The sequence below is a fragment of the Juglans regia genome, chromosome 4 (genome assembly GCF_001411555.2).
Source record: "Juglans regia cultivar Chandler chromosome 4, Walnut 2.0, whole genome shotgun sequence".
Lineage (NCBI taxonomy): Eukaryota > Viridiplantae > Streptophyta > Magnoliopsida > Fagales > Juglandaceae > Juglans > Juglans regia.
This window is the reverse complement of record NC_049904.1, coordinates 17,190,102-17,262,190: the sequence shown is the minus strand read 5'-3', so window position 1 is coordinate 17,262,190 and position 72,089 is coordinate 17,190,102. Positions and strand designations below refer to the sequence as shown.

At 37.0% G+C, this 72,089-nt stretch overlaps 1 pseudogene; it reads right to left on the bottom strand.

Annotated features, from left to right (window-relative positions):
* Nucleotides 1-42,050: 42,050 nt before the first annotated feature.
* LOC108983272 lies at nucleotides 42,051-65,307 on the bottom strand (annotated as a pseudogene).
* Nucleotides 65,308-72,089: the final 6,782 nt, after the last annotated feature.

Genomic DNA, 72,089 nt, shown 5'->3' with positions numbered 1-72,089 from the left:
TTCACCAAGCAATGGCTGGAGACATTTATCTGGTCGTGGTTGAGGGAGCGGTGGGTAATGGTGCTCGGTTTGCTGCTGGACTTGCAAAGGCTTGCTGCCTTCATGGGAGGCTATTGGCTATGGAAATTTGAGGCGCAACAAGACTATTTAGAGAACACAAAGAAATAAAAATGAGAGAGAGCATTTGTTGAGAGAAATAAGGACGTGGGTAATGGAAGGGAAAAAATTTTTAGGAACTCTTGGGGTGCATATCTGAAATGGTGTGAGAAGGGGAGAAAGTGTTGGGGGAAAAGAAGAGGGAGAGGAAACTGTCAGGAGAGGGGGAGAAAAGAGAGGGAGAAAAATAAACTCATTTATCAGAAACCACATTGTTTTCCTCAACTATTGGGCTTCTCTATGGTCGGGCCAAGTTTGGGCTTGAGTGTTACATCCCTTTCCCATTAAAAAAAATCCTCGAAATTTGCTGCACCTAAAGCAAATTCTAAAATACTTATCCATCACATTTTTCATGCCTATTTTAATACTTTATTATTTTGTCGAATTCTAATATTCCAAGATGCTAACTTTCCGAAGTTGTCACTCGATGCCCCATGGACTTCCCCTTTGGGCAACATGTTCACGCACATTGGTAATGAGCAAGCATTGCCTTCGTGTAAATATGATATCATGTGATGCCCCTACATTTCAATTGGGATCTTACCAATATATCACATTTCCTGTAAAGGACGTGTTTCACACCACTAACCGTACAGATAACTCTACAGTAATGAATAGATGGCGCTTGTCGCCCTGTGTAAACTTTGATGCTTAAGTTAGTAACAATATAACAATAAGTATGTGTAAAAATGAAGATGAACATGTTTGTTACCTCTAGCAAGTTAATTATAGAAGGATGTGGTGTGATAGCAACTAACTCTAATTATCAGTCCTGTGTGCTTATCCTTCATGATCCCTTATTATCTGGAGAATATACCTCCTATTTTATAGGAGTTATCTTACTCAAGATGATTGTATCCAACCGTGGGCCATATCTCTAGCTTTGTGGAGTTATCTTATCTTATGGTTGCAGTTACGAGCCCCCTATCCGTGGGGCCCCTAACCCTAAGCATTCAGTTAGCCTTCTTGGCTTTAGTAATGGGCTTATTCTTAGAGATGGGCTTGAAGCCCAAGGGGTTCGAATGTCCCCAATGTCCCCTTCAGTTACTCCGCTGATTTCCTTTGTGCTGGCACAAGGGAAATTAAAATTTTCCTTTGCCCTTAGCCTACCCCTCTAGTCTGTAGGCATTTCTACTTTTTTTTTTTTGCTATAGTCCATGCTAGGTGGTGTGCATGGGCCTTCACCCTTTCTTCTTTTGGCAAGACGTGGCTTACGTCAGCCATAATTGTTCCCACTCATTTAATGGTTTAAAAAAGAGAAACAGCAACCATGGGCGTAACCAACCTTTTAGATTCTCAAGACCCTCATGATTACCTTCTCTGGATTAGCTCACATGCCATTTACTCCCGTGACCCCTTTCTTCACACTTCTTTGTTCTTTCGTCTCCCTCGCAGTTATTCATTCTTCTCTCTGTCTTCCTCATATTTTTTCTTTCTTCTCTCTCTCTTCCTCGAATTTCTTCTTCAAGATACTTGCAATCAAGATTCCCCCCAAACCAAAGGTAAAATCTTCCCTTGCCCATGAGCCCACTTCTTTCGACGGGTACTCATGGCGTTCGGTTCTCGATGTGGAAGACCTCATTGAACTAAAGGAGTTGTTCCGCATTCCTGAGTCAGTGAATATGAATGTTCCAGAAAGGGGGTGTGTCGATGAAGAGGTCTACGGTGGGGACGTGGCCCTAACGGTTTGTGCCCTAACCCACGGGTTGTGTCTCCCTTTCATCCTCCCAGTGCGTGATGTTGTGCACTTCTTGAAACTCGCTCCTGCCCAGTTTCACAGTAAGGCATGGCATGTGCTGATGTGCACTTGCATGGTCTTTCGTCTCATTTTGGAGCCCCTCGGGGAGAGGTACCCCAACCTTACGACAAAGGAATTCAATTCTTTTTATGGAGTGGTGTCCCTGTTGGGGAACATTTGCAGCTTCTGCATGCGCGGGCAGCATCTGGCAACCTTTGAAGGGCATTATTCCAATGCCAAGCAGTGGATTAGTAGGTTTTTTCTAAAAACTAGTAGTGGTTGGGAGTATCCCACCGATTAGATGCTTATAAAGGATTACCCCATTTCTGCCAATTGGGCCCATGTCCCTGATGATAAACACCTGCTATTGGAGTTGACTGACAGTTAACATAACCATGAACCTTGTTCGTGAATGGGCGAAGGACCACGACTGCGATGATCTATGGTCAGAGGACCTTCTTTTTGCTTCTAGTATTGATAGATTCTTAATGGTGCCCAGTTGCGCCCATGTCAAGGGGAAAAAGCTCAAATCGGTTCACCTTCCAACAAAAAGAAGTGCTCCCCAGACTGGGGGGCCTAAAATGAAGAGCCCTCGTAGCGAGGGCCCGATGCCTAGTAGCGTCTCTGGTTTCCCTGAGAAATTGGCGCAAGGGGTGGATGTGGATGTGGTTGTTCCTGGGGAGGCTACACCGGCGACGTCCCCTGTTAAAGCCTCCCTGGTTTCCTTGAGAAATTGGCGCAAGGGGTGGATGTGGATGTGGTTGTTCCTGGGTGCTTTGATGAAGCAAGCTGTCATGGACCTCTCATTAGCCTATTATTTTGGAATCCCTTCGAGGGATGACTCTGTGGACACCTCTTTCGAATTCCCCTTAGTCCCTGTTGTGGATCCCGCCCGCATCTGGTTGTAGGAGTGATTTGAACGACATATATGCCGCCTTTGTCTTGGGTGTATCTGGGGAAAGGGTGCTTGATGTCCCCGCCCCTATAGTTTGTGATACCGCGACTGAAGCTAAAGGTGGCGCACGGTCTCCTGTGGGGGGCTAGATTCTTCTCTGCACTCCCTGCCTACAACTATTTCAGGCGGCGAGACTCCGCCCACAAATCAAGATAGGGTGTCCATCCTTTCGCCTACTCTATCATCATTTGGCGAGGATGGGGACACCACCCCTTGTGAGGGCGGCAGAGTCCTTGAAGATCAGGTGGGCGCAGAAGTAGGCGCCCAGTGTGAAGATCGGGCTGGAGGGCGAGTTAACACCCGCCAAGATGAGTCCATGAGGGAGCAAGTTGGCACCCATGTTGTAGGTGGTCTGTCTGTGCCCACTTCTGAGGTTACAGTGGCCCTATACCTTAGTATGGGGCGGCCAATGCGGGTTGAAGCCAATACAATGGGGGACACCAGTTGGGTGGAGGATGCCAGCCCCGTGCTTCTGTGCCTCCATCAGAGGAAGTCGTGGAGATGACCAGACACATGAGGAGAATGTTGACTCCAGTAAGGCTCCTTCTTGTATGGGATTCTAACTTTTTTGTGCTTGTGCAGAATGTAGAGGCTTTGGTGTCTTGAATCATGGAGGAAAGCGCTGTTTTGGAGGACGAAATTCATGAGAGGCAGAAGTTCTCTTACTTTGCCAAGCAAGAGAATGACCGCCTAAGGCTGAGAAAGACTACCTGCAAAGCTGTCTGGAGTAGTCTAATGGTTATGTTATGTCCTTGGAGGCTAACCTTGACTCTCTTTGTGAGGAGTCATCCAACATGCACTCTGAGCTCCTTCACGTTGAGAGTCTCCATGCCCTCGACAGCTTTGCCTTGCATGTGGCTGAGATGGAGAGGGCCACCACCCGGGTAGAGGTACTACGCCTTAAGGGGGTGCTGGACTCCTCTGAGAGATCCCAGATTGACGCTGAGAGGAAGTATGAAGAGGCAGTTGCTGCTTTGGCTTCCTCTGAAGAGAGGGTTGAGAAGGTGGCCAAGGAGCTGGCTCAAAGGAAAGAGGCCTTCTAGAAGGAGCGTCATGAGAAGGATAGTAGGATCACCGAACTGCAAGGTGAGTTGGCTCAGGCGGAGGCCAAATTTGATAAGTATAAAAAGGATCACGTAGGAATTGACGCTCGCCAAGATAAGACGCTGGATAGTCTGGCCAGATTAGTGTGAGAGGTGAGCGAGTTGAGGGAGGCACGAGGAAGGTCAAAGTCTCAGCTAAATGCAACGAACAAAAGCCTGATGTCTATGCTTGTCAATATACAGATTCTATGGGTCGGGACGTGATGTCAGACGCCTTTCCTCGTCCCCCGCCACAAGAGTAAAAAATTTCCTTTTATTTGTAATGATTCTTGGGCCCCTGTTTTGGGCTTTTGTAAATCGTGTATGTTTGTGAACATTTTGGTTTGCTGCTTGGTATGTAGTTTTAGAATTTGGCTTGGTATGTAGTTCTTCTCCCTTGGCGGTATGATTCACTATTTAGGCCTCACCTCCCTCGGGCTTGCCTTTATACTTGAATTCAGTGGATGGTTGTTGTAGACTTGGGGGTCGTGTGGTCTTCTGACCTCCATGCCTTCATTGATCACATCAGGAGTGTGCCACCAAGGTCTTTCTAACCTTCACACCGACTTTGGTTGTCTTACGAGTATTCAAATTGCCTTTCGGTTGCTAACCTTGGAGAAATGGTCATGGGGTTTTCTGACCTCCACGACCGTTCGATTGCACCGCAAGTTTGTAACTAAACTTTCAATGGCTAACTTTAGGGAGGGTTGTGGGGTCTTTTGACCTCCACGCCCGTTCAATTGCACCGTGAGTGTGTAACCCGACTTTCAGAGGCTAACTATGGAAAGGGTCGTGGGGTCTTTTGACCTCCACGCCAGTTCGATTGCACCGCGAGTGTGTAACCCGACTTTCAGTAGCTAACTTTGGAGAGGGTCATGGGGTCTTCTGACCTCCACATCGGTTCTTTTGCACCGTGAGTGTGTAGCTCGACTTTCAGTGACTAACTTTGGAGAGGGTCCTGGGGTCTTCTGGCCTCCACGCCCGCTCATTTGCATCGGGAGTGTGTAACTCGACTTTCAGTGGCTAACTTTGGAGAGAGTCATAGGATATTCCGACCTCCATGACCGTTCGATTGCACCACCAGTGTGTAACTCGACTTTTGGTGGCTAACTTTGGAGAGGGTCATGGGGTCTTCTGACCTCCATGCCAGTTCAATTGCACCACCAGTGTGTAACTCCACTTTCGGTGGCTAACTTTGGAAAGAGTCGTGGGGTATTCTGACCTCCACTCCCATTCGATTGCACAACAAGTGTGTAACTCAACTTTCAGTGGCTATCTTTGGAGAGGGTCGTGGGGTCTTCTAACCTCCATGTCTGTTCGATTACACCGTGAGTGCATAACTCGTGAGTGTGTAACCCAACTTTCAGTGGCTAACTTTGGAGAGGGTCATGGGGTCTTCTGACCTCCAAGCCCATTCGATTACACCGCGAGTGTGTAACTCGACTTTCAGTAGCTAACTTTAGAGAAAGGGTCGTGGGGTCTTCTGAACTCCACGCCCCATGCCCGTTTCGTTTGCATAGTAATGGATTAAATACTTACTCGTTTTATTGCCCCGAGTTTTGAAGAAAATATACTTTCCAAAATAGTAAAAATTGTCTCTGAAATAAATATAATCGCATAAGGAGATAAACATTTTAAGGATAGAACGTTTTTAGGTGCTCGGTGTTCCACGGATGTTGCAACTCTCTCCCCTCGCTGTCTTTAAGCCAATATGATCCTGGGCAGTTGGTAGCGGTCACTACGTAGGGCCCCTCCCAACGTGGGCTTAGCTTCCCTTCATCTTGGGTGGTGACTCCTGCTTGTCTTAGGACCAGGTCGCCGACCTTAAATGACCGTGGTCTGACCCATTTGTTGAAATATTAATCAGCTTTTCTCTTGCTAAAGATGTTCAAGACCTCTGCTTCCTCTCTCATCTCTTCAAGGAGATCTAGCTGTTCACCAAGCGCTTGGTCGTTCTCCGCTTGATCAAAGTGGTTGATTTAGTATGTTGGTAAACCGAATTCTGTGGGGATGACCGCTTCACTTATGAATGCCAAAATCGAAAGGCATCTCCCCTATTGGGGTCTTCACTGTGGTCCTGTAAGACCCTAAGACTCTTGGCAGCTCTTCTGCCCACTCGCCCTTCCAGTCGCCTAATTGCTTCTCCAGAGTCCCAAGTAAGGATTTGTTTGTTGACTTCAATTGCCCGTTTGCCTGAGGGTGTCCTGGTAATGAGTCTTTTACCTTTCTTCCAAGTTCCTGGCACCATGCTCTATAATGCTCGAAATAGAACTGCTTCCCGTTGGGAATGGTCTGACCAAGTTGATCCACCACTGGGTGAAGGGCCATGGGGAGGTAATAGAGGATAATTTTTCTAGTGGGCAGTGTGGAACGGGGGTGTACGTCTGGCATTGAGTGCATCTCTTGGAAAACTGTTTGACGTCCCTAAGGATGTTAGACCAATAGTATCATGTCCGTAGGGCTTTCCTTGCTAATGCTTTCCCACCCGAATGGTTATCGCAGACGCCCTCATGTATCTTTGCGAGAACATATTGTGCTTCCTTGGGTGAGATGCATCTTAGCAAGGGCGTCGCGAAGCCCTTTTTGTATAAGACACCGCTAATTTTGACAAACCGCGCCGCTTTCCTCTTAATCTTCCTTGTCACCTCCTTCCCTTCGGGGAGTTTTCCTGTCTCCAGATAGTCTTCTATCTCGATGGCCCATTTCGACGTCCCTGGTCCCACCTGTGCTATCGAGATCTCGATGGCTGGCACCTTGATCAACTTCCTCTATACTTCCCACGGCAACCCTGTGTCATCCCTGGCCGACGTCGCCTTTGCTAACCTGTCCACCACTGAGTTGTCCGCCCTTGGAACTTGCGTTATAGAGAAATATTCGAACTAGTCGCATAGTGCCAGTACCTGCTCGAGGTACTTCTTAAGCTTCTCCCCTTTAGTGGCGTAGGCCCCTGTTACCTAGTTCACCATTATTTGGGAATCAGCTCTTATTTCTATCTGTTTGGCACCTAGCACCTTCATTGTTGACAACCCAGCTATTAAAGACTCATACTCTACCTCATTATTGGTGGTCTTGAAGGTAAGCGTCGCCATGTAGTGATGTTCTTGACCTACCGCTGTGACGATATGCACTCATATGCCGCCCCTACTCAGAGGGGGCGCCATGATCTCTGCTAGGAACCCACTGAATCCAGCTACAAAATCTGCTAAAGCCTAGCCCTTGTGACACCCCCAACCTCCGCTTGGGATGGAATGGAGACGTAAGCGTCGGGACATGCAACACAAGGTTACATACCCCCGTACATGACAGTTAATATGCAATGCAATCTTAGTATGCAACTAGCAGTATGCAATAATCGCAACATAAATAAAAGGTGTAAGTATAAAATACGCCAGAATAACTAAAAACATCCCAACTTCATTAGAAATCATTAAGTTCAAAATATCAATGTAGCATAGATTTAGTACAACTAAGAGTTAAAATCAAATCATTCTCTTCATGCGATCTAAAGCATGAAGGACTTGGGTTATAAACATCAGGAATAAATCCAATCTCCTCTCAAGGTCCGGCTCCTCCTCAATTAGTCGGATCCAGTGCTCCAACTAGCTCGATCTCCTCAACACCTGACACAACTTCTATCAAGATGAGATTTACTCAAAGTCTCAGTAAGGTGAACAACCAACGTGCCAAAGATAAATTAAGCATGAAGAATGATAAAATGTAATGCATGAAATGCATAAAGAAAACAGTATGCATGTCTCCCATCTAGATTCCTCAACATTTCAAAAAAATGGAGACACAGGTTTTCCTTCAATAAACAATTTTGCCATCATTTTTGAAAATATAACTTCATTATAACCTTCATCATTCGTAATTATAACGTATGGTAATGTCACAGTTCCCCACATGCATTGTGAGTACCTGCTGGTGATCATAGTACAACTCACGTTGAAACTTTGTTGTCTATAGACTCGCTCTCAATGCATTGGTAATATAACATAACATCATAAAATTCATAATGTGTACACCCACCAGCATTAGGTGTCATAACATATTGACTTGGCTCTGGCGTTCTTTAAAAAGAACCCATTCGAAATTTGTTGACTGTTCTTTATCAATCCAGGGGTTACCACTCTATTCTTAAACACTTCAGAGTGGATAGAGGAGTTCCGCTAGGATAATTCTCCATCCTAACCTTTGGGGTCGTGAAAAAAATTATTTTAATGCTATGCTTGAAAAATGTATTTCATGACATGTGCATATGTAGCAAGTTTTCATGGGAAAATGACATTTATATGCAATATGCTAAAAATGGTGAAAATCTTACATGTCATGTAAGTATGCACTCAATGTATCATATAACATGATATTTTATGCTCAAAATGATAATTGAAATATGAATGTAACATTTATCAATAATACATAAATAATCTTTCAAGGTGTAAGTTAGATGCCACTTACAAACTTCCTGAGTAATCGAAAAAACATCACAGTAGCTGAAATCAAGTACATACTAAGGTAGAATTAATACTACTATGGATGAGGTTCAAAATAAAAGGCTTCGAAAATAGATATTTACAAAAATACCCTTAAACTCTCAAAAATTGTCTTTAAGGCCCTAAGTTTTTACTAATTGTAAATGAACTCCAACTTTAACCAAAATTCATGAACTTCATATTTTTGGCATTCTAAAGCCATCTATGCCCTTGGATTTTCAAAAATCAAAGTGGAACTTGCCCAAACAGTCCCAACCCTTGGCATGCACTCTAGTTGATGCCTAAGTGTGTTTTCAACTATTGATCCCTATGAATACATGCATATGAGATTTTCTTTTATCACAAATGATCACTAACATATTTAATGACATAATGAAGGATAATTCTTGGATAATAAAGTTCATCCGAACAATTAATCAAGGCTAAGATATCCTTAATCTCCAATTTATTCAAAACCAATTCATACTTGATGATCAAAACAAGATAGATTTAAAACCCATCATGGCATGCTTTTAATCACAAATAAATCCTTCCATAATAATTATAAGACAATAATAAATCATATAAAATCATGCTTAAGACATGCCATAGCTAAATTCCCACTTAAAGTCATTTAATCATTCAAACTATCTCTTAATTGACCTGGTTTTGAACTAAGCATGATTACCTTCTCAACACTCAACAAAATTTCATACCACCACTTGGAAACAAAGCTTGATATGCTAACTAAGATCAAAATCAAGAAAACTTACAAATTTTATGGCCTTCCAAGCACTCAAGACAGCCTTGCACAAGAACACTCAAGAACTCACTCGACTTCACTCTTTTGATCTCTAAAAGGGAGACGTGCTCTCAAGACTCAAGAGGAAGCTTGGAGCTGAGGTGTGGAGAAAATGAGGAGGTGAGAGAGGTATTTATAGGGTTCAAAAAGGGTGGAGACGTTGGCCTTGGTGCAAGGTGATTGGGTGAAGTGGGAGGTGCACAAGTCTGGAAATTTTCCAGATTGCTTCCATGGGCTTATGTCACCATGTGCAGGGGGAATAGTAGCCTAAAACCACCACGATTCTCTCTTCACTATAGCTAAATTGGTCATGTAGAGGTGTCCCGGTCGTGGGGCATCATTCAGGTGGCAGAAAATCACTCAAACCACCCTTGCAAACCGGCGGATTCAAGTGGTTTTATTTGGCAGATTTTGGACTTTAGTTTTGGATAGTTTTGGGTGGGAAAAACTGAGTCAATTTCTTCATGATGGTCATGAGACCTCTTGGGGATTGAGTTTTGAAGAAGGTGGAATGGGGTCGTGGCTCAACCATGGCAGATGGTTGGTTAAATTCCAACCCAATCGGTTCCTACACAAACTAGACCAAGGTGCACTCGTTTTGGTCATTTGAGTTGGTTTGTGTAACCAATTTCTACCAAGGCTCAAACTAGGTTTGGAGGGGTCTCATGAGGGGTTTAAGAACCATATTACCCTTGGAGAAAACCACAAAAATGTTGGGCCTAAGGGCAAAATAGTCCAAGCATACAAGGACAATACACAAAGCCGATTGAAGCAAGGTTTGGGTTTGATATGTCATTTTCCTTAATGAGATGTGGGGAGGTTTAGCTAGGGTATTGGAAAGGTATAATTATGATGTAATGAAGTAATAATTCAAGAAAATTCAAATTAAAAGGTTTTAGAAAAGATTAAACAAAATTAAGCTTCAAAGCATGGCTTAAAGTTCACTAACCTCAAGTATGATGGTTAATGGTCTTAGCCAATTTTCAAAACATAATTTGGGTTCTTAGGGTATGATTTGGGTTTAAGGAAACCAATAGTATGGTGTATTAGGCTTTTGGTCTTGAATGGTAAAATAACCCAAACATGGCTTTGGGCCATAAGGGCTTTAAAAGGGCCAAGTGTGTGGGTTCATGGCTTATGGGCTCTTGGGCTTGAATGAGAGGGCCTCATTTCTAGATTTTAAGGGTTGAAAAGAAACCTCAATATCCACTAAGATGGGCTTGAAAAGGTTTGACTTGGCCTAATTGGGCCATGGGTTCATTCTACACCAAGTTTGGCCCAAAGGCCTTATGCCTTCCTTGAGCTTAGGCCAAGGCTAGCTACCAAGTCTTGAATTCCCTATGGGCTTGGTTTCAAGGCTTCTTGGGCTAGGCCCATGAATGCTCTAACATCCTAAAAGCCTCACCAAATTCATTAATGGGCTTGCTTTTCTAATCCTTAGCTTAATGGTACTAAGTGCCAAGATTAAGGCTAACCTCACTATTAACTTTAATGTAAGTAATAACCCAAAATTAAAAGCCCAATCTAGAGTGCTTTGGGGTTAATCTAATGGTTAATTAAGCTTTGTGTTACAACCCTTAACCACATTTCTGGGCGCATAGTTGATCTCGAACTCGTTGAACTCTATTGACCATGCAACCAGACGCCCAGAGGAGTTCGACTTTTGTAGTACCCTCCCAAGAGGATTCTCTGTCAATACCTTGATGGGGTGGGCTTGAAAATATGATCGTAGTCTTCTAGCAACTACTACTAACGCGAATGCCAGCATCTCAATTCGTGGGCAACTAACTTCGGTGCCTCGTAGAGCACGGCTTGTATAGTATTCAGGCACTTGATTTCCTTCTTCTTCCTTTACTAGAACAGCGGATACGGCTAGGGGGATACTCCTAAATATACGTACAAAATATCCCCTTGGTTAGGCTACTTCAATAGGGGTGGGTTAGCTAAATACTTCTTCAGTCCTTCAAAAGCTTGGTCGCATTCTTCATTCCAAGAGTGTACCTACCTTAAAACTCGAAAGAAGGGGAAGCACTTGTCTGTGGACCTCAATTCGAACCTGTTCAAGGCCACTATTTTTCCTACTAAACACCGAGTGTCGTTGATGGTAACAGGCGGTGTCATTTTCAAGATTGCCTCAATCTTCTCAGTGTTGGCTTCTATTCCTCCTTGTTAGACTATGAATCCCAAGAATTTGCTCAAGTTCACTCTAAATGCGCATTTGGCTGGGTTCAACTTCATCTTGTATTTTCGCAATACTGCGAAGGACTCCTTGAGATCTATCAAGTGTTGTGTGGCTTCTTTACTCTTCACCAGCAGGTCGTCTACATACATCTCCATAGCCTTCCTGATCTAGTGTTTGAACATTTGATTAGCCAGCCTTTGATATGTTGCCCCAACCTTCTTTAGCCCAAAAGGCATTACTCGGTAACAATAGAGTCCTCTATTAGTTATGAACATCATCCTCTCCTCATCTACCTTATTCATCCTGATCTGATTGTACCCAGAGTAGGCATCCATGAAGCTCAAAACTTTATACCCAGCTGTGACATCAATCTAGGGAAGTGGGAAACTGTCATTGGGACAAGTTTTGTTGAGGTCGGTGAAGTCCACGCACATCCTCCATTTGCCAATTGCTTTTTTGACAAGTACTACATTGGAGAGCCATTCGAGGTAGTGGACCTCTCGTATGAAACCTGGCACTAAAAGCCTATCTATCTCCTCAGCTATTGATGCACATTTCTCCGTGCTGAATGACTTCCTTTCCTGCCGCACTTTCCTGACTTCTGGGTTGACGCAGAGGACGTGTTCTATGAATGAATTATCGATCCCTGGCATGTCTTCATGGTTCCAGGAAAATACGTTTCTGTGTTCGATCAGCAGTTATTCCAAGGCTTCCTAGTACTCTGTGGGAGTTTGGAACCAACCCTTGTGGTGGTAGTTGGGCGTTCTGGATGCAGCCTTACTATATGTAAGGCTTCGGCTTGTTTTCATTCCTGGTTTATATGTCTTGTCCTTCCTCTAACTGAGGTGGTGGCGGCAGTTGTTCGCCTGAGTTGTCTATCGAACATACCATTGGTGCTGCCTTCTTCAACTCCTAGACATAACACTCCCGAGTCAAGATCTGCTCACCTTGGACTTCCCCAACTCCCACTTCCGTTGGGAATTTCATTTTAAGGTGGAACGTGGAGGTAACCACCTTTAAGTTGTTGAAGGATGAGTGTCCCAAAATGGCATTGTAGGACAACGGGGCTTTGACTGCTAAGAAGTCTGTCATGCTAGTGACCATGTGGGCACCTTGCCCTGCTGTTACTGGGAGTGCGATGGTGCCAATAGATTGAACAGCTTCTGCTAAGAATCCTTTCAGTGGAGACAGTTATGGTAGTAGTCTGTTAGTACTGATCCCCATTCTAGTGAATGCATCCCAAAAAAGGATGTCGGCAAAGCTCCCGTTGTAACACCCGGACCCAACCAAACTCTATTTTTATCTATTTATTTATTTTTAGTTCATTTATTTTATTATATTTTCTACACATGTTTATTTTTTTTTAAACACCAGATTTAATTTTGTTTTGTTTTCTTTCTGTTTTTATTTTTTTTCTTTTTCCCCTTGGTCTGCCTCTCATCCACGGCATGCATACACACGCATTCGTTCACGGCATGCATGCACACACACGTCTCTCTCGTCTCTCTAGGGTTTCACCTCACATATATATAGATGCATATGTTTTTCCCAAGCAATGAGATTTTTACCCAAACACTACCGTCGCTAGAAACTCCTCCCCACGCAAACAGAAACCGCAGCATTGCATGTCTTCCCACCGATCAAAAATCAGCCCAACGCCTCCACCACGCACGTACGTTCAGAGCAGGCCTGCACTGCGTCTCAACCTCCATCAAACCCTCCACTGAGTTCCAGCCGCTGCTACCATCTTCACCACCACTCCACTGTCGCAAGCGAGCTAGCCCGAGATGCAGCTTGGCATTACTGCATCAGAAAAGCCAACCCCGTGTGCACTCAGCCGAACGGAAACCACCCAGTGCGAGTCTTTCCCCTACACGGCGGAAGCCACCAGTCATTGCCCAGCCCCTCGTGCAACCGTAAACCACCGTATCTGCACCATGCACACGATGCCAACCACTGGCAGCCACGAGAAGTCATCCCCTGTTTTTGATCATCAAAACAGAGCCATTCTTCTCCGCTGCGTAAGGCTCCTCTACGAGCTACCCAACCACTAGGAGGGTTGCTGCGTGCAGCCGTCGCCACCTCTGCCCCGGGCCGCTATCACCCGCTGGAAATTAGTCCTCCACTGCCCAGTGATATCCAGCGCCACCGTCCGAAGCCTCTATGCACGCCACATGGTGCGTAATCTCCCTCTCGATCTCTCTGTCTCTCACTCTCCATTTTCTCCCTCTCTCGTGCTTAACCCAGCTTCACAGCATGTCTGCCGCACGCCTGCTCTCCAGCCGCGTCGCCACTGCCTACCCAGTCCAGCCATCTCACGCTGCTGCTTGTTTTCCCTCCGTGAGTAAGCCCCTGCCATGCACATGATTTTGTTTTCTGAAAGTTTTATTGGTTTTCAAAGAAATGAAAGAAATTACATTAGTGCCCTTTTACCAAGTGTTATATTAATGTGCTTTAAAATTCTTATTATGTATTGGTACACTCTTATATAATTATGATTACAAAGAAATACTTAAGTATTTTAATATGTTATTTAAGCAAAGATTTATTTTAATAGTAAACAATATTGGTGTAATGTTATTTTTACATTTTAGACATGTTTTAGTCTATTTAAAATTGTTATGGGTTTTTTTAAAATATTTTGGAATAATTATATTATCCAGTATTAGACTTTATAGTTGGTTTTCAATAATAAATAGGTCTGACTTTTAAATGTTTTAGTCATAGTATTAAGTTAGCATTGGCGATTTTAGAAAGTGATGATTTGTAATTTTAGGTTTTGAGGAATTAAATAGGTTATTTTATAAGCTTAGGATTAAATATCAAAATACGAGATTAATTGGAAATTTATGAGAATTACATGATTATTTTATAAGTGACGATTAATTATTGTTCGACGTTTTTGAGGACTTCCGAAAAAGCTAAGAAGTTCAGGTAAGCGGGGTTCCTATGCTAGACTTTGCATTTAAAATAAAATGAGCTGAGGTTAATTTTGGAAAATATACATATTTGATGTTGAAAAGAAATTTGAACTGCCTCAGTTATTTGTTCTACATTACTCATGAGGTTCTGTTTAAGGAGAAATTATTTTCTGTCATGACTGGTGTAGACATGAGCTTATTTTTGACATTTTGTTTCTGAACTTTGAAAAAGAGAGCGAATGTGAAATTTTGTGCATAAATTATGTTGTGTAATGATTTTGTTCTGTTCTGAAGATTTTTTGTACTCTGTTATGATCTGATGTGATTTCTGAAAACCTCTGGCATAACATTCTGTTTCTGTTCCGTTCTGACCTCACCACGGGGGTAAAATTGTGGCCTCTGTTTGGGTTGGTACCAACGTTTCTGTTTCTGGTGCACCCACTTTGGAAACAAAGTGGTTTTCTGCGTGGTCTTTCCTATGTGCACACTCGGGGCTCCGAGAATGAATAAGGGGAAGATTCACATTCTGTTTCTGCTCGGTTAGCTACTGGGGTTTGCACAACCCTACCACAGGGGTTAAATATGGTATTTATTCTGATATGATAAGATAATATGTGATATTTCAGTTTATGCTATGCCAAAGGGATTTTGATTATGAATATTTTCGAACTTTCGCTCTGATAACATGTTCCGACACTGCATTTTGAAAACATTATTCTGATTCTGCATTCTGAAAGAAAATATTTTGTTCTGCATTCTGATTTCTGTAAATGCTCATGTTTACACACTAGTATATGTCCTCTGCTTACTGAGTTGTTGATAACTCACCCTTTATCTCCATATATTTTTTTCAGATGATTTTGAATAGTCCAGCTAAGGATCAGGATTATGGAGCATCGGTGAGATGATTATTTAAGCATAGTGGTTTACTCATAGAAGATTTCTGAGAAGTGGTGGATTTTTATTGAGAGATTCTGTAGTATTCTGATGACTTTATATTTTAGAGTCTATAAATACATTGATGAATTGTGAGTTTTCAGTTATAGGGAGTAACTCTTCGATCCCTACGGGACCGGGGCGTTACACCCGTTGTTGATTAAAACGCATCTGGTTATGTAGTTGGCTACCGTCAACGTAACAACCATGTCATCGTCACATAATCCCCTCACAATCCTCATCCCCGAATGAGATGGTCGGGCTTGCTTCTGCCCTAGGGTATTTATATGGCCTATCTATCATGTATACCTCATGATATCTCGCTCGACGGGCGTGGGCCTTCTTGCCAAATGTTGTGGCATCGCCCCAGTGAATCCGCTGCTATTGTGTGGATTCACACCACCAACCATACGAATAACTCTACAGTAATGAAGAGATGGCACTTGTCGGCCAGTGTAAACTCTGATGCTTAAGTCAGTAACAATATAAGGATGAGTGTATGTAAAAATGAAAATGAAAATGTTTGCTACCTCTAGTAAGTTGTTTATAGAAGAACGTGGCGTGATAGCGACTAACTCTGATTATCAGTCCTGTGTGTTTATCCTTCATTATCCCTTATTATCTGGTGAAGATAACTCCTGTTTGTAGGAGTTATCTCACTCAAGATGATTGTATCCCACTGTGGGCCTTATCTCTAGCTCTATGGTTGTAGTTATGAGCCCCCTGTCTGTGGGGCCCCTAACCCTAAGCATCTAATTAGCCTTCTTGTCTTTAGTAATGGGCTTATTCTTAGAGATGGGCTCGAAGCCCAGGGCTCTAAATGTCCCCTCCATTTCCTGTCATAACTCGATTTTAGTATTCAGGAAACTCTGTATTTCTTGCAAAAATGGAGAAAGTATGGGAACTTTTGACTGTGTCGATCCATTTTGAAAACGTTGGAAAAACACTTAATGGCAACTTGAAGTTTATCAGGAAAAACTTTCGAAATAGGGTCAAACTGATGCCACCATCTTAGGAACCCAAGAAGAAAATCTGTCTTGAATTTCTTATCAAAATTAAGAAACCAAGAGTGTGTCATCTCTGGGGTCTAAAATAAAATGAATTTGAACAAAGCATCAATGTAATCAAATTAGCAGTAGACAATATCAAAATGGGGAAGTTTCTTCGAAGCATAGGGATGAGTTCCCCAATTTTCTTTAGTAACAATGTTTAATATGGAAGCATTATGACAGATCAATTTGGTTTTATCAGTTTTATCAAAAATAGGCTTAATAACCAGGGATTCTATTTGTAATAGGATATTAGAGTAATATTGAAGGCTTTTAGCAGGATTTTCAGGAATCCAATGAAAACTATGGGGAAAATGGCTAGAGGCAGTTTTGAAAGAGTCTATGTACATGGACCTATTAGGTTAAATGTAGAACAAATATTGGGAATAGAGTTTTTTAACATACTCCATTTTTGAAGCGGGATAATTGGAAGTAGTGGTAATGGGCTTAGCATAAAGATCATAGGGAGTACTAAGAGCAGAAGAAACTGAGCAGGTTTCATAATAGGAATACTACCAAGAGTGGTAAACATATTTGTAATATCAAGAGTAGCAGGTTTATGTTTAACAAGCCTGCTACCAGTAATTGGAGGGGGAGTAGTAGCTTTACCTTTGTCTTTTTTCTTATTCATGATTTCTGCAAAAATTCATGAGTGAGAGAATCAGGATTGGAATTCTGAGATTTTTTAATATATTCAATATCAAAATCAAATACACTTAAGACAGCTTACCATCTAGCAAAAATATGTTTAGATGCAATGCTTTCAAGCACTTTTACAATCAATACGTAATAAAAATGTCTGATTTAGTAAATCACTTTGGAACTTAGAAATGCGTAGTACTATAGATAAAATTTCTTTTTTGATAGTACTATATTTAATGTGTGCAGTATGCCAGGCTCCAAAAATGGAAACGAATAATTTGTTCAAATGAGCCTAGAGAAACAATTTGTTTCAGAATGCCACCATAATAAGAGAAGTATGAATATCAGTCCAAGGAAAAGGGTTGGAACGCAATCGCTCAAAGAGTGGGTGACATTGTTTCTATATATCCTAATAGAATTCAGCAACATAATTAAGAGAATCAATGAACCTTTGCAACTGGGTTTTATCAAGGATGATATTAGGGAATTTATCAGCAAATTCAATAGCATGATTAATGGGTCTAATTTTTCCTTCAAAAATATCATAACCAAATAAGCGAACGTTTGAAATAATTTTATTTTCTTAGCAGAAACGATAAGACCATTTCATCTAATGATGTCAATAAACGAATACAAATGTTTTCAATGTTTATCAATAGATTTTGAGTAAATAAAGACATCGTCAATATAGACAATGGTAAAATGGGTGAATGAATTGAATATATCATTCATGATGTTTTGAAACTCGTTAGGGGTATTTTTTTAGTCCAAAATGCATCTCATTCCACTCATAATATCCAAAATGAGTAGTAAAAGCAGTCTTATACCTAGCTATCTGACTCACTAATCTGAATTTGCCAAAATCTTGATTTCATATCAAGCTTGGAGAACACCACTGCATCACTTAACCTATTAATCAAATCATTCTTATTAGGAATAGGGTACATAATCCACTCTAAGACTCTGTTCAAATGTTACTATGTGAGGTTTCCCTCTCTCAATCTCAGCATTTTTCTAAACATAAAAAACAGTGCAAGACCAAAGAGACTTATTATGCCTAATAATGTTCTTGGCAAGCAAGTCTTGAATTTTTGTCATGCAAAATTCTAAAGTCTCCCTATTCATTTTAATAGGTCAAGCTTTAGTGGAAATATTATTTTCAGAAAAATCTTTAATATAAGGGAAAGTAGCACCATGCTTATTCCTATGTCAAAAGACATTTGGAAGATTAGAACAAATATCATCAACCAGTCGTTTATTAAAATCACTGCTTTTTTACTGTAACGATTTACCAGATAATTGTTCAGCAATCTTTTTATATTTGATTTCTTGTTGTAGGAAATTCAAATGTTTTGTTTTAGCTTAAACCAAACACTTCAAACAGTCATTCATGTCAATATCAAATTTTAAAGCAAATTTAAACTTTACTTTATGACCGAAAGGGTCAGTAGTAATGTCATCCTTTTCATAAAGGAATGAATATAAGGAGGAAATAAAAGGAATACCTAATATGACTTTATCAGTCATATTCTTTACAAGCACAAAAGGAATCTTAAAGCAAACATTATCTTGACAAACATGTGCATTATTAAACTCAAACTTGATCTTCATTTGAGATCTATTAGCATAAAATAATTTTTTAGCAGATTTTTCATAATACTTACTAGGAATTATTCCTTCTTAGAAACAATTTATATCTAATCTAAAATCAATCATAGTAATAAGAGTAAATTCAAACCCATGACAAATAATAATAGTAACTTTAAAAAACCATTTCGAGGAATAGTATGATGTATCAAACAAATTTTATTATTGTCAGAAGGAGGAACTTCCATTTGACTTGAATCTGAATCATCATTTTGTTGCTCATCAATGTCAGAAGGAATATTTTGATCAAATTGTTTACAATTTTTTAAACATAATAATTATTGTTTAAAATAATCATTTTCAGATTTGATAATATTTATCTAAGTTTTGAGACCAACAATTTCTTTTTTAATAAAAGTAATTTCACGTTGTAAATAATTAGAAGAAATGTCCTCGGACTTTTTCTTTTAAAATCTTCCCATAGTTTCTTGAAAACTGATTTTGGATTTAGAAATCTCAGGTTCCTGACGAACCATGGTTTTCTTGAACTTCTGAAAGTATTCTTCTTTGAACTCAGGATTAGTAATTTGGCTAATCAAAATTAACAAAAGGTTTTCTTGTTCTTTGGCTTTAGTTAAAACATTGATTGTTTTACCCAAAGGTTTGCAACAAGAATCATTACAACCAAGCTTAATATTGGGAGAATGAGATAATTCAGTTTCTGAGTGATAAATAGAATCACGTGAACTGAATTCATTGATATTGGATGATTTAGAGGTTTTTTATTCTAATATCCGAATCAATTCCTCACGGTCATTAGTACCAATGTTTAACTACCTAAGTTTGTTTTGAAATCTATTGGGCTTTCTGGTACTGGGCTTTTCAATGCATTCTTTAGAAAAATGATCATACTTATTGCAGTTAAAATGTTTTCATTTTGAAGGATTTTGAAAAGTGTTTTTCTTATAAGATGACTTTTTCTTATAAGAATTAGTGGCTTTTTTGTAAAATTCATCGTGCCTATTATATGACCTCTTAGCATGAGTTTTATACTTTCATGTAGAAGGAACAATAGGAGGAAGATCAAATTGTTCACAAAATTTTCAATTTCATATTTGGCTTTCTTACTATTTTTCAACTGTTGATGAAACATTTTTTGATCATTGCACATACTAACACCAAGTTTCTTAATTGTACTTATGATATCGCCATAGGTATAATTATCATAATTAAGATATCTCGAGATATAAGTAAGTTCATTCTTAACTTTAGGAGCAAATAAATGAGATAATTCATCAATGAATTTTTCTTGCCAATAAGGTTTCTAACTATCTTCCCTAAGCATAACTCTAGGAAGAAAAACATTTTGATACCATCTATAATCAAACATTTGTCTACATCTTAAATTATTCAAATAGTCAATAATATGATTAGTAATATTGGAGGGAGTTCCAATAAAATATTTAACAATAGGATAGATCAAAGTATTAACACCATCAGGGATACCCCTTCCCATGGTCTGATCAAATATAGGCATACCATCATCATCATGTTTAACAACAATTCTAATGATTTCTCTTGCTTCTTCATAGAGTTGTTTATCCCACCAATGACGAAGTAAACCAAAGAATCCAATAGTTAATAAATAAATTGTCTCAGTTTGGCCAAGACCATTGGTATTACATTTGCATTTGCAACTATAGGCATTTGATTCATTTTATTGAGGATTTCCGGCTCGTATAATCCGTCAATATTCTATTCATATCATTTGTTAGCAGAAACAGAAAACTGACTTTGAAAAAATCTTTCTTCAAACTATAAATCACGAGGAGTTGGTCCAAGGTAACAATTTTGAAGAAAAGCATTTAATCCCAGGTTTTTCTAAATCAAATTTTTCAAAATTATTTTCAAGTAAAACAAGATCTTCTTGGATAGAAGAATCGGAATCCGATGATTCTTCTTAAGAAGGTTCAGAATTAACCTCTTTTACCTTTGCTATTCAAAGCACTGGTAGTAGACTCTTTTTTCAAATCAGAAAGAATTGATTAATTTTATCAAGAGTGTTGGCTTGTTTAATTTTGGAACTTAATCCTAAACCTTGCCTTTTCTCTAGTAGAATAATCAAAAGTTTTTTTGGCTTAGTGGCAAGGCACAAACCAGGCTTTCAATTTTATCTTCAATGCAATCTAATTGTTGCCCAATAAAATAGAGAGACTTGTTAACAAAATGGTTTTGTTCAATAATTTTCTTCGTTTCAATAAAATTAGTGGCATCAGATTTAGCATTAGTTCTCTTAAAAGAGGATGCTCTTATTTCTTCTCCTTTATGAGAAATAATAATTGTCTCCAGAGGAGGATGGTTAGATCTGACCACGGTTTTCTCTTCTTCCTTGACAAAGTTTGTTTTAACTAACATTTAAACTATTTTAAATAACATGATAATTTTCGACAAAGTCAAAGAATAATATATGCTTTTGTAGGGCATACATTTTTCTTTCCATGTTCTCTTAAAGTGTAACTTTTCTGAATCAGAAAAATTAGTATGATAAGATTTTCTCTTATCACAGTTTTTTACAGAACTATATCCGTTATATAAAGCAATCAAATCAATTTCACAAACTCTATTGATCACAAATAATTGGTTGTGACTAGTAGGAGCAACCATAACTAAAGTTGTTGGGGGTAAAGAGAAAGTATCTTCTTCTTATTTATCAATTTCTTCCTTTATGCCTTTACTTTTAGATACTTCCGTATCTTTAGTAGTGTAATAAGCTGAAGTAACTTGAGAAGAAGTAGAAACACCTTTTAATTTCAAATTAGGCTTAACAATTTTGATTGAGTCTACTAGAAATTTTATGAGATTTTGGTCTCTTCTTTCTGGATTGTTAGTAATAGTTCCAGCAAAAGAATTTCTTCTTTCTTTGTTTACTAAAGGTTGATCAAAACTAATTTTTACAATATCATTCAAGTATTATTAATATAATCAAGATTAAGTTCGTCAGAAATAACCTTAGCAAGTGGAACATCATATTTCAAAGTCCATTCATTGGGAAGAGTAATATTTTTCCAATAAATCATTTTTTGAACCTAAATATTAGCATATGGAGTAGAACTTTGGATTAACAAAGTTTTGTTTCCTAAGGTTCTTAAACTAGCTTTAGGGTTCAGATTAGATTTTAGCACACGATAATAAATATGATAAACGAGGGCAAGAGGCTTACTGCCTTCTTCCATATCATAACCAAATGTTAGAATATTTAAAGTTAAAACTTGAAGAATATTAGGATCATCCAAAGCAAGAGTCAAATTAGGAAAATAATGAACAAGATCAACAAACAAGGATGACTTAATCATTCCGAGTATGCTAGTCTCAATTTTTTGAATTAGGCATCTCTTAAACAAAGAAGTATAGAAGCATTGATGACTTTCCTTGTGAGAGGTTTAACAGCAACTCGAATAGAACCAATATGCAGAAATTTATAACCTTTTACCAAGAAATCTTGAATAGATTTTCTATTAAATGGGAAAAAATTTTCATGAGTTTTTGAAATATCATAGGTTTATTCAACAGTTTTAACATTGAACTCAGTCTTAGAAACAGATTGAGTCCAACTAGTTTTGTAAATAGATTCCGCATCAATCTTTGGAATACTCCATTTGTTGAAATCAGTAAGTATTATTAGTTTCTTCAACAAAAAGTCTTCCTCATTGATAATATCAGGAGATATACTAGATCTAGAACTAATAGACCATTTAGATTGAACACTTATTCATCTTGAAATCACCTAAAACCTAGGTGTAACACTTACTAATCATGTTTTGCTCTTGTTCCTATTGCATTTCATAACACATACCCTAACCAATCGTCTATCCACTCAAGTCGTAATGCTCTTTCTAGCAAAACAAGCCTTACAGACTGGTTCTCAAGATTCACTTTGCGACTAAGGTGGCTCCAATAAGGACAAGAATAGAACACAATCAAACAAGTGACAAGAGAGGATTGGGAGATTACTCAATGAATTATAATGAACAGATATAAATCATCTACCAGCAACTAAAGAGTTGACTCTGATACAACATATATATATATATATGTTGTGCTTATAAAGAGTTGACTCTGATACATATATGATATGGTAATCATCAAATGAAAACTTAAAAGCACAAAAATTTCTATTATGGAAAGAGAAATAAAACCCCCAAAATTTTTAAATTTGTAAGATCTTACGAGACAACTGTAACGTCCGCAACTTTAATTAAGGGTTTTGAATTATTTTTATCACTTATAATTCTTAATATCATTATTTATTACTAATTTTTCTTTCCTAATTATGCCTGAATGTCTTTAAGATTTGAGTAATGCTTCATGCAGTCGTGAAACGTACAAGTATTGTACAATTGCTTTGAAAAATAATAGAATTCACTATTAAAAAATTAATTGTTTTCCATATAAATTATGTATTTATTCATTTTTTTCAAAATGATTATGCGGCACTTGCACACTCACGACTGCAACATCATTTCTCTTAAGATTTTTCGCCCCATTCAAAGTTACCTTTCTTTTCGGACGTTTCTCCACTAATATGAACGTTACGATGTCAACGGAGTGCAAGAGACGAAATCCTCAGCTTATATGTCCTCTCTTCTTCGTAAGATTTACATATTATTCTGTCTGTAACCTTCAATCAAAGCCACAAATCCCCATCTCTCTCTCTCTCTCTCTCTCTCATTCACTCTTGTTATCAGTTTAATAGCACCAACAATTTTTTTTCTTCCATTCTTAGAATTTCGCCACCACACACCGAGGTCGTAGAGTCATCGTGGTAACCTTCATTCAGCCACCTGGATTTGTCACACGATCTTCTTTCACGCTATAAGTTTTGTTCTCTTTACTGTAAATAATAATTTCTGGGTATGTTGTTTCTGTCACTGTCGTAGCTTCAACTTAGGCCAACCCAGAAACTGTCGTCAATCTCCACCCAGATCCACTAGACATAGCGTCCCTTTTCTTCTCGGTAAGCCTTGTCGAGATTTTTTTTTTCTCTTCAATTTGTTGATCTACAATCTCAGAAGTTGTGCTGCCACTCACCCAGCCAGCCCCATCGAATGGCTCCTTGCTTCTTGATGAGTTCATCGAACAATGAGCCTTCAAGCTTCTCTTCCGTGGTCTAATGTTACTCAATGATAATATCATGTTGAAAAAATCTAGATATGAGTCCCACGCTTCTTTTTCTTTTTTTGAACAATACCTCTATATTTCATTTCTAGCTTTCAAGTAATACATCTTTCGTCACTTTCCAGACTTCTTACAACAAAATCTGGTACATCCTTTATCCAAACTGTTTTTTCTAACAAAGCTAAGGCTGACTTAGCTAAGGTATGAGCCACTATGTTTTTTTCTGTATATGCAAACTGAATTTTCCAATCTGATCTATTTTGAAAAGAAAACTTTACATCATCAATTAAAGCACCAAAAAAAGAACTTTCCTCTTCCGAACTCTGCACTGCCTCTATGACAATTTTTGCATCTCCTTCAAAAACAACCTTATGTATATTAAGTTCATTGCAAAGCTCTACTGCCATCCTCAAAGCAAAACATTCTGCCACCACTGGATTGTCAACATTGGCCTTCTAATCACAAACAGCAACTAGAGCTTCTCCCTTCTCATCTCTAACTATGATCCCAGCCCTCATTGTGACGCCCCCAGATTCTACTTGGGATCAGACAGACATCCAAAGCGTCGGTACATGCAACACAAGGTTACCTGCCCCCATTCATGACATATAAGATGCAATATTCTTAACATGCATCTAGCATTATGCAATATTCGCAGCGGATAATTTTTTTTTTTTAGCAATACTATGCTGCAAACTTATAATCTCCCAAATACTTAAAACATACTTTATACATAAAGACATACTAAATAACTGAGATCACAATACTAGTCCAAAATGGTTGAGAACAAAAAAGTGCTAGAGATGGAACTCCACAAAATACTAGTAACCTAAGGCAACTACATCTAAGTCGCACCGTCGCTTAGTTGACCGTTTCCATTTGGTCGATCTCGGTTCTCCTTCAAATCCTCTAACAAGATCTACCATTTGGGGGGGAATGGTAGTTAGGACTACCACAGTGAGATTTGATTACAAATCTCAGCAAGTTAACAAAAAACCTTCATACAGGTTAATGATGCATGTATGTCAGTAAAAACATGAATGCACAATCAAAGTCAATAGTAAACATAACATAACCTGACATAACATGGCATGAAATAATAAGTATAACGTGACTTGACATAACATGGCGTGAGCTAACATAACTTGAACTGAAACTGAAACTTAGCTTAACGTGACATGGCATGTACGTGAACTTAAAACATAACATGGACTAGCAACATAGCTTGAACGTGAACTTGAAACTTAACATAGACTTGAAACATAGTATGAATGTGAACATACGTAATTTGAACATGAACTTGAACATAACATGAATCGGAGCACAACATAACATAATCATGAACTTGAAACATAACGTGAATGTGAACATAACATAACATGAACGTGAACTTGAACATAACATGACATAAACATGAACTTGAAACATATTCATGTCTCATGGGGTTACCATGATTGACATGAACTTGAAACTTGACATAATTGTAAACATGAACACAAGATAACGTGAATCATGACTTGAGCGTGAAATACATGAACTTGGAATCTTTTTCAATAGACTTAATCATAAAGTGACCATACAGGTGCTACACAGGTCTCCTCGAGCCGTGTGTCCCTGCCGATTACCTCATCACAACACAGGTGTCTATACCTGTTGTGAGTACGTTAATACGTACTCCACAGTTGTTGTGGCTCCACATATTCTACGTGTCACAATTGTTGTGTCTCACGTAGTGTATGTTCCACAGTTGTTGTGGCCCCACGAATTCTACGTGTCACAATTGCTGTGTCACAATTGCTGTGTCTCACATAGTGTATGCTGCACAGTTGTTGTGGCCCCATACTTCATGCTGCATAGTTGTTGTAGCCCCATGACTTATTTGTTTATGGCACACTTACTGTGGACACACGTAAAATAAAGTTTGGCTCAATCGGCATTAGTGTCTGGCGCGCTCTGTTAACCAGCTAAATAGGCCTCATTCGCAACTTGTTGACTGTACTTTGTCAACCCAAGAAATTTCACACCTATTTAGACACTCCAGCATGAACAAAAGAGTTCCACTAGGATATTATCCTATCCTAGCACTTAGGGTCGTGATTGACATAAATAACTTAATTGGCATACATGACATTTCGTAACGTGACGTAACATGAACATGACATAAAAGATAGAAGTCCTGACGTAGCATAACATGACATGAACGTAAGACGACAAATATGACATACTTCGAGACATAAATGTAACAGATAAAATTTCATAACATGGTATACATGTAACATGCAACATTTCGTAACATGTCATACATATAACAGACAATATTTTTTAACATGGTGTAACATGTGATAGTGAATATTACATGACATGAAATACATGTAACAGATGTCATACTTAACTTAACATGACATACTTGCAATGTATATCAACGTATAGCAATACGTGACAGAATATCTTGTGTAACAGATAAATAATTCATGACAGAATAAATTTTGTGTAGAAGATAAATATGTAATGACTTGACATGACATATATGATAACATGCATACATACACTTTAGTTTCCTTACTTATCATTCATACACATTAAACTGATAGTAAGTTAAAAGCTAACTTACCTCGATAGTCGCGTTCTATGAGAATAAGTGCGAAACACGAGGAACTGTAAGAGGGTATTCTAAAAGTTAGAAATTAATTACTAATAATTAGAAATGTGAAAAGAGGCAACTTAGAGCAAAATTATCATTTTACCCTCTACATGTGGGAAAATGATCATTTTACCTCTAATTTAAGGATTTCACATCCTAACTCCAAAAATTACAAAAATTTACATGAGGAATGTAAATTTTATCCTAAACTCAAATATCAACTCAGAAAAATTTAAAACCATTCACAACTATGGAAAACTCACAATGGCCAAAACATTCATAGACCATTTCTCTTGATTTTGGTTGCAATTTCTTACATCTTCAAAACCCATGATTAAACCAAAATTTTGTAACAAGGATCTTCCTATCCTAAGTTTAAAAATACACCTAAAATATCCATTAAGAAAAGCTAATCATCAACATCAAACCTTTTGTAAAAAGACCCAAACTTTTTAACAAAAGTAAACCCTTAAATCACAAGTTTTGACCTTAATAAAAAAAACTCCAAGAATTTCAAAAAAATCAAATCTTACTTCTAACATATTCATAACATCATCCTAAGATCAGGCATGCTTTAAATCATCAAACAAAAGCCACCAAAAATCACAAAACAACACTTGGAGTTTTTGGTTTTAAACTTAGTCCAAAACAGGAACTTTTCTCTCCACTAACTTTGATCAATCTCTTGATCCATGGCTTATACACATGTAATCTTCAAACTAAAACATCTCATGGTTTAAAAAATGTATCCCAAAGAATATTCAGCCATTAAACTTAAAATCACATGGCTAAAACTCAATAAAACATGAATCTAACCCAAAAACGTCAAATCTTAGGCAAAACCGAAATCCTCTTGCATAGAAAATCATATCTTTAAACAAAATACTAAATATCTTTGAAATAATATCCTAACATGTATATAAGAGACTTAAGATCATCATATAAAAATATCAAAACCTTTGGAATAAGATTAAACCACGAAATATTCAAACTTTCACAAAACAAAAATAGTTTTTCCACTTCCAGTTTTTAAGTTTCTAAATCTAAGCAAATCCATCATCAAAAGCTTTATTCATGCAACAAAACCTCAATGAACATTCATAAACACATGCTAACAACAGTCCACAAAATTTTCGGACCAAGATAAGTCCATTAGCTTGGTCAAAACTTCCAAAACATATCATACTCTCCAGTTTCACGCTCAGAATGACCTTTCCATGATTAAAAATACTTTGTACCGACTAAATGAGCATGAAATGAGATTAATAAGATATCCACGTAAACTAGAATAAAATAAGAACAACTTTGATGAAGAAGTCATCATGATAAAATACTTAAAAAGAGTCGAAAATGGCCATGCAAAAAGACCTAGAAATCTACCCTAGAGAGCTCTTTTGGGTTTCTCGCGAAGAACGGGGGAAAGAAGTGATACAATGGAGAGAAGTATATCTTGCACGACTTTAGACTTCTGGAGGGGGAAGTTATAGGCTTGAATGACCCTTGGTTGGAAGTGGCTATGTGACATAAAGTAGAGAATAGTGAGAGGCATGGACTTCCTGCAGCAGTGGTGAGAGATGGAGGTTAATGGAGTGGACTTCTTCTTCACATCAAGGCACTATTCGGTGCAGCTAATGGCACTGGATGGTCTACCATATGGGGGAGGAAACTTCTTCAAGAAGCTTTGATAAGGTGGCCAATTTCGTGGGCCTTGGTGAACCCCAACCAAGTGGGCTTCAATTTGGGGTTTAAAGGGGATTTGGCTAGGGTTTGAAATGCTATCAAGCTCAAAACCAATTTTTCTTGGCCCAATCAAATTTCCAAAGTTTAAAAGGTTGGGTAATGATGTCATAATAAGGATTTGATTAATTAATAGCATGTGGAAGTGATTTAATCAAGTGATTAAATACAATGCTAGAAATCGGATTAAAAAGGGTTTGGAGGCCAACTTTAGGGTTTTGGGAAACCGTTTAGGATTTCGGTTTCAACCAAGCTTTTAGGGTTTCAATTGGATTCCAATCATTAAGAGTTTCTCTAGGATTGAAACCATCTTTGGTCTAGCACAATTTGGTTGATCAGATGAAACAAAGTTTTGCTTAGGTGGCATGATCTCACACCTTGACTTCCTTCACAAATACATCTAATGGTTCCTCTTTGTGCCAAGTCTCTAATATTATTTACTATGTGTGGCTAAGATCTTGCCAAGTGTACAAATAAAACTTCTCTAACCTAATTTGGACATTCCACATTGTGATTTTGAAAACATTGCACTAGGTGCGCTTATCGAGATTACTATTCACTCCAAAAAAAAACATAATAAACTTAGTACTGAAAAATTTTAAATATTCATATTAACCTATAGTGAAAATCATTTGTCGAAATTCAACCACGAAGTGCCCCTAAAAATAATTTCACAATTTCCAACAAACGTTTCGTCTAGAATTATGAAAATAGGCTATTGCGTCATAAAATCTTAAATAATCTATTAAGTCTAATGACGTAGACCATAACGCATTCTGACACTTCTAACTACCTCAAATAATTAAACTCGTATTTCTAGCACCATAGTGAGTGATAACACTGACTATGTTAATAGACTAAAATTTACACAATTGGTCGATTCGTAAAAACTTATGGAGTTTTCACGAAGTTCCTAAAGTCAATAGAAATTCTACCAGTGAATTACTAGCGGGCTGTTACACCCATTCTTCGCTCCTTCACGTTTAAAGAAGCATCTTAGTTCACCTTCACACATCCACCCTCTGGTTTCTCCCATCTCATAATACTTCTTGCAATACTAGTTTGCCCTTTCACCACTTGTTTTGTGAGGATCCGAGCTTCCTTATATTCAAGTAAACTTTCTAAAGCTGTCTTCATAAGTATCTTAGGACAACCTAGCTTCTTCTCAAAAACAAACTCATTCATTCGCAGCCAAACACTCCTAAACAAAACAGCCATATCTTATGGCTTCTAACTTCTTCATGCTCAGCCTTTCCATTAACTTCCACCATAGTGACATGAAGTCTTCTTCTATTCTTCCCCACTTTTGCACACAACCTCCAAACTCAGCCCAAATGTCATTGGCTACTGGACAAACCCACAAAGCATGCATAATAGTTTCTGTTTCTGCACTACAAATAGGATAGTTTTTTTCTTTAACTACCTTTCTTTTAAATAAATTCTCCTTTGTAGGCAGTAGGTTGTTTCTAGCCTTCCACAAAAATATCTTTGTTACATTTGAAACTTCAAGATTCCAAATATTTCTCCACCTCTCATCCATTACAACTCCCACTAAGCAATCTCCTCTTTCATTCTTGAGCCTCTCTAGTTGCAGAAAATAGGCACTGCTTACTGAGAAAGTTCCCTTCTTGGAATGGCCCCAAAACAACTTATCTTGAGACTGGCCTCTACTCAGGGATATGCTTAGAATCTGAGTCACTTCTTCTTCTGAAAAAATTCCTCGGATCCTTCCTTAATTTCATTCTCCTGTGTCTATATTGCAGGAAGTCCCACGCTTCTACATATTATTTAAAAATATATGATTTTAATTTTTAATTTTTATATTTCTATGATATGAAGATAAAAAAATAAAATTATAGAATATGAGACTTTGTATAACAGAAATCTACAATGTTGTATGTAATTAGATTGCTTGTGTTAAATTACATAATTACATTAGCATTCTTGTGTTAAATTTACGTTAGCGTCCTTGGTGTAAAGCTTGAACTTCTGTTTCGTTGTTCCCTTGTTTTCTCGAATGCTCAGTGCTTTCCAGATTAATAGTGGGCCTCTTGGTCTTTTAGCCCTTCGGTCATACATGTCTAGATCCCCAGGAATTTACGAAAAATTGCCATTTAACCTCAATTGTTGTGTAGCTTTTTCCTTCTCTGTCATTAGTCAAACTTGCTTTCCAAACTGTATGTGTACAGAAGGGCAAATGGAGTTCTGAAATGATTTTACAACTATGCCCTTGACCATAGCATGTTAGCTTTTCCATAAGGAACATATACCTTCCAGCCATGAATTCCTTTTTTTAAATGGGATTAGTTTATTTCATATTAACTCAAAATTATTTTCTTTTTTTACAGAAACTATTTTTTATACAGAAAATATATACCTAGAAAACTAAATTAGATTATTAAGTATTTTATGATTAATTTTATTAGTAAATAATAATAGGTAAAAGTTTACTTCGAACATTTTAAATTGTTTATGTCAATGATTTCCCACTAATGGTTTTGTGAGATTTTAATTTAAATATATATTAAGTTTTGATTGGGAAGAATGGATATGTTAATTGAATTTACAATAATAATAGTAAGTGTTTAGTACATAACGGAATGGTTATTAAAATTATTATTATCAATAATATGAGTTTAAATATTAAATAAATATACGATTCCTAGAATTCCTAGTGACTATAGTATTTCTTTTGGGTAACAAGTTACGAAGACAATATTTGGAATCAATATTTTGAGATAAGTAGTTTGATCATAAATTAGGTTAACACTAGTTAGTTAGATAGATTATTATTAAAGCCTTTTCTTTGTTAGCCACTTTTCATGTACCATGTATTTCTTGTTATATGAAAGCATGTCATTCATCATAGCATATGATCATTAAATTTTTTCGCATCATGTTCAAATTCAACATTTTACAATTATTTATATTAGTATGTATGTCATGCATCTCACGTCGTATAAGGCATATAAACTTTCTTAAATTCAAGTGCAAGATAAGTTCAGAACAATTTAAAAATATAGTCATTCAGTTTCATGGGTGGATTTACAAGTCATGGACCTAAGTGTGGTCCATTGTAGTATATATGCCAGATTACTACTCAGTAGCTCCCCTTGTGACCGCATGATGTGAGGTCAATGTATAACTTTGCACATATGGTTAATTGTGTTGGCCATTCAGTTAATTCAAATAAATCAAGACATGCATAGCATAAACATCAGTATAAAATATCATGAATTTATTTTCTCAACATGAAAATTTTATGTAAAGTCTTATGTTTATTATGTTTACATTGTGATAAGTTTCTTACTGATTCTTTGATTCATTTTAATTTTATTTCATGTTTTAACCACCCAGATAAGGAGGATGACGATTTTGAGCAGGCTGGCCAAACTTAGAAGGAGCAGACCAATGAACTTTTGATTTTATTTAAGATTATCCTTTTCAATGAGTTGTTTTGGGAACTTTGACATGATTATGTTTTAGACTTGTTTTTCATTTAAAACTCTTTTATGGGATTAATAATACTTTATTTAATTATAATTCCTAATCTAAAGAAAGGGAGTGTTACAACAAGTGATGTACCTAACAACTTGGTCTAACTTAAATACAAGGGTACTACTTGTTTCCGCGTCATAACTTCTCAATTAAAATTTATTTTATTCAGCCTTCTAGCCGTTAACATGAAAAGGATACAATAAAATTATAAGTGAGAAGTGATGTCTAGAACTTATTAAACACAAAATTTATGAAAAAACTCAACACAAGTGTCTTCACAAATACATAAATGGGAAAAAGAATAAGTTTTTTCCATCAAGTAATCATAAATATTATAGAAAAGAGCAAAAGGCATGGCGTATGTACACATTTAAGAGAAACACCTAAGCAGGAGTAGAAGATACAAGCAAATAATGGAAACTCAGCCCACTACAATCGAAAATTCTAAGTAACCAACACCATGAAAGTTCGCAAATTACAAAAATGATTCCATCAGGAAGCTTTGGTAAGCATGACGACCATAAAAAAATCAAAAATACTAAATAAATGGTATAACTTAAAACACATCTTTCATAACTTTGCAAGTTGCAATTACATGTATTACTTCAACCATTAAATAGATTAATTTCTTTCGTCATTCTTTTCTTCCTATTGATTAGGGCTAAAAGAAAAAACCGAGAAACCAACCGAACCAACAGTCAATTTCGGTTCCTGCAAACCGAAATAGATTAAAAACTAGTTCAGTCTCAAATTTTATGATTTGAAAATCGAAATAGACCGACTCAAATCAAAATATACCGAATCAAATCAAATCAAATTTTTATGACTTTTATTTTTTCATATTATATATATTATATGCTATATATTCTATAGCAATTTCAATCTTATTACTTATACTTCTCTAATATAAATTTACTCTTAAACATGAATATTAATATTAAGTTATTAATATATTATTAATTCTTCTTACATATTAAGTAAAATACTTACATATATAATATGTTATAAGTATATAACACACACACACACACATATATATATATATATATATATATTATAAGTACAGTTTTACACTTTGGTGATTGCATTTGCAATTGTTTTCGTCTATATTTTTTTTTTCAAATTTTGTTTATTTTGGCTAATTGTTTTTAACATGCATGTTTTAGGCTTTTAATTTTAGCCCTTAGAAATGTTGTTATGTGCAATTTTTAACAAGTATTTTAGGCATTATTAAATGCATACTTTAATTAAACTAATTAGTATATTTTAGCTAATTGTTTTTAGCTTTTATTTAGTTATTTGGTTATATGCATGTTTTTTTGGGCTCTAAAACTCATATTTGGGCTAAAACAATTATACATTTGATCCAACGCAACAAAAAAGTCCAAAACCAAATCACACTCGTAAAATCTAACCAAATCAAACCAAAACCGAAAAAAATCAAAAATCTCGATTCCCTAGATGAACCGATTAGTTTCAATTATCAAAATTTTAAAACCTACTTAGACTGGTTCAATTTAGCAATATGGCAAAAATAGACCAAATCGAACCAATTACAGTACTCCTATTATAGATTACTAACGAGAATGAAAAATAATTATCCATCTTAATCAAGATCATAGGAATGAATGTATTTGTTTCTAACAAGGATTTCAAGTTCAAATAATGCTTCTTCTGATTTAATTAGTGCTGATCAAATCCAAATTTCATTTCAAGAAATATAGCACAAGTACGAGCATATATATATATATATATATATATATATATATAGGAAAGGGAGAGAGGCTCCCAGTTTGTCGATCAACTTGTTAGGATTGGAATCGGTCATGGCTGATTGCAAGCGTTCCTCTTCAAATAAAATAATCTGGGGTCCCCTTTCTTGCTCATGATTGATTATCCTTCTTCCCAAATCCCATTATTCCCTTAATCGGAGCCACTTTTAAGAATACTAATTTGTCTCCTACTTCAAAGTAAAACTCTTTCCTTATGCAATCTGCATACTTCTTCTGCCTTTCTTTAGTCAGGGCTAATTTCTTTCTAATGGATGCTATACATTTTTCTTATTGACATCAAAAGAATACTAAATTATCATAAACAGATTAAGTACTTGAATCTTCTGTTCTAGGGTTCGTGCAGCCTGCAGGTGCTTCTTCATAATATATATATATATATATATAATCTTCAAGCACTTAAAGAGGCTCATACTCTAGTACATGGGAAGGGTCATGGACATGCTTCCTTAGTATCAATATATGGAAAACGTTGTGCATGGTAAAGAATTGTGAGGGTAATGCAAGTCGATAAACCACTACTCCTATCCTATCTAGAATTTCAAATGGTGATCAGATGTATTTACTACATCAAAGATTGCACATGCAACACATGCCTAACCATGGACAATATGGACGAAAACAATTTGAAGGGAGATAAGCATGAGATTTCGGCCTTATTGTGCTAATGATTATCATCCATATTGTCCATGATCATGTAGGTTAACCTCATCTTAATTATAAGCTAATATAAAGCTTGTCCCCTTTCTTTCTCATGCTTGATTTGTTGATGTCCTTGTTCTTCAAGGTTTCATTATTTGGACAAGATAAGACTCTTTTATGCTTGACTCGTTTGTTAGGATTATGATTCAGGTATTTCGAGGAGTCAGAAATGGTTAGGTTGTGAGTTCAGTTGCATCTTAGGATTTTCACTGTTGCTTGGTCCTGAATGAGTAATTTTAGGTTAATTAGAAGATCTATCTTTCTAATTAATGCTAATTTCTGAGTGAAATCCTTTATTACAAATTTGACTTTATATCACTCAACATTATTTTTGAACTCAAGATTTCATCTCTAAGACCCATTTACCTTCGACTTTTTACACTTTTAAGGCAATTTGACAAAATTACAGATTTTACGTTGATTCATAAATCTCAGTCACTCTTTTATGTATTGATCTTTTATAGAATCACTTCTTTCTATAACTTGTGAAAGCATAAATAGATCTTTATTTGTTTCAATGCTAAATTCCGCATTTGGAAATACACCATATAGTCTAACCAAATAGCAAATCAAGAATATTGCATGAGCTTACCTATTATGATGGCTCCATAGCCAATTCTCAGTGGTGTTTCTCTTATTAGATAGATGGTCATTTGCATATTGTTTCATGTTGTCATTGAAATGATTAGTAAAAGGAGAACTATATGCCTTTTCGAAGATACATGAATGCAACACTTCTTCAAGAATTATATCTTTAGTTTCTATCCTCTCACTGATTTTGTCAAGGCCTGGATCACTTCATTTATATTTGTCTGGTTTCTTTTACATCTAATTTATTATTATTATATTATAATACTAAAATATAGAAATGGACTATTATGGAATTCTCTAGCCTCTAATACTTGGGTTTCTAACTTGGGTTTCTATTTTATTCTAGTGAGTGTTATCAATAAAGATACTTACAGCTAATAATAATTTTCATAGCATCTAAATGTATATTATAAGCATAATAATGTAAATATGTTTTTAATCTTATTTGTATTAAATAGTATCGAATAAGAATTGGTTAAGACATATTTTTTCAATTTATATTAATTTATGTGTTGTTTTCTTTTCAAATTTTAGCATTCTACCATTCACCCTATATACATTACTTGACAACTTGGTTAATGTACATGTTCCTTCTTAGGATTGTGCGAAAACTCTATACTCCAACATATTTTTGGTCTCTCGTATATCTCCATTCCAATTAAAGTTAGAAATTTCAAATTTGAAGGTCAGAGTGAAATTCTAGAGTCCATAAATCCTCTAAAATTCTGACCCTTGAAAATAATTAAAAAGTAATAATAAATTATCACAAAACAGTACATTTTAGAGTTTCTGTATCTCACCCAAACAACATCATTTTGTGACTCATTAAGGTTGCATTTGAGTAATGAGGTAATCTCATATATTATGTGAATAGTGTTGGAGATAACACAGACTTGTTCTCTGGAGATAATTACGACAGACATCAAGGAGAGAATCAAGGCTGATATCAAGAGAGCAATATACGGCAATGTAAAGAACCATAGATGTAGGAACTGATTTGTTCTAATTATAGAATATATAGTCATCTTTCCTTGTATAGCATGTACAACTTTAATAGTGTCTATAACGTTTACATACTTGTAAAGTTTCTATATAATAGAATCACCTACGCCATATGCAAATTGTTGTGGTTTCCATTACTATCTAAAATCTTCTCGTGGTATCAAGAGCTCTATAGGATTAACCTCCAATCGATCCTATGCCTCGGACAATTCTTCTTCTACCCTCTCCTTCAACACCATGGTTCACATGGAGACAATAAAATTATCATCAACAAAATTTCCCCTCTGGCGCAACCAAGTTGTACCCCTGTTGCAATGCCAAAATTCTATGGTTATATTGATGGTTCAACCTCAATGCCCTCTGCTACCACTGATCCCACAACCAATAATTTTTGGAAGCAAAATGACCAACTTGTCATGAGCCTTCTTCTTTCCTCTCTCATGGAGGAAGCATTATCTGTAGTCATGGGACTGACGACATCAAAAGATGTCTAGACTGCCCTTGAAACTTCTTTCAGCCACAAGTCCAAGGTTCGTGAGCTTCAAATCAAGGATGAACTTCATCTCATGAAGCATGGCTCTCGCAGCATTTCAGAATACTCTCGAGTATTCAAATTTCATTGTAATCAACTAATGGCAATGGGAGGACCAGTTGAAGATACTGACAAAGTTCACTAATATTTACGTGGTCTAGGCCATGAATTCTCAACCTTCTCCACTACTCAACTCTCTTTAACTCCAATTCCGAGTTTCAAAGATGTTGTCCCTAAGGCTGAAAGCTTTGATCTTTTTTCCAAGTACATTGATAACAGTGCAGGTGCCTCTACATATGTTGCTAATGCCTCCTCTGCAAAGCTTAATAATTATCAACAAAAATATAAGGGAGGCCAATCCAAGGGAGGAAATCATGGCAAACAATAGTATAAACGTCCTCCTCAATGCCAAATATGCCGTGAAGAAGGGCACTATGCCACAGACTGCAAAAACAAATACACAAAAAATGATGCACATCTTGCTGAAGCACTTGCAAATTACACAATTAGCAATGACATTGCTAACTGGTATACTGATATAGGAGCAACGGTACACATGACCTTAGATGTGTCTCAACTTGATAAGGTGGAACCTTACACTGGTACGGACAAAGTTATTGTTGGTAATGGATCATCTCTACCCATTACACACATGGGTTCATGCTCTCCTACTCCTTCTCTTACATTAAATGATGTTCTTGTTGTGCCAAATTCAACCAAAAATCTATTATCTATCAGTAAGCTTACAAATAATCTTTGTAATTCCTTTGATACTTGGCATGCTCATTTGGGTCATGTGTCATCAAAAATAATTTTCATGCATAAAAAAAGGGTCTTTTGTCTCTTACCTCTATATTGCCAAATCCATCTTTATGTGTTAGTTGTCAAAAGGCTAAAAGCCATAAACTCCCATTTCAAACAAGTGAAAGTCGCTCAAACAATATCTTAGGTCTCATATATTGCAACTTATGGGGTTCAGCACCTATAAATTCAATCTCAGGATATCGATATTATATAATTTTTATTAATGATCACTCGCGCTTTACTTGGTTCTATCCATTAAAGCACAAACCTGATTTTTATCAAACCTTCATAAGATTTCAAACTTTGGTTGAAAATCAGTTCTCGGAAAAAATAAGAAAATTTCAAAGTGATGGGGGAGGTGAATTCACAAGTACCATTTTTCAGTCTCACTTAATTAAATGTGGCATTCATCATCAAATTTCTTGTCCCTATACACCATCTCAAAATGGTAGAGCCGAGAGGAAACATTGGCACCTCACTGAAACAGGCCTCGCAATGCTTTTTCATGCTAATGTTCCTCTTCATTTTTGAGTTGAAGCTTTCAGTACAGTCGTGTACACCATTAATTGCTTGCCTACACCTATCTTGAATGAGGTCTTTCCATTTGAAATTATGTATGATAAGTCCCCTACTTATGCTATGTTTCGCACATTTGGCTGCCTATGCTTTCCATATTTGCATGACTATGCTAAACATAAATTTGAGCCAAGAAGTCGTCCTTACATCTTTCTCAGATACAATTCTTCCTATAAAGGATTTCGGTGTTTAGATCCTCCAACACGTCGAGTTTTTGTAACCAGGCATGCACGATTTGATGAGACAATATTTTCATCTTCGTTTTCTAATATGCAGCCCTCTCAAGCCCTATCAGATTTCATTTCCTTTCATGATCCCTACATATCAAATTCTTCCTTGCTTGGTACTAATCCTTCTGCAGGTTCCCAACCATTACCACAAGAAACTGAGTCTTGGCCATGTATATCATGTGCCTTGGAGTTGGACAGTTCTCGAGTATCATCAATGCCTCTGCCTTCTATAAGTAATCCAGCAACTGAGACTATATCAAATATGTAGCCTCCACCAATTTCAAATTCTTCAAATCAGAATTCTCATCCTATGACAACTAGTGGCAAAGCTGGTATATCAAAGCCAAAACATTACAATTATGTTTGTCAAGTTTCATCTTCTCCTTTACTATCATCTCTACTAGTAATGAAGGAACCGAAAGAATTCAAAAGTGCTACCAAGACTCTAGAATGGCTCGCTGTAATGAATGATGAAATTCATGCTCTCAAGCTTAATCAAACATGGGAACTAGTTCAAGGACCACCTGCCACAAATGTCGTTGGATCCAAATGGATATTTCGCACCAAATATCATTCGGATGGAACTATTGATAGGCTCAGAGCTCGCCTTGTTGCTAAAGGCTATACTCAACTCTATGGACTTGATTTTAATGATACATTCAGCCCAGTTGTTCGAGCATCAACAATAAGAATTGTTCTATCCATCGTAGTCTCTCATGGCTGGACCATACGTCAACTTGAAGTTAAAAATGTCTTCTTACATGGTCTTCTACAAGAAGAGGTCTATATGGAACAACCACCAGGATATATTGATGCTTCTCCACCAAATCATGTTTGTCATCTCAAAAAGGTAATTTATGGCTTGAAGCAAGCCCCGAGAGCATGGTTTCATCGATTTAGCAAATTCTTACTTACCATTGGTTTTAATTGTAGCAAGTCAGATTCTAGCCTATTTGTTCATTCAGCAGCTAATGGTATTATTTACTTACTCTTATACATTGATGACATTGTCATCACAGGAAGCCACAAGACTCTCATTGACAATTTCTTTGAAAAACTACGGCAAGAATTCTCCATGAAGGACCTTGGCAACTTAAATTATTTTTTAGGGCTAGAAGTTACTCATTTAGAAACTAGAATCTTCCTCAGTCAAATGAAGTATGCAAGAGATTTTCTTCTTCAAGCTAACTTACTCAATTCAAAGCCAATTGCAACACCGATGGTTGTCTCCACTCATTTAAATGCTGCTGGTTCTTTATTTAATTCACCAACTACTTATCGATCTTTAGTTGGTGCATTGTAATACTTAACAATTACAAGGCCGAATATTACGCATGCACTGAATTCAGTGAGTCAATTCATGCATGCACCAAGAGATCAACACTTTCAAGCCATTAAAAGAATTCTCCGATATGTTAAATGCACTCTCCATTTCAGTCTCCATATCAGCCCATCCAACAATCTATATATCTCGGCATACTCTAATGCCAGTTGGGCTAGCTGTCCTGATACAGGTAGATCAACATCCGGTTATGCAATTTTCATTGGAGACAATTTAGTGCAATGGACTTCTAAAAAGCAATCCACATTGTCTTGATCTTCTACAGAATCAGAATACAGAGCGTTAGCACTTACCGTAGCTGAAGTTAAATGGATGTTTAACATCCTTCATGATTTGCAAATTCAAACAAAAGAGCCGATATTACTCTGTGTTAACACCAGTGCAATCTTCATGAGTCGAAATCCAGTTGCTCAAAAATGGTCTCGACATATTGATATCGATATTCACTTTGTTCAAGAATTAGTCAGCAATGGTGTTTTAAACATTAAACATGTGCCATCACACTTGTAAATCGTAGACATATTCACCAAAAGCCTATCCCGTCTCCTGTTTCAGCTACTTAGATCCAAGCTTCACATGTTGCCAACCACGCTTAACTTGAGGGGGGGTGTTGGAGATAACACAGACTTATTCTCTGGAGATAATTACGATAGACATCAAGGAGAGAATCAGGGTTGATATACGGCAACTTTAATAGTGTCTGTAACATTTACATACTTGTAAAGTTTCTATGTAATAGAATCTCCTATGCCATATGCAAATTGTTGTGGTTTCCATTACTGTCTAAAATCTTCTCAAGTAGTAGTAAAAAAGTAATGATAGAATAATACATAGTAATGAAAAGTAGATGAAAAATAGTAATAAAATAGGAAAACTCTTGAGTTAGGCGATCTCATGAACCAATTGCGCACCAAACACTAATGTGGAAAATGAAACGAAGCGTTTCATTGAAGAGAGACTTTCGGGGCTCTCTCTTTCTCTCTCCAAGTCCTCCCCCACTGGCCTGGTTCGTCAATGTCATTCTTCTCACTCTCTCACTTTCTCTCTCCTCTGGTTGCTTCCATCACTCACTATGTGTCCCTCACAAGAACTGAGACCAAAGCCACTGAGATCTGAAACCCCAAAACCCCTGCTTCAAAGATGATCTTGGGTAAGCACTAAGACCAAAAAATTTTTCTCAGGAGACCAAAACAAAAAAAAGGGGTTGGCGTGCATTTTTCTCGATTAGGGCTCCTTTGTGGGTTGGCTTGGCATCCTATAATCTGGGCAGCAGTAGAATTTATTAAAGATTCAAAACAAAAAAAGGGAAGGATGTAGTCTCAGGAGACCAAACTAGCTTCATTTTGAGTTGTGTTTCTTTGTCGATCGGTACAACTAATTGATCTCTTTTGACTTTGGTTTTGTTGTGGGTTTAGAAGGAGTTGGAGGAGATCACGGTGGTTGTTGGTCGGCTTCCTCTGTGCGTGGTGGTGGACGTCGAACGAGGAGTAACGCAGTTGCAGTTGCTGCCACGGAGGGATGGCAATGGCTTCAAGGGATCGTGAGGTGGGGTTGCGAATTCATATTTTTCTAAGTTCTTTTTTTAAATAAGAAAATATGAAAAGCCAGTCTTTGGTGTGCAATCGGTACACGGGATTGCTTGTACCTAGCAGAACTCAATAAAATAATTAATAGTAGTGAAGGATTCTGAGAATACTCTACTACCCAAACTAACCCTACATCACTCCCTCATAGCAGTTTATTCAAATTCAATCATCCCAATCTCTCTCTCACTTCTCCTTAAAAGGATTTAGCCCTAGCCATAAACTACAATTGTTGTCCCTCACCATTCCTTCATTTGTTATCACATCTCTCTGTACTCTTTACCATTATTTGTCTCTTTGGCAACTTGTATTCCTTCTTTGTCTGTGTAAGGAGTCTGTGGACTTCAACTCTTAGCTCTTGACCTTTGTGACATTAAATGACTTCCACTCACATATAAATGGTGCACTGAACTCCAATAATCTCTCTCTCTCTCTCTCTCTCTCTATTTTGAGGAACCATCTAGGATTTATAAACATTTGCAATAATGTTGTATGAGTAATGATAGATTGGGGGAGAGTATGACAGAGAATGAAGTTAGAGTATGATAAGTATGACAAGTATTGGAAAGATGTTGAGAAGATTAATAAGCTATTGTTTTTTACTGTGATGATTGACCCTCGTTGAAAGTTGGTGATTATAGAACTATAGTTAAAAGAAGTTCTTGGCATCGAGAAGCCACAGACTTCATTGTAAACCTAATTAGAAGAGTTGTCAATACCTTCATGTACTTTACAACAATCTTAAATGGTCTTCAAGTAGAGTTATAATCCCATCAAGTGTAGATAAAATTCAACATAATCAGAGGACACGCCTACTTAATTGGCAACGGGCTTATCATCGTATATGAGCCTTGAGAAATATATAGGATTACAAATCAAATTAGGTCGAGCGATATTTATGAAGGGTGTTGAGACGCTAAACGAGGATCTTGATATCTTAAAATGGCCAACTTCACAACATCTTCCATCCTTGCTTTAGTATTGTACGATGTGCTAACAAACAACTTCACCTTTTTTGATTTTATTATGAGCTGCACCCAACTAGGATCTCCAAATAGATAGAGATTCTACCTTTGGGTTGTTTAAATTTTGGAAATCATTTAATGGTAAGTTTAATATTCATGTAGAGTAAGACCATCCTTTAGACCTCCCTCTTGCTATAACTTGTAAAAGTGTTTCAAACATGCTATAAAAACGTATAAACTGGTTAACACATCTTGCTAGATAGGAAAGTAAAGAAAAATAATAATAAGAAAAGGAATTATAGAACACAAGAAGAGGAACAAACAAAGCTAAAAGAGAGAATGCTTCACACTTGACAGTCCTCAGCTATTAGTAATGTTATATGAGATTTTAACAATTACTGATAAAGGAATGTTGACAATATGACCATGATTTCCAAAAAGTCTGATTCTCCCAAAGCTGGCAACAGAACTGTTCATAGTTGCATTGAAGTATACAGTCAAGACCTGTGTCTCCCCACTTGCGATAGAGAAGTGGGTTGGAACCACCTTTACAGACACCCCAAAAGGAGAACTCCAACCAACAGTGTATGTCTCATTGCCAGCGATATTGATCACTGATCTTTGTATTGTTTTAGACTGGTTTAGTTTTGCTATCACAATTGAAGGCAAGTTCAAGTCAGAACCACTGATGGTAGAGTTATAATCCCAACAGTTCTGACCAGTGTAACTCAAAACCACGGGAGCAGATCCATTAATACCACAAAGAAACAGCACATAGTCATCATAACCTACACCACGAAAACACAAACACTTGCGACTAGTTCAAGAACTTCAACTGACATTCAGAATGAGGGGACGAATAGAATAGAGATACAATGGTTCATTTATTGAAGCTGTGTTTTTTCCATGTGCAATATGCAAACTAGCAATTTAGTCGATCCGAATCCAGATGTGTAGAGTTCTATATATGTTCGTGAGTGCATTTTCACGCAATGAACTCAGTCAGAGGAAGAATACCAACTGAGAAAAAGAAAAATCAAGATAATATTACTGTATGCTTATTTCATATCAGTAGACCCAAGAGCTAACCTGATAAATTCAAGATGGAGACTGCAAACTTTTCCCAATTCAATCTTCATCAGTGCATTCTTTATTTTGGCCAGCTTGATTATTCAAATGAACCTACACTTTCCATTCTCAATATTGCCCCTAAGTGCTCTCTAATTCCCTACATGATCCTAAAAGAAATTCTTTCACTATATAGACTCCATCTTTCTTAGTCTCTTCTTCTGTTACTAAGACTCTTTTATGCTCAGTCTTAGTAAACTGGCAACAATTCAAGTCTCTAATTTTCCTGTCCCTGATATTAGCAAGGTTATATGTACTTTTCTCTCCCTCCTTTCCTACCGACCTGATATGAAATTAAACATAAGCCTTAAATCTCTGTCAGAGCTCAACAAAGTAAGTTTTACAAGAAACACACCAAAATCAGCCAAAATAGGCTTGTTTATGTGCGACTGATACAAAGTACACGAATAAGTAGGGATTATATTCTGTTTAAGATACCAACAAGAAAGAAATCAAAGGTGAAAAAGGACTTGGCTAGCAAGCCCCAGGAATTTGGGCTGATGATCCTTTTAGATAGGAGAATCAAAACATATGTTATAAGTAAAAGTAACTTTAGAACACATAAACCATTCAAATGCTCATTTGCCTATTTGGTTGTATGGGGATATCTGGACAAGTGTACTGAGATGTTAATTACTAGTTTAGTCCCCTTGTCTTTGGACGGAATGCTCCATGGGATTTCAATTTGGACATTTTAATCCTTCAACTTTACTTTTGATCAAATCACGCCCTCTATCAGTTTTCTGTTAGCAAACTGTTAATTATGTCGCATCAGCACCAATTTCGACAAGCGTAATTTGTCAGGCCACATGTGACACTGATCAAATGATATGCCAAAATATTATTGGTGCTGATATGGCTAACTAACGGTTTGCTAACAAAAACCAATAGAGGGAGATGATTTGATTAAAAGTGAGAGTTCAAGTATTAAAAAGTCTAAATTGAAACTACCCTAAGGAGCACTTCATCCAAAAGGCAAACCACACGACACGGTCTAAAATAGTAATTAAACCATAATAATATCATATTCCTAGATTCCTAATAGACCATCTACACCAAACTTACATAATTTCTCTAACATAAAAATGAAACTCATTAAAAAAATTATTTCTCATATTTTATATGGTATTTTTTAATGAGTTTTTCAAATGAAATAAAATAGAAAAAGAAATGAGCACTGAAAATTTGCATCATACTTAAATCCAAGGAAAAATGTATACTTCACAAAGCCTGAAACTCCTCGAGCAAAAGAGAATACACACCAAATGTAATTATACTTACTGGAATAAAGAATTAAGCCAGGATCCATTGTTGCAGTTGCATTCACAAAACCACTTCCCATGTCAAACGGTGTTGCCGGAGACTGATTCAGATCTAGGTTGGCATAGGCACGCTGAGCCATTATTGGTCTACCAGTCTTGTCATATAGGGAAGCAATGGTGTAAAGGGCAGATGCAATGGCTGAAGGACTGAAACTAGGGAACTTCTGCTTAATAAGTGCTACCAGACCAGCAACATGTGGAGCAGCCATGCTTGTTCCAGACATCATTGCAAAGTTCTCGCCTACATTGTAAATACAAAATTTCATTTAATTGATATCCCTTAAAAAAGAAGTTAATTGGTAAATTATTGTCAATACAATCACAATAGCCATGTGTATGGCATGCATATTTATACCTTGAAATTCAACTGAGTCAGTTCCAAGAGAACTCCAAGCAGCCCATATAAAATTTCCAGGAGCCACCAAGTTGGGTTTCATTATGTCAGCATCATCAAGAACATTGTCTTCTAGATCTGGTCCTCTCGCAGAGTAATACATAACCTTCGGAGCAGAATTACTATAGTTTGCTTGTAGTCCACCACAGATGGTTGCAACTGCCCCATATTTAATAATTTCTTTTGTAAGCTCATCTCTCTCCAAAGAAGAAATATAGTACTGGAGTAAAATCTGTTAGACAGATCATGAAAATGTAATTGAGCACTGGATGGGGAGAGAGAAGAGAGAGAGAGAGAGAGGTGATTACATTGGATTCTATCTAAATTCATGTAAGTTTTGAGGATTAACAGAATACGCACCCGCACACCCTACAAAAGAGACCCTGTACCTTGGAATCATCTGGGGAAGGGATTATGATGCTCGGCATTCCCAATGGAACTGGATTAAGTTGAAAACCTTTGAGGATTAAACGTACGTGCAAGCCCAACTCCAAGAATGGTTAAATTGTTGCCAAGGATTATGGAGTTACTATAGGTTCTGTCATGTGATGCAGCACCAACAGTAAAGATCCAAGGACTGAAGGAAGACATGCTCTTAGGTGATGGTCCAGTATTGCCTGCTGCGTGCACTACAAAAATACCAGCCTTTACAGCAGACAGCAAAGCCATGTCTATGGGGTTAAAAAAAGTTGCAATACCAGGAGGACGCCGATTGGGGATGATCGCTAAGTTGATTATGCCAACCCCATCCTGAGCTGCCTGCAAATGAATATTTTTTAGGTTAGTTACATATATGGTTGAATGTATATTCATGTGTGAATATATTATATTTTACAAGGTTAAAAAAATTCACAAATAGGTTAGTGACATAAAATAGATTCATAAATAGGATGAATGTGTATTCATGTATGAAAACGCTTCTAGGCAACATAAATAGGTTGGTTGACACCACTGTCCGAAAAGTATTCTATTGAAGATCTTATGGACTGAAAAAGATGTTAATGAAATGCAAATGTCTACAGATAACACTATGCAACCAACAGTGGCTATATGGAGCAAAAAATATAAAACAAATCCAGAATTTCTCCAAATTTGAGTTAATTCACTACTAAATCAGGACAAAGAGAAAAAGAAACAAATCTTGATTCAAGAGCTCCTTGTAGGTACATCATGAGTGACAAAAGAAGCCCATTTGCAATGAAAGACCAGGAATATACCTGGTCTATGGCAGCAACTACATCTGCAGCAAAGCCTCCAAAGCTCTTGTACAATGCCTTGTAAACAGCAATGCTGGAAAGATTGTGTAACATCCCGATCCTATATCATTAGAGACAATTACACGGATATTTTATTAGGTTTGATAATTAGGTATTATTATTATTATTTATTATTTAAGATTTTATTGTTATTAGGATAACTACTCTCATATTTTAAGTTCCACGTTTTCCCTCCTCTCCGCCCCGCACGTCTCCTCTCCTATGCATGCACGTCTCTTTCCTTAGGGTTTTATTTTTAGGGTGTTCTCTACCACCTATATATATATGTTTATACGCTGGATCTTCTGCTTAAAGAAAACCTCACGCCGCAGACCAAGAACCACTTCGAGCCTTGCCCAGCCCATGCTCAGCCCCGCTACCTGCAGTGCCGTAGACCCAACGGAAACCAACGTTGCATGGAATGACAGAACAAGAATGACTCTGTTTCTCTCTCACGAAACAGAGCACCCAATGTGTCGTGCCGCGAACCACCATCAACCACGGCGACTCCAAGCTGCCCAGAACACGTCGACGCCACCACCGGCCACCTTAGAAGACACCGGACCATCCCCAGCCGCAAGGACACGCCGCAGCAGCCACGGACGTGAAGGCCGAAGCCTCTGTTTCGCTTCAACGGTAGCCACCTAGAGGGACGTCGAACCACCGACCAGCCACCACAGAAACTGCCGGCCGTCCTAGTCCCGTCGCACCCACTCCCTTCCGGTAAGCCCACGACCGCCGCCACTTTCTCGGTAGTTTTCGGGATGTTTTCGGACTAACGGTTCTCTCTCTCTCTCTCTCTCTCTCTCTCTGTGTCACGGCATCGCACCACCCTTCCCAGAGACCCCGTCGCGTCGCCAGTCACTCCAACCACTCAGCGCCGCCGTCGCCCTCTACCCTCTCTCGGTGAGTTCCACCATCGCAGACCCTTTCTCTCTCTACTCTGTTATTTTGGTTGCCGAGTACTCGGGTTCTTGAAGAACCCGTGGGTTTCTTTTGATGGGCCTTGGGCCTTAGGCCCGTATGAGGTTGGGATGGGTTTATTTATTTGGTTTGGGCTCCTGTAATAATGTTATTTTCATGGGCTAGAGTTTGCAACTATTGCAGATTTTAATAAAATCTTTAATGGACTTGTGCGTAATTTGAGTTCATTTTATATTTTTATTTAATAATTGTTCTAGTGATTTTAATATTTTGGTTGAGTAATTTTTGTTATTAAATAATTTATTAGTCATGAGCTCATTTTATATAAATAGTTAAAGAATTTGAAAGGGGATTTTAAATTAGATTTAATCTTATTTTTAACAACGGTTTTAGTAATTTTATTGGGCTTACTATTTTAAAGGTTAGTTTTTAATTAAATAAATATATTAGTTAAAAGGTTCTTTTTAATAAATGTTTAAAGAATTGGAAATATGTTTTAAAGTATAATTTTAAGTCTAATATTTGAGTTAATATTTCCTTTGACAATTTAGTAAGATTTTAATAAAATTACTATGTTAAGAATTTAATGGAATTTATTAAGTTTCTTATAAGATTTAATAATTATGTTGAGAAATGAAACTTAGTTTAAGAATTTAAGTTTTGTGAATTATTTTAAAGTAGCTCGAGTATTTCTACTAAATTATAAATTAGTATTTTAAGTAATTTAAATACTATGAATTATTGATTTTAGTGTTAAACAAATATTGGTTTGACTATGTTTTAGAATTCCGAATTTAGCTAAGTAAGATATTAGCATTTATTTTAGTTCCAAACAATTTAGTGATAGTTATTTATTGAATATAGGTCTCAAGTTACGAAGTATTATTCAAGAAGAAACGCATCGAGGTAAGTAAATTTGATCATAAATTAGGATCATTACAGTTAGCTTATATGTATGTATTATTCAAGCCAGTTCTTTGATAGCCATTATTTATGAACCACTCATGTCACATGCAAGCATGTCATCCAGCATAGTATATGATCATGTCATTCCGCATCATGTTTAAATTCAGAAATTATGATTTATGTATGTAATATGTCATGCATCTCATGTGTATAAGACACGTAAGCCATCTTAATTTTAAGTATAAGATAAGTTCAGATCAGTTAATAAGATGGTCATTCAGATGCATGGTACCAATGCAGTTCAGTTTCAGGGTGGTGTGCAAGCCACGAACTCAGTCGTGGTCCACCATAGTATGCTAGAATACTATCAGCAGTTCCCCTTGCTGCAGCGGGATGTGGGGCTGGTGCACAACCTTGCACACAGGGTTAAGTGTGTTGGCCAGTCAGATAAGTAAGATAAATCAGTCAGTTAGTTCAGATAATTCAGTCATACATAGCATAAGCATTAGCATGAACAGTCATGAATTTTAAGTTCAGCATGAAAGTTCTTATGAAAATTTTATGTTTATTACGTTTTCGTTATGATAGATTTCTTACTGAGTCATCGACTCATTTTAGTTTATTTCATGTTTTTATTTACCCAGGTGAAGATGATGATTACGAGCAGGCAGGCCAGGAGTAGAAGGAACATTTTTGTTTTGTTCAGACTTTCTAAAATAAAATGTGTCTTTTATGACGAATTTATTCAGTTTATTCCTTTAATGTTTTTGGAAAGACATTTTTATTAGACCTTTTATTTCATAATAAATTACTTTAGTTTATTTTTCAATTATGAAATTAGAGAATCGCTTGCCGGATTTATTTTCATGAAAAATACGTGACACACCTAGCCTACGGGAAGGGGGTGTTACAGATTGGCATGTAGTTAATACATAAAAAACATAAATGTCTATAAACTATAAAAGTGGGAAATTTATATATATTATTCGGAATCAGTACAGAAGAGTTAATGTTTATTTTTCTGATGAATGTAAAATCATTACCTTGTTTTTTTTTTTTTTTTTTTTTTTTGGGGGGGGGTTCAATTACATATGCCTTTTGCTCTTACTGATCAAAAAAATAAATAAATAACATGTGAAGAAAGTTTATCAAATTGCTTGCTTCAGTCCAAGTGAGAAGTTATTTTAGACTGTATATTTTGAGGATGACCAGGCCTGCACAAAATGAGAGGAATAGAAGAGAGGGAGAAAGAGGTAATAGGAGAAAAAGGGAAGAGAGCAATGGAAACTACATTTACCTCCATGAAATTGGTTGTCCATGGAAGGCAAAGAGTAGGTAAGACTAAAATGATAATGTAACACCTCCTTCCCGTAGGCTAGGTGTGTCACGTATTTTTCATGAAAAATAAACCCGGCAAGCGATTCTCTAATTTCATAATTGAAAAATAAACTGAAGTAATTTATTATGAAATAATAAAGATAATGTCTCCATATCTTCAAGGCAAAAACCACTGCTGCAAGTTCTAGATCATGGGTCGGGTAATTCTGCTCATAACTCTTTAGTTGTCGGGAAGCGTATGAAATAACCTTCCCATTCTGCATTAAAACACAACCTAAACCCTTTAGTGAAGCATCACTGTATATAACAAATCCTTCATCTCCCGAAGGAACTGCAAGAACTGGTGCTGTCACTAATCTTTTCTTCAATTCTTGGAAACTGTCTTCACACTCATCTGTCCATATGAACTTCTCATCCTTTCTTGTCAACTTTGTCATCGGAGCTGCAATACTTGAAAAGCCCTCTATAAATCTTCTATAGTAACCAGCGAGGCCTAAGAAACTTCGTACCTCACTGACATTACTAGGCTTGACCCATTTTACCACTGCCTCAACCTTTGCTGGGTCCACTGAAATTCCTTTTGCTGATACCACGTGTCCCAAAAAGGAAATCTCGTGCAACCAAAACTCGCATTTCTTAAATTTTGCATACAACTTCTTTTCTCTTAGCGTTTGAAGGAAAATCCTCAAATGTTCTTCATGCTCTGCACTACTCCGAGAATAAATGAGAATATCGTCGATAAAAACTATCACAAACTGGTCCAAATAATTCTTGAATACCCTATTCATAAGATCCATGAAAGCTGCGGGGGCATTAGTTAGACCAAACGGCATAACAAGAAATTCATAGTGTCCATAGCGTGTTCGAAAAGCCGTCTTCTGCACATCTGTCTCTTTAACTTTCAACTGGTGGTATCCGGATCGCAAGTCTATCTTAGAAAAGACTTGGGCTCCCTGAAGTTGATCAAATAAGTCGTCTATCCGAGGTAGAGGGTATCTGTTCTTGATAGTTACTTTATTTAACTCCCTGTAGTCAATACATAAACGCATAGACCCATCCTTCTTCTTCACGAAAAGTACAGGTGCACCCCATGGAGAAACACTGGGGCGTATGAAACCTTTCTCTAGTAACTCTTGTAATTGATCCTTGAGTTCTCTCAACTCAACTGGAGCCATGCGGTAGGGTGCCTTAGATATAGGCGCCGTTCCCGGAGTGAGATCAATCACGAACTCAACTTCTCTATCCTGAGGTACTCCTGGAAGATCTTCAGGAAACACATCTTTAAAATCTCTAACTACTTTTATGTCTTCAATCTTGAGTCCATCTTCTGGTGGTAAAATCAAACTCGCCAATAATCCCATGCACCCTTGTCTCAAAAGTCGAGTGGCCTGCAAAGCTGAGATTACACGAGGAGGGGAAGTTTCTCTTACAGACTGAAAACTAAACTCCTCCCCATCTGTGCATTTAAAAACTACTCTCTTATTAAAGCAATCCACACAGGCATGGTTCTGGGATAACCAGTCCATTCCCAGAATCACGTCAAATCCGGACATATCAAATACGATTAAGTCTGCAGGTAGAATTCTCCCTTGAATCTCTATCGGACAACCAATTAGCACAGAATCACAAATAATATGATCTCCCGAGGGCGTAGCAACAGACATACTAGGTTCTAGCGGTTCAGGTATCTTCTCAGCCAAATGTGCATAATGATTAGAAATGAAAGAATGAGTAGCACCAGAGTCGAATAAAATGGAGGCATGACGTGAAAACAACGATAATATGCCTATGTGAAAGACATAATAACTTAAAGCTATCAGGATCATGCAATTTATTCATCGTTCTATAAAGATATCTAAATTTAGGAAAACAAAAGGTACCTGTGACTACATCATTTGATGCTTCAGCATCAATAGGGGTAAGGGCATAAACTCTCGCTGTAGCATGCGTCTTCTGTCCTCCACTCCTACCCAGTTCTCCAGGTTTCCTAACTGGGCAGTCCCGAGCTAGATGGTTTGGCTTCCCGCACTTGAAACACATGTTCTGGCCAAACATGCACCTTCCCAAATGTCGTTTCCCACATGTTGCACACGTGGGGTAAGTTTGCCCTGCTGGTGGTTGACCTTGACGATTCATGATGTGAGGCCTCTTGTCCTTATGCGACACTGCTTGGGGTTGTTGCTGTTGCTGGCGCTTCCTTTGGTTGTTGTACTCGATGTTCTCTTGGAGGTCTTCTTCAACAATGGTAGCTCGGGTGACTAGCTCTGTGAAACTCTGAATCCTGAGAGTACGGACACGTTCTCGAATCCTACGATCCAGTCCACGCTCAAAATTTTCAGCCTTCTTTTCCTCATCCGGAATTAAGTAAATAGCAAAACGAGAAAGCTCCATGAACGTCGTAGCATACTGCACTACCGTCATAGATCCTTGAGTAAGATCCATAAACTGGCGAGCTCTCGACTCCTGAAGAGTTTGCGGAAAGAAGTGGTCCAAAAAGATTTTCTTGAAATGCTCCCAAGTAATGGGGACTGCTTCCCCTAGTTCCAGCTGAACCAAAGCCCTAGTTGACTTCCACCACTTGTTTGCCATATCAGTCAAGTGGTAAGCGGCATATTTGACCTTCTGATCATCCGTGCAGTAGAGCACTTCAAAAATCTGCTCAATACGATCAATCCAGCTTTCCGCATCCATGGAATTCAATCTGCCATCGAACGTAGGAGGATGCTGACGAGAAAATTGCTCCAAAGTACAACCGGCTTGTGGAGCTCTAGGCGCCATAAATTGGCTGCTAACCATAGATTGAAAGAATTGGGTAGCAGCTGCGACCAGATGGTCCAGGTTATCATTCTGGTTAGAACCAGAAGATCCCTCTCGGGTTGGGTGATTTCTAGTGCCGGGGGCCATGATCTACGTCAAATGTCATAATAACAATCATCTAGTATTTAATAAGAACGTAAAACAATGACAATGAAACAAACTACACTGATTGTTCTAACTAGTAAAAACTATAAAGTATTCAACCCTAAACAAACCTTGATTACTCGCGAGCAGGCTAGGAGCATCCTAGGTAACTTTAACTAAAAATTTAACAAAAAGTTTTTTTTTTTTTTTGAAAAGTCTACAGAATCAACCTGGCTCTGATACCAAATTGTAACACCCCCTTCCCGTAGGCTAGGTGTGTCACGTATTTTTCATGAAAAATAAACCCGGCAAGCGATTCTCTAATTTCATAATTGAAAAATAAACTGAAGTAATTTATTATGAAATAAAAGGTCCAATAAAAAATGTCTTCCCAAAAACATTAAAGAAATAACTGAATAAATTCGTCATAAGAGACACATTTTATTTTAAAAAGTCTGAACAAAACTAAAATGCTCCTTCTACTCCTGGCCTGCCTGCTCGTAATCATCATCTTCACCTGGGTAATTAAAAACATGAAAATAAACTAAAATGAGTCGATGACTCAGTAAGAAATCTATCATAACAAAAACGTAGTAAATATAAAATTTTCATAAGAACTTTCATGCTGAACTTAAAATTCATGATTGTTCATGCTAATGCTTATGCTATGTATGACTGAATTATCTGAACTAACTGACTGATTTCTCTTACTTATCTGACTGGCCAACACACTTAACCCTGTGTGCAAGGTTGTGCACCAGCCCCACATCCCGCTGCAGCAAGGGGAACTGCTGATAGTATTCTAGCATACTATGGTGGACCACGACTGAGTTCGTGGCTTGCACACTACCCTGAAACTGAACTGCATTGGTACCATGCATCTGAATGGCCATCTTATTAACTGATATGAACTTATCTTACACTTGAAATTAAGATGGCTTACGTGTCTTATACACATGAGATGCATGACATATTACATCCATAAATCATAATTTCTGAATTTAAATATGATGCGGAATGACATGATTGTATGCTATGCTGGATGACATGCTTGCATATGACATGAGCGGTTCATAAATAATGGCTATCGAAGAACTGGCTTGAATAATACATACATATAAGCTAACTGTGATGATCCTAATTTATGATCAAATTTACTTACCTCGATGCGTTTCTCCTTGAATAATATTTCGTAACTTGAGACCTATATTCAATAAATAACTATCACTAAATTGTTTGGAACTAAAATAAATGCTAATGTCTTACTTAACTAAATTCAGAATTCTAAAACATAGTCAAACCAATATTTGTTTAACACTAAAATCAATAATTCATAGTATTTAAATTACTTAAAATACTAATTTATAATTTAGTAGAAATACTCGAGCTATTTTTAAATAATTCACAAAACTTAAATTCTTAAACTAAGTTTCATTTCTTAACGTAATTATTAAATCTTATAAGAAACTTAATAAATTCCATTAAATTCTTAACATAGAAATTTTATTAAAATCTTACTAAATTGACAAAAGAAATATTAACTCAAATATTAGACTTAAAATTATACTTTAAAACATATTTCCAATTCTTTAAACATTTATTAAAAAGAACATTTAACTAAATATATTTATTTAATAAACTCAACTAGTAATATTAAACTCAATATAAATCACTAAAACAATTATTGAAATAAAATGAGATCAAGTCTAACTTAAAATATAAGTTCAATTAAACATCATTATAATCTGTAAAAAGGTTAAAAACTCTGGCCCATAAATATAATACTATACTACATGAGCCCAAATAGGAAAATAAGCCCAAACCCATCCTCATACGGGCCTAAGGCCCAAGGCCCATCAAAAGAAACCCACGGCTAACATCACAAGGAAACAGAGAGTTCGAGAGAGAGGGTTCTACGATGGAGCTTACCGAGAGGGCTGAGGGCGACGGCGGCGCTGGGTTGCAGGGAGTGACCGGCGACGCGACAAGGGGAGTCTCTATGGTGGTGCGACACCGAAGGAAGAGAGAGAGCGTGAGTTAAGAGAGAGAAACAATGGGTCCGAAACAAAAGAGAGAGAAGGAGGTGAGGTTGGTGGTCGGCTTATCGAAAATGGGTGGCTGAGCTAGGGCTGGGCTGGTCGGCACCGTCTGTGACGCCGGAAGGGAGTCCCGCGTCTCTGAGCGGCGTGGAGTTAAAGCGAGAAGGAGTGGGTGGCTCACGGTTCTCTTCTCGTACACGAGGTAAGCCAGATTTATAAGTGTAGCTGATAGAGGAAAAAAAATAGGAAAATTTTGGAAGGGTAGAGACGTGCATGAGACTGAGAGTGTAGACGTGCGGAGTGGAAATCGTTACTCACTACAAAGTCGGTTTCCACTAGAATTTAAATTGACTAAGCTAGTGATAAGGCTGAAAGTAAGTTTAGAATTTCAAATTGACAGAAGAATGGGATGAAACCTACGGATTGGTGATTTGAAGTTTTCAAACAGCGGCTAACAAAGAGATGAGGTTCGGAGACTAGAATAAAAATTTAAACTTTAAATTTCAAAACAAAAATTGTAGTGAACGTAATCTGATACACTTTAGAAATCCTTATTAAAATAAAACTCTAACAAATCATAAATAGCAACTATAATAGAAAAATATAGAGATAAATTAAATATAAATTCTGATAAAACTATATTCAAATAAATATAATTTCTAAAATAAAAAGTTTACTATGAAAAATTACTAATTTACCCTAAAACCAAAGTTGGTATGTCACAGATAACTACCTCTATCTCAGGATCATTTCTTTGTCCTGGGCGGTTTTATCACATCTAAGAGGAAATGGGAGTCACAATTCATTCCATACATATATCATTTCCTTCCTCCCCTTTACATTGTTTCCTTTTCCATCACAAGTCACTGCATTAGATGGAGCATTAGGGTGAAGCTCTTACCCAAGGCTTGAATGAAAGAATCACAAGTCATAGGATCAGATGTTTTGAACAAGGCAGCCTCGAGCATTTCTCCAGGGGTATGTGAAAATTATGCAATGAGTAACACATGCCAGAATCAAAAGAAAAGAAAAAAAAAAAAACACATATTCCTACTTAGAGTTGGGTGATACATAGAGAGTGTCTTGGACCACAACAAAGCAGGAATGCTAACCGCCCAGTCAAGACTGTCAAGTTGTCAAATAAAGTCAAAGGGCCAAAAAGAAAACTGCATTGTCGCTTTGAAACAAGACTGTCTAAGAAGTTCTTTATAAGAGGTACAGGAAGGAGTCCCGGCTGCACCGAAACAGAAGCTCACAGGCTGTTGTATCCTCTGCCCAAAATTATTTCTTGCATTCCTTTCCTCTTCATTCCAAATAACATCCGTATCTTTCAAAAAGCCTAAGCATCAAGGCATTCATGCCTTCTTAATTTCCTGGTGGAGTATATACATATACTTCTACTAATTAGAGATTTACTGTTAAAACTTAAAAGACTCCACAACTCAATAGAAGCTTGAATTACGTGGTCTGAGGTTAGCATTTGGTAATCCACAACATCAGTGGCTTGAATAACTCCGTTCACATATACTTTAGCTCTGGAATTACAAAAGGAGTATAGAGCAGGTTTTGCTTATAAATCTGCCATTCCATTGTAACACCCCATATTTTTTGTGTATTTTTAATTGAAAGATTTTTTTGTTATTAATTTAAAATTTATTCTCTTGTTTTAAAATTGTTAGATTTTTAGTTGTGTTATTTTTATGATTTTTTTTTAGTTTACAAAAATTATTTTTGAAGTGCTTTCTCTAAATTAATTATTTTCATGTTAATCACTGTGTTTGAAATATTTTATTTCACTAGCTGTTTTAAAATCGTTTCCGTTGGATCATTTTCGTGACCCAAGTTATGAGGATTGGACCTCATTTCTTTTCTCTCTATTTTTTTCTTTTCCCTTTCTTTTTCTTTTCTTCTTTTCCTTTTTTTTTTCTTCTTTCTTTTTCTTTTTTTTTTCTTCTCCCTCCCGCGCCTCTCTCTCTTTCTCTCTCCCGTGCGTCCGCCGTTTGCCCTCGACCCGCTGCCGTGCGCCGGCGGTGGTCGACACCGCCCGGTTTCCCAGCACCCCCACCCATCGGCGACCTCCCCCTTCGATTTCCAGCCCCAGCCGCGCCGCCGTTAGCCTCCACGCACCACACGAAGCCGCGGCATTCCTTGCGCCGCTGCGCCGCCGCTGCGCCGCCGTCGCGCCACCTCCGGCCACCATCTTCTCACCACATCATCCTCGACCTTCTAGCAACCCAATGGACCCAACTCCACCTCCGATCTGTCACCGGTGAAGCCCCACCATAAACATTTCCGTTTTGGGTGTTTTTGCACTTCAACCGCCTTTTGCGCCGCCACCCACGGCCAACCACCACCACCACTAGTCTCACCGACATCCCTAAGCCCTACCCTATCAATCTCGGGTCTTCGTTTACACCCGTTCAAAAGTGGGTTTTTGAGACCCACGGCCATAGTGCATTTGGCACTGTTTTGTTGCTGCGTTGCCGCTTCTAGCACCTCCGTGATCTTTCAAAAATTATATTATAGCATTGTAAGTATTTTTCCCAAAGAACTTTTGAGATTTAAATGTATTTCTGCGCTAATTCATATTTACTGTGAAGTTGTTGGTTATGCCGGACTGAGTCCGAGGAGTAAGGGGGGGTCGATTGGATTGATGGTTGAGAGAATATTTAGAGAGGAATTAATTTTCTTTGTTGAGTGCAGTTTAATTTTTGGAGGTATTAGTTTATATTTTCTGTTATGGAGTTGTGAATGGGAAAAAGTGTGCTTTGTTTAGTGTTGGTTAAATTGTTAGTAATTGTTTGGGACTGCAAACCATTGGAATAAGTGTGAGTTATTGGAATTTGAATTGGCATTGGTCTTGATGCTTGTATTGGACAATACTAAGATTAGTATAGAATATTTTGGGTCGAAGTGAGGGCTGTCCAGATTGTTATTTGGCAGTTGGAGTTTGATTAAACTTGCTGAATTATGATCTAGAGTTTGGATCTTGAGTTGTCTAAGATCAATTTTGTGTTGTTGGACTTTAATATTTAGTTTATATTATTTTTATGAATAGGTGACGAGATGGATAGAGACTGTATTCAAGTCATAGATAATGCGCTGCAGGAGTCAGGTAAGCGGGGTTCATATGCTGGGTTTTATACAAACTAATAAGACTGAGGTTGATTTTATGAAAATTTGCATAATTTGTGTTGTGTTGGGAACTTATGAAAACAAAGATCAACCTCGGTCACTTATCTGCATTATTCATGAAATCTGTGTGAAAAAGGAAAAATATATTCTGACATGCATTGTGTAGACATGAGCTAAATTCTGTCATGTGGTTTCTGAAATCTGAAAAAGAGCGATATTGAGAATATGAAAAGTTGTGCATTTATTTGTTCTGGCTTTTGTGTTCAGCGTGTGTAAACTGTTCTGATTCTGTTTTGGTACTCTGTAATTTTTTGATATAATATCTGAAAACCTTTGGCATGGTGTACTGGTTTTCGTATCTGATTCTGTCTCTGCTTTGCTCTGCTCTGCTCTGTTATGCTCTGCTCTGTTTGGGTTGGTACCAACTTCTCTGTCTCTGAGTGCACCCACTTTGGAAACAAAGTGGTTTTATTGTGGTCTTTCCTGTGTGCACACTCGGGGCTCCGAGAAGAATAAAGGAAAGATTTCACCTCTGTCTCTGCCTGGTTTGGCCACCGGGGTTAGCACAACCCTACCACAGGGGTGAAACATGGTCTCTGCTCTGTTTGATGCTCTGTTTTGATCTGATGATGATACTCAATTTATGTTATGCCAAAGCACTAAGGGTTTTACTTGTCTTAAAACCATCGCTCTGTTACTTTTAAAAATAGGTTCTGTTCTGCATGTTAACTCTGGAAAATATTTTATTCGGCATGTTCTACTTTGTAAATGCTCATGTTTGCACGCTAGCATATGATTTCTGCTTACTGAGTTGTTGATAACTCACCCCCTATCATTATAATATTTTTCAGATGATGTGGAGAGTCTAAATGAGGACCTGGATTAGATTGCTGTTTGTGTTTAAGCTGAGGAGATGTTGCTAGAAGAAGGACTTTTGATGTTCTGAGTTTTAATCTCTTTGAGTTTTAGTAATATCTTGGGTTTCAGTAAGATTTATGAAATTATTGGTTGGGTTGTTATGACTACTGGGAGGTTATGGACCCCTTTGATTTATTTTTTATTGCATTAAAGATTGTGTGGAGTTTGTAATGAGATTATTGAGAAGATTTGAGATTGATTTCATTTATGAAGTTTTTGGAGATTATTCTTCGAATGTGTTGGGAGACATGATTATGAGTGACAAGTAGTAATTCTCCAAGCCACCCGGGTTTGGGGCGTTACATCCATGGTCTGACTTCGACGAATTGGCTGATGGAAGTGGGTTTTGCTCAAAATCATAGTTTTTAAAATTTAAAAAGTTGCCACTTTTGTTCACGAAATCTGAATCCTAAGATCATACATCTACAGGCTTTCAAGGTAAAGAACCATCTAATTTTGTAACGACCCGACTCTATATTTTTTTTTTCTTTAGGGATAAAATTTGAATAATTTTATTAAGGCTTTATTATTATTATTATTTTCCTCCAAGCACGTGTGTGTTAGAGTCCACACATTATTTCTATTCTTATTTCCTCTTCTTAGTCAAACTCCTTCTACCGGATTTTTTTTTATTTTCTCTTCTTTGAATTTCAAACGCGAAATCTATCCACTCACATCACATGCACATGCACGTCTCTTTTTTTTTTTTCTAGGGTTTTCTTCTAGGTTCTGAAACATATATTCATACGGATGCAAGCCGCAATGCCCCATCGTGAGTCTTCCCATCGCGCATCAAACATACGCATGCACGGCTCCTTTCTTTCCTCCGCTTGCACGACACTGTAATTATTTATACACTCACGCACACAGAGCACTTGCCACAAACCTCCTCCCCTCAAACGGCAGCATCACCTTGCCGCAGCCAAGCCTTCACTTGCGCCGCTGCACGCAAGGCAACCACTTTCGACGCCTCTGTTTTAGCCCTAAAAAACAGAGCACTGAGCTCTTCGACCGTAAGCCACAGCCCGGCCACCCTCAGCCACAGAACTCGCCGACACCACCACTGACCACCATAGAATTCATCGGACCACCCTCAGCCGCCAAAGCACGCCGTAGTAGCCCCGGACGCACCACTGTTTTTGCACGTCCGAAACAGAGCATGCAGTCACCTTCTCCACGGTAGCCACCTCTAGAGGCGCCGAACCCCCTCTCCGACGGCACAGAAACCGCCGACCAGCACAACCCAGTGGCACCCACTCCGTCCCGGTAAGCCACGACCGTCGTCGTCCCCCTCTTTCTCTCGGTTTGTTTGCGGCTTGACTGAACTCCCGCTCTCGGCGTCAACTCCCGTACTCCCGCTCTCGGCGTCTTACCACCGCTGCCCAGAGAACCCAGTCGCGTCTCCGGTCCTTCCCCAGCCACCCAGAGCCGCCGCGTATCAGCTTCCTCTCTCGGTGAGCATCACACCCCTCAACCCGAATGCATGCATCCCTTTCACACGTAAACCAAACCGGGTCATGCAACCCGTAAACCATTCTTTTCTTTAGGTTAGTTATATTACAAAAATGCCCCTCTATTTTATTTTCCCAAAATGCCCATGTACAGTATGTTATTTTCCAAAAATATCCTTGCTTATTTAAGACTAACGGGTAAGGCTATTTTAGTGTCGGGAAGTGTTTAGGTTTAGAAAATATAGACTATTTTAGTAGTTAGGTTTTTAATTAGAATCACTTGTTTAATTAGAAATTTATGTAAATTACGTGTTTATTTTTATAGGCGACCGATTTCGTGCCGAAAATAGTGGTTTAGCGTTGCAAGGTAAGTAGCATGATCATATCCTTACACGTATGTACAGTGAGCTGTTTGTCTTTTTTTAAAAGATATTATGCATGTATGCCCTTTATTGGAAATCTTTTTTTTTTACGTATCCCATGATAAAATTATGAAAAAGTCATGATAAATTATTATGAAAAAGAAATGCATGATTTTATGTGAAGATTATTCATAAAATTATTTATAAAATGCATGATTTTATGTGAAGATTATTCATAAAATTATGCATGATTTTATGTGAAAGATTATTCATAAAATTATTTAAGAAATGCATGATTTTATGAGAGAGTTATTTCATAAAATATTTATGAAAAATCATGATTTTATACGATGAAACATGTATCACGACGTTTATGAAAGAATGCGATTTCGTTTGAAATCTATGATACGATATGACAAGTATGTATGTGATTTCTTTTGAAATCTATGAAATGACAAGTATGCAAGTATGATTTGATAAAACATATAACGGCCTATGTTATGATATGAAAACGGTACCTATGTTATGGGCATATTGCATTGCCAGGTCGTGCATGCTGGTAGTGCACCCAGTATTGTCTTCCTTATGTATGGATTCCACAACCCGCGGCCACGGGCGGAATCGGAATCTTTTTAGATTCGCTAACCCTAACTCACGGGGTTCAACAGTGGGTAACGGCCTATGATAAGTGAAAGATAAGTTAATGTTCATGCTCATGATTTTTATGCATGTATTTATGAATATGCACACTTTTCAAGACACCTTATGTTTATTATGTTTACTGTATGATGTGTTGCTTATTGAGTATTCGACTCATTTTAGTTTGTTTCCATGTTTTTAAACCACTCCCAGGTGATGACATTTATGAAGTTGAGACTGCAGGACAGGACTTGACTCCGGGAGATAAGGCTGAGACCTAGACAGATTTTGCTATGATTATTTCTATGGTTTAAATAAATTTTGATAAGCACATAAGACTTCTGTATTTTTTTTTAATAAATGCTTCCGCAGACTTTATTTTAAATTTTCAGTATTTATTGAAATTTGTTATTTTATGGAATTCTCTCGTATCTGTCGCATTGTTAAAAAGGAAAAGCTTTTTATATTTAAGTTTAGTAGTAGCACACTGGCTCCTTGAAAATTCTAAAATGTCTTTTCGGGAACGGGGTGTTACAAATTTTCTTGCACTTTCTTCGTCCTACATGATGAAACCAACATTTTTAGCCCATTCAACACCTCCGGATAGCAATCAAAGGTAGAGTAATGTAACCCACTCATCTCCTCCTAATCATCTAAAGTTATTTTTTTGATAAGTAATCTTTTAAAGTTAATAAGTAGCCTATCCTGTTACCATTCATGTATACCACCTTACTTTGGTTCTCCTCTGTACTTGCGTTGCGCCTTTTCCGCTCTTTAATAAAGATTTCTTACTTATAGACAAACTATAGCTTCAATCTGGCCAATCAATGTTGGTGGAAGTGTCAGGCACACTTGGCTCATACGCTGTCTATAGAGCCTAGGCACAATTCGCTTAAAGTAAAGCACTCATTTTGATAAATAATTTATAGTAACAAAATATGCATAGATTACACAATAAAACAAGTTTAAAAGGGAAAGATAGTAATATATTTAGCCCATTAACTCAATTTGTCAAAGTATTTTGAACCATGACGATCAAGAGATCAATTAGTTTCATAAAATTTACCATAGCATTTTATAAACTCTTGTGCTTGATGAAATATACACAACCATAATCACAATAAAGTACACAGTTGAATCAAAATATATCCAAAGGCGAGGACCAAAAAACAGAAGAATTGTAGGCATCGACTTCTATGCTAACATAAGCAATACAATGCAATCTGAAGTATATAGTCATCCTCATCATTAAGCGTAAGACCATCACTATCTTCCTAAAAAGATTTGCAATCCTTGTATCTTCCTCATCGATTTCATCTAAATTAATGGTTCAGAAAAACTATAGATTAGTATCTTTTTCTCCTTCTAGGTAGGCATCTCTCATGTATACCTCCTATGTATTTCGGTTGATCGTTTGCTCTTTTTAATAAAGATTTCTTACTTATAATAAAATGGTCAGGACAAACAGTAATAGTTAAAATTCATATATTATATTGTTTTTAAAAAACTACAACAGCTCGCTTTTTGCGCTTTTGCTCACAAAAAAGCACCAAAAATGAGCTTTTTTGTAAATGCACCACTTATCACAAAAAAACAGTTTTTTCTTTTTTTGCCCTCTGCTTGTTAAGCATTAAAAACATAAATTAATAGGAAAGAGCAGTATATGTGTTATGCAACAATTCAGGTTGATTGTGGTGGCATCTCACAAGGTAATGGAATGGGGAAAATACAGAGAATGCAGAGCTGCATTTAATGCATTTGCTACTTAAGCTGATTAGTATTTTTTATATACAGGATATGTGTACTACATTTAATGCATTTGCTATGAAAAGCTGATTTCAGAATGTGGAGTATTTACATATTAACAACAACAACAACAACAACAAAAAGTCAGATATGGACTAATTACTGTGAATGAGGAGCCATCCCACTCGCATTTCCAAAGTGATGCCCAGCAACTACAACAGGAATCTCATGGTTTCCTGCAGCAACAGAAGCTGTGTGCCTGTATATCAAGATTAGACTCATTACCTCTTTGGAGATTTTAGAATGGATCTGTGATAAACATAGAAGTGGAAATAGACAACCTTATAATCCCATTGCATTTGAAAGGATTACACACCTTTTTCATTTATGTTGAAACAAAGATGTTAGTTTTCTCACCAGCAAAATTGAGGTCATTTGTAAGGATTATTACATACAAACAAACATCTAGATCATTGCAATGTTGATGGACTGGTGCATCTGAAGTCTTTGCAAATTAAAAACAAATAACACATATTCTTTCTTACGGATAACAGCCATTTAGTATGCTGAAACCAGGCAAAATAATAGAGAAAGAGCAGAAGAGGAAATCCATGTGTGGTGTATACTCTAGCCCAGGAAAATGTCTGGAACTCACAGGGAGGAGGGCAGCAAAAACAAGCTTGTACATTTATAGTGACTGACAATAGAGAGGCATATAGTTTGTACGTTATGATAATTGGCATGATGCATAGCCCATATAATAGACATGGTGGAGCCAAAATAAAGTAAAAGAACAACAACCGGCAATATAAAAGAACTCTTTTTTCTGCTACCTTTACTTATTTTATCAGGAATCACATGATGAGAGGACCTCAAGTGCTACATGACTGCAATAATGCAATGCCAGTTCATCTGACTGCACTTGAACATATCTAAGATCAGTACTCAGATCTGGATTCCAATATCAAGACCCAACATATAAGCTAGGTGAATTCAAAACGTAATCATTTTCCCGTCTCCAATAAACACAACCGGTTTGAATGGTTCCATAAACCATGTTAACTCCCAGCCCTGAACAACCATGGAAGAAAGTGGAAGATGAAACAGAATTCACACCCAAACAAGAAATAAGAGAAAAACTCACGTGCCATGGCCATCACCATCAGATGGTGAGGCATAGTCCTGAGTTGCATTAAAAATTCCTCTGGTAATGGCTGATGCTGCAAAATGGCGGGCCCCAATAAGCTTCCTATTGCATGAACCAGATGGAAAGTCCTGAGTAACCTCGCAGATGCCAGAAAAGTGAGCTGGAACTGGAAACCGATATTTAGAAATGTCATCAGCAAAACTGGCGTGTTTTGGATCAATGCCAGTATCGACAAACCCTATTATGATTCCTTCTCCAGCAGATTCAAAACCACCAACTTCAATCCATGCCCCATCTGGTAGGCCCAAGAACTGTTGAGTATGACTGGTTGCAGTTCTGACAGAGAAATCCAAAACCACATTCGCCACTTCTCTTCTCTTTGAAAGCTTCTCTGCCTTTAACATTCACCAATATCATCATTTAAAGAACAGATTAACACATTATTGTCACGAAATACAAAAAGTTTCTTCTAACATGCAAATCCCCAAAACATCATTCACAAACTCAAAACAACTAAGTAACCATATCTCACCATGGCATTATTATGACCTTAAAGTATGATTATGGCACAACAATGATGAAGATATTTAACTTATACAATACCTGCAGTGGGGTAACGAATACAGCGAATCCATTAATCAAGTAGTGGTAGCTGTACAGCTTGAGATATTGCTCCCCCCTTAGTGCCCGCCTCAATAATGAATCTTGAGCTCGAGCAATATTGGATCTATAACTCCGATATTTTCTTGAAATATTTATAAATTGGGAAAGAACACAATTCAAAGCATCATTAGTCAACTCAAGGATCTCAATTTAACGACTGCTTCAAAAATGCTATAGAATAAAAAGACATACAGAAAGACAGAAATACAGAAAAGTAAAGCTTGCGTGTAGTATGAACATGGTCATCCATGTTATGAATTGTGGTAAAACAACTATAGCTTGGTAATTGCTTCACCATGTTTGGGGAGAAAAATAAATAAGCAGACGAAGACGAGGACGGAAATATATGATGTATACAAGATTCCACACGTTCATAAAAGACAATTCCCAAACACCAGGAAGACAAAAAGATTCTACCGAAATAAAAGACAAAAATATTAGACCCAATCATTGAACAACCTAATACAAACAACCAGTTTTAAAGAGCCCACTTCTTAGCAACCATTCTAAGGTAGAAAATTAGAAAAAAAATAAATGGATTGGAATATATGAAGAAGGAAGTAATTTTAACACCATCTGCTGAATAATACAAATAATTACCCACAAGTCTACATAGAAAACTAATAATAACAAAAAACTGAGTATCTCGGTTTGAAACCTGCCCTGTCCATAGTCAACTCGCCAAAGTGATGAGCAGCAGGAGCTTGACTCAAAGTGACAATATACACGGCTGAGAAATCTGTATCTGAATCATCCTGACACAAACTGCTCGCAAACATCCCCAAGCAAAGCACCACCACTAAATGCGCCCAATAAATTCTCTCCATATCCAAAGAAACTGTAGTCAAAGGGAAATTAAATTCCCAGGAAACAAGCAACCTCTCCACTCCCCTCCTTCAAACTGCTGAATTCAACCCATATTGTCCATTCCCAAGGACCCAAGTTCCGGCTCTCTTTTCATGTCAGTAGTAAGTATAGTAGAGTGACAAAACCCACCAAACCAGATACGTTTCTCTACAATGTGAACATTGATGAGAGAAAGTGCGAAGCACGGCTACTATTCCACATATAAGAAGTGTTCCAGAGAAAGCAGGGGTCTTTCAGGTTTGGAAAGTGACCCTTTGCTCACTCTTGAGAGGGAGAGAGAGTAGAGGTGGATTAACATAAGATGGATATGGGCAGAGAGAATTTGCAAACTGTCTCGGGTGGTATGAATTCGAACGTCTGGTGCTTTTTTTTTAATCGATATTGTCTATTCGTTTAACAGAACATATTCAATGATTTTTGGTTCGAAGTAGATCAAACTCGATTTGAGAAAGAGAAATGCAGAATAAGTCTAATAGAGAAATGATGGTGGCTTTGTGTGTCAGCCTCCATAAGACCGTAACATTTCTCTTTTGTATATGGCCTGCGGCAGTGTCGATATCGCACCCAACATTCTGTGCATGGGACTGTGGCGCATTATATATATATATATATATACACACACTAGCGGTTGGGTAATGTGCCTGGCACATTTGTCCGGTTGAATGAAAAATAAATTATTTTGTAAAATATAAACATGTTTTGTGTAAAAAAAAAAAAAAAAACGTAATCATAAGCAAAATATTTTTTTATCTAGTGATTGAAGAAATATTTTTTTAATGATGTTGTAAATTTTTTATTTTTTTAAAAATATTTATGATGATTAAAAAAATATATGAAAAAAAAGAACAGAAAAATAAAAAAATGAAATACACATTCAGGATATATTTTTGAACTACTTTTTTGTTAGTTGTAACAGTTCTCTTTAGTTAATTAAGAATATTATCATATTTAAATTATGTTAAAACTCTAATTATTTATATAGTTATACTTTTTTAAAAATATTTAACAAAATTTCATCATTTATTTAATGATAAAATATTAGTATTTTATAAATTAAATTTGATAATTTATTTATGATATGATATTTATATGTTAATTATCTATTTTAAATTAATTTAAATCAGTATTTAAATTTTTACCATTTGATCAAATTTGGAGAGTTATGATGAAGGGTTAGATTTAAATCCTAAAAAATTTCATTTTTGTCTCGCTTTCTCTTTCTCCCTCTCTCACCTTTGTTTTTTTTTTACCTAGTGATTAACGAATTATTTTTTAATGATGTCGTGAATTTTTTATTTTTTTAAAAAATTTTTATGATGATTAAAAAAATACATGAAAAAAATAAAAATAAAAAAGTGAAATACACATTCAGGACATATTTTCAGACTACTTTTTAGGTAGCAGTTCTCTTGTAATAATTTTTATAATATTTTGTGGTGATTTTGTAAAGAGGATTGCTGTGAGGATGTAGAGATGCACAAAGAAGGGAAGCGTAAAATAAGAATATTGTTTATCATTGTTCATTACTATTTATCTTACTATTAATCAGACGATACACGCTTTTAAATATAAGGAGATATATATACGCACACATATATAAAAGGTTAATTGGCATCCTAGTATATTAAGGTCGGTAATGACAGAAGCGTCAGATCTGCCAGATGACAGTAATTAATTAGTTCATATTTTTTTTTATTTTTACTGTACAGATCGGCCACATCTGTATAAAGTGTAATTTCGAATATTAAAATAGTCTAATGTATAAGAATAAAATTATTATTTATTTATGTTTATCATTTATTATGAAATTTAAATTATATTAAAAATTCAAATTAATTAGATAGTTTTTTTCTCTTAAAAATGTACAGTAAAATTTCATCACTTATTTAATGATGAAAAATTAGTATTTTATAAATTAAAGTTGATTTTTAGTGTATGATATAATAAACAGTAATAGGATATGCGAAAAGAACATGTGAATAAAAAAAAAACAGCTTCTTTATTGTTCATTTAAAAGTCAAAAATCAATATTGTTTTCCCACTTTTTCTTTCTTTCTCTCCCATTTCCTACGCACGATTGCAGTATTACGTCGCACATTCGCATTCACACGGACAAACCAAAAAAAAAGAGAGGAAAAAAAATATATTGTTCATACTGTTCATCATACTGTTGATGAACAGTAATAGAATATGTGAAAAAACATGCAAAGAAAAAAAAAGTTATAGAGAATTTTTTATGAACTCAATTTCTGCACCTAACAAGTGAAAATAGATGCGAAGAATTTATGTGATGGTGCTAGTACTTCACTGCATAAATCGAAGCAATCCAACCGAAGAAAAAAAAAAAGTGGTAAAATGAAGGGTTGATTTAAATCTTAAAAACTTTAATATTTTATAAATTAAATTTGATAATTTATTTATGATATAATATTTATATATTAATTATTTATTTTAAATTAATTTAATCAATGTTTAAATTTTTACCATTGGATCAAATTTAGAGATTATGATAAACGGTTGGATTTAAATCCAAAAATCTTCTTTTTCTCCTCACTTTCTATTTCTCCCTCTCTCTCTCTCTCCTTCCGCTCAGCCGCGTCCTCGTGTCCTCCCTCTCTCACGCGATTTGCTCCCTCAAGCCACCATGCGCCACTGTGTGGTGTCACCGACCGCATCACTGGCTTCTCCTCACGCCGGTGATCAAAACCCACCGTCGAAGTCCCTTGGCATTTCCTCCTATCCCCGCGCGTCTTCCCTCTCTCTCTCTCACCCGATCTCCTCCCTCAAGCAGCCCAAAGCCGTCGTGCGCCGCCGCCCGACGTAACCGACTACGTCACCAGCTTCCCCACACGCCGGCAAGGAAACCCTACAGTCGAAGTCCCCTTCGCTCCTCCCTCAGCCACACGCGACTAACCCGAAATGGGTCTCAACGAAGGGGTTTCTCCCCGTAGCGCTGCCGTTGGCCACTCCTACACCACCGCACCACCAGCAGCAGCCTTGTCCTTTGCCGACGACCCCTCCTCTTCCTCCTTTCCTCCAGCCGAAGCCCCAGCTTCTGCCTTCTCTCTTCATGGATCTGTTGGTTTGTGATTTATGTGTTGATTTTGTGATTTGAATAGAAATTTGTTCGGTAATTTTTTGATTTTGTGGTGAATTGTGAATTGTGTGGAAATTTATTTGATAATTTTGTGATTTGTGAGGTTATTTTGTGGTGAATTTGCAAAGAGGGACGAAGGGAAAATGGTGAATTTGTTGTGAGGTAGAGAGAGACATTATTTGTGTGGTTATTTTATGGTGAATTTGCAGAGAGGGACGTTATCTGTTAGTTTGTGATTTGTGTGTTGAATTGTGAGGTAGAGAGCGACGTGAGGGGAGGAGGAAATCGTAAATTAAGTTACTGTTCATTACTGTTGATCTCACTGTTCACAGAGCGATAGGCTCTTTTAAGTATAAGGAGATATATATATATATATATATATATATATATAGACACGCATACACAGATTGCTGAGCGCACATGTGACAGTGAGAGCGCAAGAGTTTGATTGAGTATTCCACTCTGGATATTAGATTTGGAAAATGATTTTATTCACTTCTGGCTGGAGTGGTTGTTAATTATTTTTTTAATTATTTTAAAAGTCAGTTCTTTATTATTTAATTCATTTTTCTTTTAAATAAATTAACTTGCCACATTGTTGTCTCTGATTGGCCCACGTAGTTTCTCTTACCGTGTATAGATAGAAGATAGGTAAGGTCCTGTTTTCAATAACAAGGTTATTATTAAAGGATAGTACTACAGTGACCGTTGAGTTTTCCCATTTGAGCTTCCCGTTGTTCGTGGCATGCCACGTCCTTTAAAATCGTTTTATTAAAAAAAAAAAAATCTTTATCTCCTGCCCAACCCACCCCCCCTCCCTGCTCCTCATTTCGCCTTCAGAAGTGAAAATTCCAAACCCGACGTTCATTTCCTCCGAGTTAGATGTCAGACCCCGACCGTGTTTCAAAACCAAGAAAGCTAGCCACTTTCTTTCTAGCGTCGTCTTCCGGCTCTCCTCCGTCCGACCTCCAATCCGTGAGGTACATTTCCTAATTTTTTCCGTCATTTGGAATTTGTGATTGACTGAGAGGTCATTTAGCCATGGCCACAGCCCTTAGTACTCTTAGCTAATTAGTGTTAGTGTTATGTGATATTGGGACAAACTCCGGTATTTTTTGAATGAAAAACCTATGATGCATGTGATAACAGAGCACGGTGGAGTTGGTTTATTCATACTTAAAACATATGAACTGGAACTTTTTTTTTTTTTTGCCATAAAACTAGAAATTCTAGATCCAAAAGTATCTGAAAATAGATTTATCCATTAACTAAAAGGAGCTATGAAGGAAATTATCCACTTTTAGGTCATGCTTTCAAAGTCCATTGACACCCAGGTAGTGAGATTATTTCAACATACCAATTATCACATTACTTTACATATAAAGGATTTTATGCAAAGTCGTTGATTTGCAACACACACAACTAAATTATAAAATGGAAAATTTAATTTTCTTATGTTGGGAGGGAGATGGATAGCCATCAGCTAGTTGTTCGTGTATTGATCTATTAAGGCCAACTATCCAATACCCAGACCCAGCTATCAAGGCCAATGATTCCATCAAGCTGGACTTCGAAGCCAACAAAATCGTATATTTTCATCAAGTTTGATGTTGGGAATGTTGTCATGGTGGCTAGTGGAAGAAACAGTGGTCGTGTTGGAATAATTAAGAACAGGGAGAAGCAAAAGGGAAGCTTTGAAACAGTTCACATACAGGATGCCCTTGGTCATGAGTTCACTTTTGCTTGAAGGCCAACCTATCACTGTTGCTTGATCAATATTGTTTATCAATTATAGTTTTAGAGCATTACCTAGGTGCAGTTCACTTTTGCTATTTGATCACCCTTTCATGAGATCATGCCTGGGGTTCATGTTTTTCCTTTAATTTTGCAGCACCAGGTTTTAGACAATTTTGAGTTGCAATACCTTGATTTTCTATTTTGACTAAAACGAGAGATATCAGATATGTTTATGTGAATTTGAGATATATATAAATATATATATATATATATATATATATTAATTAAAAGCTGCTAAACTACTCATTAATGCATGATAGTTACTACCTAGCCTTTTCTAGAAGATAAACTTGTGTCTTAAAGAAGCAATAATTGCTCTCACTTTAGAAAGTTTTACAATGGATATCATTGTTGGTGAGCTATGATTATATATAAAAATAAGAGGATCAAGGAAGGTTGAAATAGTGGAAGTCAGGGTGTTCCAATATTTGTAAATCTATTTTTGTTGAAATAGTGCAGATCTAGTGGAAGTTAGGGTGTTCCAATATTTGTAAATCCATTTTTTTTTTTAAATAGTGTAGATCTAGTGGAAGTGAGGGTGTTGTACTAGTCATTAATTATTTGTATTCAAGTATTAAATGAAGGTATGTATCTATAATATTAATTGCTTTTCAAGGGGATTCAAATGGTAGTAGTACTCATTCATTTACTCTCAACCATTGAAGCATTTAGGATTTAGCTAGCTAGGAAGCATCAATATCCTGAATTTGTTTGTGATGGATGGATCAAAAATTCACAATTGCCCTGTTTGTATTGAAGGAATTGATGTTTCACTAAACCCTTCTTCCACACACACACACACACACACGTGTATATATATATATAATTGGTTCAATCAATCGATATCAATTGATTCAAACTAATACATGCCAACATAGTGACTTGTAAACTATATACAAAAATGGGATAGACTGATTTCAACTTTTTATATGTAACGCCCCGTCTCCGAAAGTCTAGGGAGTTAACTCATGTCACCTAAAATCAACTCCAATAATACTTTTAAAATAAATCAGAGTCTCCATAACATAATAACCTATTTGTTCAACACAAATATCAATGTTCCTACATAAGGGCACATCAGAAGTATCTCAATAAAATATATAAACATTTCCATAACGGCTAGGAATATCCATGACTCAAAGTACTATAGCAACATAAAATATCAACACTACCAGAAAGACTCTCCAAAAAGTCCTTGTACCCTAAGGCACTTAAGTCTTCTATAATCAACAAAACTTGCAAGTACTCCCTATTCTTGACTCACAGCTGGTGCATCAAAATTATTTGAAACATATTATGGAGATAGGGGTGAGTTATCAACAACTCAGTAAGCAAAAAACATATACTAGTATGCAAACGTGAGCATTTCAGATTTCAAAATGCAGAACAAAACACTTTTTATTTTCAGAATGCAGAGTCAGAACATGTTATCAAAAATGTCAAAGAGAAAGTTCAAAAATATTCTTATTCAAACTTTCCTTGGCACAACATAACTGAAACATCATATCAGAACAAAATTTCATGTTTAACCCCCGTGGTAGGGTTGTGCAAACCCCGGCGGCCAACCGAGCAAAAACAGAATGTGAATCTTCCCCTTATCATTCTCAGAGCCCTGAGTGTACACATAGGAAAAACCATACAGAAAACCACTTTGTTTCCAAAATGGGTGCACCAAAAACAGAAAAGTTAGTACCAACCCAAACAGAGGCCACAGTTTTACACCCGTGGTAAGGTCAGAACATAACAGAAACAGAATGTCATACCAGAGGTTTCAGAAATCACATCATATCACATCAGAGTACAAAACGTTTTCAAAACAGAACAGAATCAGATCATAAAAATATAATTTATGCGCAATTTTTCATATTCGCTCTCTTATGCATAGCTCAGAAACAGAATGCCAAAACTTGATCATGTCTACACCAGTCATGATAGAAAGTACTTTATTCTTAGACAGCATTCATGAGTCAGGCAGAACAAATAACTGAGGTCGTTTCAAATTTCTTTTCATAACAAAACATGCACATTTTCAAAATTGACCTCAGTCCATTTTATTTATTTTTATGCAAAGTCTAGCATTAGAACCTCGCTTACCTGGACTGCTTAGCTTTCCAAGAAATTTTCTTCAATAGTGTTGAACAAATATTAATCGTCACCTATAAAATAATCACGTAGTTCCCTTAAATTTCAATTGAACATGTATTTCAATATTTAAGCCTAAACTTCTCAAATAACCTATTTTAATTTCTCAAAACCTGGAATTCTCAAAACCTCAAAATCTATCATCACTTTCTAAAATCATCAACGTCCATTTGATAACTTCGACTGAAACATTAAAAATCTAACTTATTTACTATCAAAGTGCAACT